General features: G+C 38.2%; 2 protein-coding genes and 1 non-coding gene across 3 annotated transcripts; 2 read left to right on the top strand and 1 right to left on the bottom strand.

The window, feature by feature from the left end:
• Positions 1–38,121: 38,121 nt before the first annotated feature.
• LOC127130628 (uncharacterized) lies at positions 38,122–40,077 on the top strand. Its single transcript, XM_051059600.1, has 3 exons — positions 38,122–38,191; positions 38,463–38,532; positions 38,796–40,077. Exons 1-3 carry the CDS (start codon positions 38,122–38,124, stop codon positions 40,075–40,077), a joined length of 1,422 nt encoding a protein of 473 aa, XP_050915557.1.
• Positions 40,078–40,183: 106 nt separating this feature from the next.
• On the top strand, positions 40,184–41,141 carry LOC127130627 (uncharacterized). Its single transcript, XM_051059599.1, has 2 exons — positions 40,184–40,673; positions 40,813–41,141. The coding sequence occupies exons 1-2, from the start codon at positions 40,184–40,186 to the stop codon at positions 41,139–41,141; spliced, it is 819 nt and encodes a 272-aa protein (XP_050915556.1).
• A 5,008-nt stretch (positions 41,142–46,149) lies between these two features.
• Positions 46,150–46,256, bottom strand: LOC127133005 (small nucleolar RNA R71). Its single transcript, XR_007807006.1, has one exon. It is a non-coding gene; the product is annotated as a small nucleolar RNA R71 (small nucleolar RNA).
• Positions 46,257–72,089: the final 25,833 nt, after the last annotated feature.

The following is a 72,089-nucleotide window of genomic DNA, read 5'->3' as shown; positions in this document are numbered from 1 at the left end:
CTTTTTGTTCAATATCAATAGCATGAACCTAAAATATCATAAAATTAGTTAGGTGATGTATAAGATCAAGAATTAACATTTTCTATGCATAAATATCATATAATTGTGTTTATACCTTTTTTTTTTATGCAACTGACTCGATTTGCTGCGTAATCCCCTTATATTTTTTGTCTCTTATCTTTTGAAGATAAAATTGATATTTGTTTAGATGGACATGTTCCATTGTCATAGAGGGATACTTTCAAATATCCAGCATCATCATCTACGCGAATGAGGCTTGACGACAATGGAACATCTCCATCTAAACAAATATCAATTGATACTTTCGAGTATCCCTTGCCCCTTGCACGAATGATTGACTTCATAATAGTCATTTTACCTGTAATAAAGAAAACAATTAAAATCAGATGACAAATGTAAAAACAATTAAAATCATAAAAGTCATTTTACCTGTAATAAAGAGCACAATTAAAATCATTTGACCTGTACCTTTTTCACTAAGTTCTCTTTCTTTTATTGGTTGGAATATGTTCTACATGTCTCTTAACAACACGGACGGTTGGATTGATCCAAATACCCTCATTATGATCATTTCTAATATATGAATCATTTGATATAATATTCTCATCTTGATCATTTCTGGTAAACGATTCAATCTCAACATCAATATCACCTTGATCTCCAGTGTTTTCATCAATTACTTTGTTGGAAAAAAGAACTATAGACCATTTCGTACTTTTCGGATCATTGACATAGAACACTTGTCTAGCTTGAGAGGCTAGAATAAAAGACTCATCTTTGTATCCCACCCTATTAAGATCCACCGTATTTAGGACACTCATTTAACGATGCATACTCATTTCGAAACAAAACGCAATCGTTTGGACATGCATGTATCTTATCATAGCTCATGCCAATAGAGCACAACATCTTTTTGGTCTCATATGTTCGATTGGGAAGAACATTATCCTCAGGAAGCATATCTTTCAAAAGGGCTAATAACTCTGTGAAACTTTTATCCGACCATCCATTGCCCGCCTTTAAGTTGTACAACTTTAATACCGCAGACAATCTTGTGAATTTAGTGCAACCATCATACAAAGGTTTCTCTGCATCACTTACCAACCTCTCAAACATTTCGGGACAATCCTTAAGATCTCCTTCAAGTGCTTCTGCAATCTCTTCAACTCGATCACAATCGTATGTATCTGCGCCACTATAGTTTGAGGCATAGGTCGTACTATCACCCGGTTCAACATTCTCGTTACTTTTCTCACCATGCAAATTCCAACATGTATAACTTCGATCAATTCCATGCCTCATTAGATGCGATGTCAATTGAACTGCGTCAACCCGTTTCCCATAACAACAACCCAAGCAAGGACATATCATTCTACTGGGGTCTTCGGCATGCGCAACGACAAACTTAACGAATTCTGATACCCCATTCTCGTACTCTCTCGACAATCGATTGGAAGACATCCATGTATTATCCATTACTAATTAGAATAAATAAAAAACAATTTCAGAAGAGTTCAAACACATTCGGACCTAGGTTTCTAATGATACTGGTGTTGACACAAAATCAGATGTTCATAGGTCGTATAACCCTAACTACTGGGTAATGTAGTCCCATTGCATGCGCTAAAACAAAGCTAAAACAAAGCAATAGTAAACACGCAGCTAAAACAAAGCAATAGTAAAACAATAACATAAAACTGAAATTGGGCAAAGCTAAAACAAAGCAATAGTAAAAGTAATAATGTATGCATCGTGTACCTTTGATTGGTAGAAGGATGAAACGCGCAGTAATAATGTAGATCTAACAGAGGTGGAAGGAAAACGCCTTAGAACCCTAACGTGAAAAAGAACGAAAATAACAGAGAGTGAAATAACAAAACGCGCAGTATGTTATAATTTTAATGTTTACTAAAGGGGACCTTAGAGGGCGCTTGTGGAAAAAAAGCGCCCTCTAAAGGGGGCCTAAGAGGGCGCTTATGGAAGCGCTCTCTAAGGCTTTCCAGAAGCGCTTTATAAGCTGGAAATGCACATGGACTTATAACAGCGCTTTATTAAAAGCGCCCTCTAAGGTATCTCCTCCTTATTTTTTCGCTTCACCTTAGAGGGCGCTTTATTAAAAAAGCGCCCTCTAAAGGGGGCCTAAGAGGGCGCTTATGGAAGCGCTCTCTAAGGCTTTCCAGAAGCGCTTTATAAGCTGGAAATGCACATGGACTTATAACAGCGCTTTATTAAAAGCGCCCTCTAAGGGTAACCTTAGAGGGCGCTTTCTAAAAAGCGCCATGTATTGTTGTCCCTCTATCTCCTCCTTATTTTTTCCCTTCACCTTAGAGGGCGCTTTATTACAAAAGCGCCCTCTAAAGTGCGCTGTCTATTGCTCCTTATTTTTTCGCTTCACTTTAGAGAGCGCTTTTGTAATAAAGCGCCCTCTAAGGTACGCTGTCTATTCCAGTTTTTGGCGTAGTGATAGGCAGCATGTGAATGCAACATGTGAAGCATGAGATTATGAGTAAGGCTAGGACGCATGCATGTGAAGAATGGTGTAGGTGCCAAGACTAGTGGCACATGCCTTGCTTTAAGACATGCATGGTAATAGGTGCCAAGGATAGTGGCACATGCATGCCTTTTATCCATGCAAGGAATAGGCGCCAATGCAAGTGGCACATACCTTGCTTTATGTGCCATTGATAAGGGTGTATGCCTTGGATTATTAGGGTAGAAACATCTTCTTTGTAGGTGCATGCTTTGGCTAACTCTGCAATTTCTCCACATAATCAATGGTTCAACATCCGATTAAGATGTTTGAACGATTCTATATTCCAAAGTCGAACCTTTATCGGAGGTTGCACTGCTATAGCATATGATAAAAAATATAAATATTCAAAATTTTATATGTTAAATATATTCTTAAGATTATGAGACCCTCACAATTTTGAAATATTGCAATGAGAATCTCGATATTTTATTAGAGTTGATATAGTATCATGAAAAAAGTCAAAGTAATTATACAAATTATAAAATTTTATAAAAATTGCACGAAGAAGATAGACTAATCCAAATGTGATTATTTAAAAATCTTTTAAACCTAATAATTTAATTTATAATCCATTTAATTATAACAAATTATTAAAAATCATATTAATTTTGCTAAAATTTTAATATTATAATAGAATAAAATTAAACAATATATCTTTTTATACAAAAATAATAGTAGTTCAAACCATTTATAAGAATGTGATATATTTTATACAAAAATTTAATAATAAATGATTTACATTGCCGAAATATTAAAATGTTAATATAAAAATAAAATTTATGTTTAAAAACGAAAATAAAATTAAAAGAATTATTAAGGGATAGAATAATTAACTTTAGAATATGGGGAGGTTGTTTTATAAATTATTTTGAGAGAATTGATGTTAAGAAGTGTATGGAAAAAATGATACTATTGAAATGGTGGATAATTACACCATTAACTCTATAGCACATGGAATGATTTTATTTTAAAATGCTGCTTTAATTATATAAGTTTTATATATCTTTGATTCCAAAACTTACACAGGAAATATCAGTGACCAAATGGGGAGAAGGTGTATGTTTTTCCATAGTGCCTAAGATGATGTTGCAAAATTACATTCATTCTCAACAAATAATATATATAAAAGTATTTTATCATGTCACCTAAATTTTTAAGACCTCATATTTTTTGAGGCTATGAACTATAGATCTGGTTACCTTGGTCCGACCTTTTATATATATATATATATATATATATATATATATATATATATATATATATATATATATATATATATATATATATATATATATATATATATTATATATATATATATATATATATATATATATATATATATATATATATATATATATATATTATAGGTTACGGTGCATGAATGATTTTGGCTCTCAAAATGGGGAGACAAGAGACGCACAACCATTACTTGATTTAAATATAATGAAAATTTAATTCATATATGAATGTCTCTCCTATTTGGAGTGATTTTTTTGTTTTGGCCACACTGCAATTACGTCGCAAAAGGTTAAATACTAACAGAATCTTTTGAAACTTATGTGTCTTTTAGATTGGTTCCACTGTATGATCCTTTACATGTTTTTAAGAATTTGTCACTCTTTTTCTGCCATTACTGGCCCATATGCTTAGCCTAATTTGAAGGCCAAATAAATGCTATGGACTTCATTTTCCACATTATAGCATAGATGTTGATTTAAAATAGAAAGAAGAAAAAAGAGTAGAGTACTTAAATATTTTGTTTTAGGAACAGGACAAAACTTAAATTGCATTGAAGACAGTGGGATCACATAGTAATTGGGCAATAATAATAATTTAGTAAGTTGTCCCTTTAGTCTTCCACACCATTGGCTTAGATTCCTCAATAGTTGACTTGTTTGTATCATTGATTAAGATCAATATGGTGTGGTAAGTTTGCATGACACATTAGTATCTTTATCTCCTATAGACATTTTAAGATATCTATGAAAAACGATGATGAATATTGCTATATTATTTATATGATGAAAAGGCTCTACACGTCTATAAACATGTGAAGTATGGGGATATGAAGCATCACTCTCAGCATCTTGTGGTGGTCCCATTTTGTGAATTCGTTATATGTTTTGCACAAAAGGGAAGAAGGCTTTTTCATCAGGATCATATAGTAAGTTGAGCTTCTTTTCTCACATACCAGCCCTGCGATGTTAGATAAATCATATAGTAAGTTGAGCTTCTTTTCTCACATGCCACGATGCGATGTTAGATAAATATTCTAATAACAATATGGCTACTGTTCCTAATAAAAAATAGAGTGATGATCGAAAGTGATGTGGAATTTGAGTTTTTGGCGTCAGTAAATGAGAAAGAAGAGTAAACTAAAATTGTGCTTGAAGTGTGTTACTTTGTATGGCGTCTTCTTTATATATAGTAGAGATGAAGAATAACAAACTTGTTATTTATTATGAGTGAATTGAGGAGAGACGTCGGATACACTTATAGTTGAGATCTTTGTTATCATCATAAGGAGAATTCCCGTGTGATAAGATTTTGGAAGGATTATTGTTCCCTCATAGTGGTCGGCTGAGGTCGATATAGCAAGTCTAGAATAGTTGTCCCAAGTCCGTGCCTATGCTAAGTAAAGCATGAGTTTGTTACTTCAATTTTGCTTGTCGATCACTCTCGCCTTTATATTTGGAAGAGCAAAAGAAACCATTCAGTCCCTTGTGGATTCGTGCATTTAATTTTCAAACAATTTTTTTGAAGTGCCATCATACGACTCTTTGGAACCGAAATACTTGAATGTTGCATCTAAGTTATTTGACGTGTTTGATATATGGTATTTTCTTTGGCAAGCTAGAAAATAGTCCCCAAAGAGTCAACATTGCTTTCTTTAGATCATTTCCCCAGTTTAGCAGTTATCTTCTTCTTTGGTGTGTTTCACTTTCATGCACCTAAAAAGTTAGTGCATTATGAGTAAAAAAACTACACAAGAGTGCTCACAAATACCAAAAGAGTGGTCATCTCACTGGGTTGGATTATGTTTACTCTTTCACAATTTTTGTTTTTCCCAAGAATGATAATTTTGATGGAGCCTTTATTGGGTTAGGGTTTAGGGTTTAGGGTTCGTCACCTGACTAGGGTGTTTTGACTCCCACCAAGTACTTCTTTGGTCTGACCAACATCAAGTTGAGAAGCAACGGTTGGAGGCGAGTGTTCATGATCTGAAGCTTCAGCAGGATAAATACTTGTTGAAACTATGGATAACTTATACCTCTCTTACCGGGGGTAAGGGATGCTTTGCTTCCTCTTCATCTTCATGGTTCTCTTGTCGATCAAGTAATTCATATGGTGAGGACAATAATGAGAAAGAACCAGGCTCTAAGTTATGCTCGGGGGCAATTTTTCATCTTCTCAGGCGTCTCTTTCGATGACCTAGAAGGACTAAGAATCTTTCGCTTTGAAAATGCTTTTCTAACTCAACAGTTAGTTGACTGTACGAGCGCTACCCTTGAGGCAGTTTCACATTCGTTTGAGAATGCTTTGCATTAGGTGTAGGATTCCCACCATCCTTTGGATGTCTTGAGGTAGTTTCTACGGAAGTAACCCTGTTGGCCACTTTTTATGTACTTCATGTGTAATACTGATGTAGCAGAAGAATATATGTTTTTTTTACCTAATTAAGGTGTATTTGTGTGATCCTAAGTGCGAGGCTCTAGATGTATATTTGTATGATCTTAAGTGCAAGACTCTAAATTTTGGGTGAAGTTACGAGGTTTACTGTAACACCCCAAATATTGTTAGAGTAATTTAAATATTATTTAATATGATTATTGGAAGGTAAAAGGAATTATTAAATAATATCGGGAATTATTATTATTATTATTATTATTATAGGTGTTATTCATTTTAATAATAATTAAATAATAAAATAAATGGAATATGAAGAGTGGAAGGGTAAAAGTGGAAATTTGATAAGAGGCCAAAGGGAGAACTCAGAGTGTTTTCACGTATTTTGCCTCAGAGTCAGAGAAAGGGGGAAACGCTGAAGAGGAAGAGAAGAAAGAGGAAAAAGGCCAAAGATTGCTCAGAACTTCCTTCAATCCAAAGAGGTAAGGGGTCTGAACCTTATTAAACAATAATATGCTGAAAATGGTGAAATATTGGATGAACGAAATTGGGATTTTAATCGAAGGAATTCGTAGAAATTATATGCAATGATGTTAGGATTTGTGAAATCGAATAGGAAACTAATTGTATTAGATGATATGAGTGATTTTGTGCTAAATTTGGACTGTGGAAGGATGAATTTGGATAGATCTCGTAGCAGAGAAAGCCATTGCAGATCTGGAAATCTGGTTTCTGGTCATACGCGTATGGCACTAGGCAATACGCGTATGAGATGGCTGGTACGCGTATGGCACTAGGCAATACGTGTATGGATGAGGAAGATGATGTTTTGAACGTGTTTTGGTCTCTGTTGGTACGCGTATGGGAATGTGATACGCGTAGCATACGCGTATGGACATGGGCAATACGCGTATGGAATTGGTCAGGCGTGGGCAATACGCGTATGGGCATAGGCAATACGCGTATGGGCAGAATTGTGGTCTTTCCTAGACTGTCGTTGAGCAGTTTTTATTGTTTAGGCTGAGCGAGGTAACTTAGCTGATGCATGGTATACGAGGGATCATTTCCCGTTGCTTTGAGTGGTATAGATATTAGTAGAGTGTGATAATACTGTGTTTGACTATGTGGCATGATGTGATATGCTTTTGTGATAGAATGTGTTAATGATGATGATAACATGACTATATGATGCTGTTGTTGCTATGTTGATTATGATGCATGCTTGGTGTGCATGCATTCATGAAAGGCCGATGCCTAGTGATGAACGGACTGAGCTCCAATGATGTTGTTGACTCCGGGCTTGTTGAGAGGCTTGGTTCCTTGCGGGGAACTCGGATTCTATGGTGATGAATCTGGGAGTGGTGATCCTGTAGTTGGTCACAAAATGGGTATACCGAGTCGTGTTGAGTCATGCATGGGTGTGTGCATTGCATTTGATATGTTGTTTTGTTGATGTTCATGAATATGTTGATTATGATGATTATGATGAGCTGTGTTAGCATCTGTGAAATATATTTATGTTTATATTTCTGTCGTTATATTATTATTTAATAATGTAATTCTCACCCCTTCTGCATGTGTTTATGTTCATCTATGATGAGCAATGTGCAGATAAAGAGGAGTAGCTATTGTTGAGGTTTGAAGAATAAGTGTAGAGTTATTCTACAGAGTCGAGTCAAATGCTCTGGTCATGTGACACCGGGGTTATGGGATTCGATAGATAATTGATTATTATTTAAGTTGTTTATGATGACTAACATGTTGAGATGTTTTGTTGAGATAATGTTGAACCATTATTATGAATTGTTATATGATGAATGATAATATTAATATTGTTGTCCGCTGCGAAGTTTTAATAAAATAAATAATATGTTTTATGTTGTGATGCGATAATTGTTATGTTGTAAGAAATGTAAACTCTTCTACATGTTGTACTCTGATAATCTATTTAAATATGTCGTTTGGGTAGAAGGGTGTTACATTAGTGGTATCAGAGCATGGTCAGTCCAGTCGAGTCATAATGTGATGTTTTCCCTGTTGGTCGATTAGTGTAAATGACACTGTCGATATTTAACGGTGGTGGTTGTGTTGTGCAGAGTATGGCTGGAGAAAATGACCGTGCGATTGCTGAGGCTTTGGCTGCTATGGCGCAGGCTATGCAGGCGCAGCAGAATCCGCCGGTCGACGAGTTTAAGAATTTGGGAAGGTTTCTGAAGAATAACCCTCCTACATTCAAGGGGCGCTATGATCCAGATGGTGCTCAGATTTGGCTGAAGGAAATTGAGAAGATTTTCCGGGTGATGACGTGTACTGAAGCACAGAAGGTGCAGTTTGGTACGCATATGTTATCTGAAGAGGCTGAAAACTGGTGGGATAACACTCGACAGAGGATTGAAGTACCAGGTGCTGAGATGACTTGGGAGAGGTTCAAGACGGCCTTTCTGGAGAAATATTTTCCTGTTGATGTGCGATGTAAGAAGGAGATGGAATTTCTGGGACTGAAGCAGGGTAACATGTCTGTTGCTGATTACGCTTCGAAGTTTGAAGAGCTGGTACAGTATTGTCCTCATTATAATAATGCTGATGCTGAGGAATCCAAGTGTGTCAAGTTTTAGAACGGGTTGCGTCCCGAGATCAAACAAGGCATTGGTTACCAGGAGATTCGTAGGTTTCCTACACTGGTTAACAAGTGCAGGATATTTGATGAAGATAGCAAGGCTAGGACTGCTCACTACAAGAGTCTTAGTGAGAAGAAGAATAAGGATCGTGGTAGTCCTTATGCATCTCCGAATGGTAAGGGTAAGCAGAAAGTGGTAGATGCGAAGAAGCCAAGTGGGGGAGGATCTCCCGTAGCTGGTAAATGTTTCAAGTGTGGCGAGCCAGGCCACCGTGCTGATAGCTGTACCAAGAAAGTGCTGAGATGTTTCCGATGCGGTCAGGCTGGTCATAGAGTTACGGAATGTAAGGATGCTGGTCCGACATGTTTTAATTGTGGCGAGAAAGGCCATATCAGTTCGCAGTGCTCGAAACCGAAGAAGGCAGCTACTGCAGCTCATACTACTGGTAGGGTGTTTGCTCTGAGTGGGGCTGAAGCTCCTAAAGAAGATAATCTGATTAAAGGTACTTGCTTGATTAATAATGTTAAATTGCTTGCTATTGTTGACACTGGTGCTACTCATTCGTTTATTTCGTATGAGTGTGCGACCAGGATTGGTGTGATTATGTCGTCCCTAGGCGGAAGTATGGTGATAGATACTCCTGCTAATGGTTCTGTGAAGACTTCTGTGGTCTGTCGAGGTTGTCGTTTGACGATCTTTGAGAGAGAGTTCGTAGTTGATTTGGTGTGCTTACCCTTGCACCAAATTGATATTATTCTGGGAATGAATTGGCTAGAATTCTATGGCGTGTTTATCAACTGCTATAATAAGACGGTGCGGTTTTCTGAAGTTGGTGAGAATGATGAGGCAAGATTTCTATCTGCTAGGCAGGTGGGGGAATTTGTGAAAGATGAAGCTCAGATATTCGCTTTATTTGCGTCTCTGCAATCGGATAAGAAAGTGGTGAGTGTAGATTTGCCTGTTGTCTGTGAATTTCAGGATGTGTTTCCGGAGGATGTAAGTGAATTACCTCCAGAACGTGAAGTCGAATTTGCCATTGACTTAGTACCAGGTACGAGTCCAGTGTCGATGTCTCCTTATAGAATGTCGGCAACTGAATTAGTTGAATTGAAGAAGCAACTTGAAGAATTGCTTGAGAAGAAGTTTGTGCGTCCAAGTGTTTCTCCTTGGGGTGCACCAGTATTGTTAGTGAAGAAGAAAGAAGGTACGATGAGGTTGTGTGTCGATTACCGACAGTTGAATAAGGTGACTATCAAGAATCGGTATCCATTGCCGAGGATTGATGATTTGATGGACCAGTTGGTTGGAGCTCATGTTTTCAGTAAGATTGATTTGCGGTCGGGTTATCATCAGATCCGAGTGAAGTCAGATGATATTGCGAAAACTGCTTTCCGTACGAGGTATGGTCATTATGAATACACTGTGATGCCGTTTGGTGTATCTAATGCTCCAGGTGTGTTTATGGAATATATGAATCGTATATTTCATCCGTACCTTGATAATTTTGTTGTGGTGTTCATAGATGATATATTGATATATTCTAAGACGGAAGAAGAGCATGCAGGACATCTGAGAATTGTTTTGCAGGTGTTAAGAGAAAAGAAATTATATGCAAAGTTATCTAAATGTGAGTTCTGGTTGAAGGAAGTGAGTTTCCTTGGCCATGTGATTTCGAGTGGTGGGATTTCTGTTGATCCGGCTAAAGTTGATGCCGTATTACAGTGGGAGACTCTGAAGTCTGCTACTGAGATACGCAGTTTTCTGGGGTTAGCTGGTTATTATCGCAGATTTATTGAGGGCTTCTCTAAGTTGGCATTGCCGTTGACGCAGTTGACTAAGAAGGGTCAAGTGTATGTGTGGGATGCAGCTTGTGAAGCGAGTTTTGTTGAGTTGAAGAGGCGGTTGACCAGTGCTCCAGTGTTGATCTTGCCTAATCCTGGTGAGTCCTTCGTTGTCTATTGTGATGCTTCTTTGATGGGTCTTGGTGGTGTTTTGATGCAGAATGGTAAAGTTGTAGCTTATGCTTCTAGACAGTTGAAAGTTCATGAGAGGAATTATCCTACGCATGATCTAGAACTTGCAGCTGTTGTATTTGTGTTGAAAATGTGGAGGCATTATCTGTATGGTTCCAGATTCGAAGTGTTCAGTGATCACAAGAGTCTGAAGTATCTGTTTGATCAGAAGGAGTTAAATATGAGGCAGAGAAGGTGGTTAGAATTACTGAAGGATTTTGACTTTGAATTGAGTTATCATCCCGGTAAGGCTAATGTAGTTGCAGATGCGCTGAGTAGAAAGTCTCTACATATGTCTATGATGATGGTTCGGGAGCTTGAGTTAATTGAACAGTTCCGTGATATGAGTTTGGGTTGTGAAGTTTCCGCTGGTAGTGTAAAGTTGGGCATGTTGAAGTTGACTAGTGGAATTCTGGAAGATATTCGGAATGGTCAGCAAGTTGATGTCGCTCTAGTTGATCATATTACTATGGTTAACCAGGGTAATGGTGGTAATTTTGAGATTGATGAGAATGACATCCTGCGATTTAAAGGTAGAGTTTGTGTTCCTGAGGTGTCTGAATTGAAAAAAGAGTATTCTTGAAGAGGGCCACAGGAGTGGATTGAGTATCCATCCAGGTGCAACTAAAATGTATCAAGATTTGAAGAAGTTGTTTTGGTGGGCTGGTATGAAAAGAGATGTTGCTAAGTTTGTGTATGCCTGTTTGACTTGTCAGAAGTCAAAGATTGAACATCAGAAACCGGCAGGTATGATGCAACCTTTGAAGATTCCTGAATGGAAGTGGGATAGCATTTCCATGGATTTTGTGACGGGATTGCCGAGGACGACGAAAGGTAATGATTCTATTTGGGTGATTGTGGATCGATTGACTAAGTCGGCGCATTTCTTGCCGATGAAGATTAATCACTCTTTAGAGAAGTTGGCAGGGTTGTACATTGAGGAGATAGTGAGGCTGCATGGTATTCCATCCAGTATTGTGTCTGATAGAGATCCCAGATTTACTTCTAGATTTTGGGAAAGTTTGCAGAAAGCGTTGGGAACTAAGTTGAGGTTGAGTTCAGCTTATCATCCTCAGACTGATGGTCAGACCGAAAGAACTATCCAATCCTTGGAGGATTTGTTGAGAGCTTGTGTGTTGGAGCAAAGTGGTTCTTGGGATAGTTATTTGCCGTTGGTGGAGTTTACTTATAATAATAGTTTTCATGCTAGTATCGGTATGGCTCCATATGAAGCATTGTATGGTAGGAGGTGTAGAACTCCATTGTGTTGGTATGAATCAGGTGAGAGTGTTGTACTCGGACCTGAGATTGTGCAGCAGACGACTGAAAAGGTTAAGATGATTCAGGAGAAAATGAAGATTTCTCAGAGTCGTCAGAAGAGTTATCATGATAACAGGAGAAAGGCACTTGAGTTCCAAGAGGGAGATCATGTGTTCTTGAGAGTTACTCCGACGACAGGTGTGGGTAGAGCTTTAAAGTCTAAAAAGCTTACTCCGAGGTTTGTGGGTCCGTATCAGATTTTGAAGAGGGTTGGGGAAGTGGCGTATCGGATAGCTTTACCGCCGTCGCTTTCTAATCTACATGATGTGTTTCATGTATCTCAGTTGAGAAAATATATTGCGGATCCTTCGCATGTTGTTCAGTTGGATGATATCCAGGTGAGGGATAATTTGACCGTTGAGGTGTTGCCAATTCGGATAGATGACCGAGAAGAGAAGACCCTGAGAGGTAAGAAGATTGCTCTAGTGAAAGTTGTTTGGGGAGGTCCAGCTGGTGAGAGCTTGACTTGGGAGCGTGAAGATCAGATGAAGGAGTCGTATCCGGCTCTATTTGCTTGAGGTATGTTTTCGAGGACGAAAACTTCTAAAGTGGGGGAGAGTTGTAACACCCCAAATATTGTTAGAGTAATTTAAATATTATTTAATATGATTATTGGAAGGTAAAAGGAATTATTAAATAATATCGGGAATTATTATTATTATTATTATTATTATAGGTGTTATTCATTTTAATAATAATTAAATAATAAAATAAATGGAATATGAAGAGTGGAAGGGTAAAAGTGGAAATTTGATAAGAGGCCAAAGGGAGAACTCAGAGTGTTTTCACGTATTTTGCCTCAGAGTCAGAGAAAGGGGGAAACGCTGAAGAGGAAGAGAAGAAAGAGGAAAAAGGCCAAAGATTGCTCAAAACTTCCTTCAATCCAAAGAGGTAAGGGGTCTGAACCTTATTAAACAATAATATGCTGAAAATGGTGAAATATTGGATGAACGAAATTGGGATTTTAATCGAAGGAATTCGTAGAAATTATATGCAATGATGTTAGGATTTGTGAAATCGAATAGGAAACTAATTGTATTAGATGATATGAGTGATTTTGTGCGAAATTTGGACTGTGGAAGGATGAATTTGGATAGATCTCGTAGCAGAGAAAGCCATTGCAGATCTGGAAATCTGGTTTCTGGTCATACGCGTATGGCACTAGGCAATACGCGTATGAGATGGCTGGTACGCGTATGGCACTAGGCAATACGCGTATGGATGAGGAAGATGATGTTTTGAACGTGTTTTGGTCTCTGTTGGTACGCGTATGGGAATGTGATACGCGTAGCATACGCGTATGGACATGGGCAATACGCGTATGGAATTGGTCAGGCGTGGGCAATACGCGTATGGGCATAGGCAATACGCGTATGGGCAGAATTGTGGTCTTTCCTAGACTGTCGTTGAGCAGTTTTTATTGTTTAGGCTGAGCGAGGTAACTTAGCTGATGCATGGTATACGAGGGATCATTTCCCGTTGCTTTGAGTGGTATAGATATTAGTAGAGTGTGATAATACTGTGTTTGACTATGTGGCATGATGTGATATGCTTTTGTGATAGAATGTGTTAATGATGATGATAACATGACTATATGATGCTGTTGTTGCTATGTTGATTATGATGCATGCTTGGTGTGCATGCATTCATGAAAGGCCGATGCCTAGTGATGAACGGACTGAGCTCCAATGATGTTGTTGACTCCGGGCTTGTTGAGAGGCTTGGTTCCTTGCGGGGAACTCAGATTCTATGGTGATGAATCTGGGAGTGGTGATCCTGTAGTTGGTCACAAAATGGGTATACCGAGTCGTGTTGAGTCATGCATGGGTGTGTGCATTGCATTTGATATGTTGTTTTGTTGATGTTCATGAATATGTTGATTATGATGATTATGATGAGCTGTGTTAGCATCTGTGAAATATATTTATGTTTATATTTCTGTCGTTATATTATTATTTAATAATGTAATTCTCACCCCTTCTGCATGTGTTTATGTTCATCTATGATGAGCAATGTGCAGATAAAGAGGAGTAGCTATTGTTGAGGTTTGAAGAATAAGTGTAGAGTTATTCTACAGAGTCGAGTCAAATGCTCTGGTCATGTGACACCGGGGTTATGGGATTCGATAGATAATTGATTATTATTTAAGTTGTTTATGATGACTAACATGTTGAGATGTTTTGTTGAGATAATGTTGAACCATTATTATGAATTGTTATATGATGAATGATAATATTAATATTGTTGTCCGCTGCGAAGTTTTAATAAAATAAATAATATGTTTTATGTTGTGATGCGATAATTGTTATGTTGTAAGAAATGTAAACTCTTCTACATGTTGTACTCTGATAATCTATTTAAATATGTCGTTTGGGTAGAAGGGTGTTACATTTACCCTTAAAGTTTATTGGAAGACCCCAAGGCCATTCCCGGCCAAGGGTCGGTTCCTCTTCCCCTACCAGATGAAAACCCGGTCGGGGTAGACGTGTGAACAATCCACCATGGCTTCTAGAGTTGCTAGCTGCTAGAGAGGTGAACTGTTATTTCCTATGGGGGATTGATTGTTGCAGTTAGACATGCAAAATGGCTCCGACAACACCCCTGACTTTAGGTGGAGAATCGTTTGCTTTAGTCGGACGTGCAAAACGTTTCCGACAACACCACCTGACTCTAGGTGGGGAGTTAATTACTTTAGCCGGATGTGAAAAGTGTCTCTAGCAGCACCTCTGACTTTAGGCAGGGTATTGATTGCTTTATCCGGACATGTAAAGCTTCTCCAACAACACCCCATACTTTATTAAGCATTTTTTTGTTGTGGGGGAATTATTTGCCTTTGCCGAACGTGCAAAGCGTCTCCGACAGTACCCCCGATTTCTTTATGCCAGGCTTAGATCACGTCGTTCGCACCCCAAATTTACTGTTAATATGCATATCCAAAAAGAAAGAAACATTTCAAAGATCTTCATATTTCATTCATAATTGAAGACAACTCATATATATGAGGAGGGAGATTATACAAGAATAACATTTAGTACAGAACAAGAAAGAAAACATAACCGGGCAGACTAGTCGATGCTTATTTTCCCTATTTGCCTCCTTATGGTTCAACCACGTCTTGGTGGACAAATATTCATGTATTAGAGTTGGCTAGTCAGGGATGCCACGTTGATCTCCATGGTTACACCGTCTCTTTGGTCTCGTTGGAGAACTTGGTAGATATTTTTTGCGCCTTCGAGATCAATGTTGATGACACCCGGTTCTCCCTGCATGTTATGATATTTAAGTTTGAGGTTTACCAGAGAGTTTAATGCGTCTAGCATGGCAACAAAGGACCATCCTATGATGCAATTGTAGATGTTTCTTCAAGGAACAACAAGGAATTCCGATTTGACTTGGACATCCTTCCCATTGCCCACTGATACTGTCAGCTCCACATATCCCCATGGACGAGTGGTCGTCTTTTTAAATTCTTGAAAAATACGAGCCTTCATACGACCACAAGTTTCCTCTTTTGAGTTTCATCTTTTCAAACAACTCCGAGTATATTATGCCACAGGAACTTAAACCATTAAGCAATGTATGGGAGGCATCGAACTTCCCGATAGTGGCTATGTTTAACAAAGGAAATTTTCCATTAGGATACTACCCACCTTTTCCGAGTCCCAAAATCATAACATAGGTTGGTCAAGAATATTCACCGACGTGTTTTCGTCCTTTCTTTGGACGACTACCATCACATCTACCTTCCCCGTCATGGTCTAATGACACTCTGTCATTGCATGTTTTTGATCGAAGAAACAGATCAAAACAAGTTAAAGAGGAGCAAAAATGAAGAATAAAGGCCAAAGAAAGAGACAAAATGACTAAGTATGGAGAAACAAGGACTTAGTAAAAATCCGGTGAAAAAAGGGGCAAAAACCATGCAGCCACTGGAATAATCACACATGCCATCGCGCAACATCACACATGTAATTTAAAAGTAAAGTCAGCATGCCACGCACGATATAGGGTATAACACGCACGATGGTCCGTTTTTCTGGGCTTTTTCTGACGCGTTCTGATCCATTCTGAAGGCTTTAAAAGGGGAAGTTTGGTACTTTTTCAAGGGTTATAAAATTATACACGGGAAGGAAAGGTTTGCAGCATTAGAAGTCATACTTGGAGAGCATTTGAAGCCATTGAATGCAAATTCTTCGAGGGATTTCACATGCAACCTTCTTATTTGTATTTGGTATTGTAATTTGCACTATGAGTAGCTAATTCACTTTAGATTAAGTTGTGTTTGTTGAACCTATTTTAATATTATTGGGACACATGTTTGATTTGCTATTGCATGAATATTTTGAACTATAATTCTATTCAATTGCAGCTTGTTCTTATTGCTTTTTATGTGAGATACTCTTTTAATCTGAATTTCAGAACATAGGGAATATTGACCATTAGTCTATGTGTTGAACCTAGGGAAATTGTTGTGCTTACGCCAATTGAATGAGGATATGAGACCTCGAGTAGTGGCTTAGGAATTAACGCTATATTGCATTGCCTAATCTTGCTTACGTTGGTGGACTAGGGATAGAAAAATCTGAGTAGAGATTAGTGAGTTATACACCAAGGGATTGGGTATAACGGTTTTGTTAATTCAGCATAGAATTGTAGTGACAATATCATTCATGTAATACATCGAACATCAACAGTAACAAAGTAAGGGATTCTATACACAACCTGGTCGCTTTCTTATTATTGTCAGAACACTTTATTTTATTTTCATAATCAAAACTTGACCTCCCCCTTTACTATTTTTTATGTATTACACAATATTGTCTTGTTAAATTGCAGTCCATGTGGATTCGATCTTTTTATTAATGCGACATTATTAATACACTTTCCGAGAAGTCATCAAGTTTTTGGCGTCGTTGTCGAGAACTATTGATAATTTCAACAAGGTGACGCTTATGCAACATTTAATTTTGGTTTTTTATTTGTTTTCAATTATAAATATTCTTTTATGTAATCAGTTATTTATGTTTCTTCTTAAGTTTTCTTTCCTATTCTTTCTCTTTTTATTTTTATTTTTGTTTAATTTTTTCATGTAGTGCAATGCTACTAAGATATATTTCTTTTTGTTTGTATGCAAGGTCAAGACAATCATGCAAGATGACATCTATGCTACCTTGACGAAGTTTGAAGCTTATTCAAAGGAACTTGCAGCAAAAAGTCTAATTCAATAAAATGAGAGAAATTATTCAGAGCCTTATATTGATCATTCATGGGAGGAGGATTTATCATATCAACTTGAAGAAACCTTGACTCAGTTTATAAAGATGACTCAACTCAACTTCTAGAAAAATAACAGGCATCAAGAAACCACGCGAAGTGACATGGAAACATCCTTCGAGAATTTAGAGATGCAACTTGGTCAAATATCTAGCCAATTAGCATTAAAACTAGATCTAGTGGGGAGTTCTATGAAAGTGTGTTAAATAGTCCTAGAGATGTGGAAATTGAAAGAGAAGTGAAATATGAATGTGAGGTAATCGATAAAGGAGGAGTTGAAAAAGAGAAAGTAGAAGAAAAATGCACACCATCTGATGAATAAATAGAAGCAAGAAAAGAAGACACAGAGGTGAAAAATATATATGGGAAACATACAAGAATATAATATGAAGATTATATAGTTTTGGATGAAACTCCAAATTCAATCATTCATTTGGACATAGATGTCTAACAACAAGATCTTCAGCAAAAGAATAGTCCTACACCTAGCAACAAGGTCGATAAAAAAAGAGAAATAGATGAAGTATTGGATGATATTTATACCTTGTTCGATACTATCAAGCTAAAGAGAATATGGAAGAAAAATCTTCAATTCCTGAAAGTAATGTAATTCCTACCAAAGAAAAGGAAGAAGAAGGATGATGTGTTTTTCGTGTCATATATGCCGCCCTAACACAAAAATTTAAAGGTCAAACTTAAGACCTTAAAGAAGCGCTTAATGGGAGGCAACCCATCAGATACGTTTTTATTTCATTTGCAAAATTTAAATTTTAGTTTATTTCAATTAATTTTTTTTATTTTGTATCATGCCACATTTAAAAGAAGTAGGACAAAGACTTGAGAAAGGGATTGAAAGAAGAAAGAGAGACTAAAAACTCTCTTTAATCCTATTTTTTTTAATAATCTCTTTGCATTTTATAGTGTTGTTGTTGTTTCAGGAAATGGGTCCAAAGTGAAGCTGCTCATATCGAGTATCATTATTAATCAGACAAGGGCGGAGTAGACCAAACAGAACTAAGACTTTATCAACACCATACAAGACGTGCAAGATTTTTTTTGCTCCAATGACATGTTAATTTGGAGTTTTCTGAATTTTTATTAATTTATGCGATTCCATTATCCAACAAGTCAATCTCTTAAGTCAATCTAGAGTATTAGCTATAATAGTTGGTTCCCCTTTGTACAAATAAATTTATGTTTGTATTTAATGAACAAATTTGTAGTTGTTGTTTCTTTCAGATTTACAAAATTTACAATTGTACCATTGAACAAATGAACCAAAGAGAAACTTAATCATCAGGAAAACGACTTACAACTTGAAGGAATATGATGAAAAAGGAATCACGAGACTTGTACTCAACCTTCAGATACCTCAACTAGTAATGTTTGAGTCAAATAAATTATGTTGTTTACTATTCCTTAATTGAGTGTATCCATGCATTATTGTTTTATCAGATTTAAACTATTTATGATGAAATTTGTATGGTTTGATTGATACATACTAATGCAGGTGTTTGCTTTTAACTTTGAGCCTTTTTAACTACCATGTAGTAATAGGATACGTTCATTTCTAACCACTTCGAGCTTAGCCTTTCTTTCGGTGATTTAGCCTTATTTTTTAGCCATATGACTTAAAAGATTTTATCTTTCCACCCTCTCTTTGGAGTTAGGTAGAAATGTAGTTACTAAGTGGTATGAAAAAAATTAAGTTTGAGGTTGCTCTTGGAAGCGAGCAAAGTTTTAAGTTTGGGGTTGGGGCACTAGAGAAAAATGCTAAAAAAATAAATCAAAATTATGAGAAAATAAGAAGTTGGAAAGGAACTTCTTAAAAAAAGAGATTAAAAGAATGCAAAATTCATATTAAGGACCACAATTGAAATATCTCTAGTACCATAATGAAAGAAAAAAAATGAGTATGATAAAAGAAAGTGAACTAGTCATCTAACTCCAAAGGTTTAAACCTACTTCCCCAAAAAAATATCATACCCAAACATAATCCAAGATACAGCCGAAAAAGCCCTCAAATGTGTATGTTTTGATTTATTTGACGGATTATATTAGAACATGATCAAACTCGGTATAGACTATTTTTCATGTTGATTAAACGACTACCCTGCCAAGTGAGTGAATCAAGGTGAGATGAGAGACAGGTTGAATACTTGTCAAAGCTTGAGGGTGTTTTTTGAATTTGTCGAATTGATGTTAGAATCTAGAACAATGGTCAGGTAAAGAAAATCTAATTTGGTGATGTTCAGTTGTTATTGTGCAACTTGTTTTCTTTTTGGAATTAGTAGTGCAAACGAGTTACTTGAGGAAAAGCAACGATTTAAGTTTGGGGTTGTGATGACACTCTATCATTGCATGTTTTCGATCGAAGAAACAGATCAAAACAAGTTAAAGAGGAGAAAAAAATATGAATAAAGGCCAAAGAAAGAGGCAAAAATGACTAAGTATGGAGAAACAAGGACTTAGTGAAAATAAAGTAAAAAAGGGGCAAAAAGTGTGCAGCCACTGAAATAATCACGCAGGCCATCGCACACGTGATTTAAAAGTAAAGTCAACATCCCGCATGCAATGCGGGGTATAACACATGTGATGGTCCTTCTTTCTAGGCTTTTTCTAACGCATTCGGATCCACCCAGAAGGCTTTAAAAGGGGAAATTTTATACTTTTTCGAGGGTTCTGAAATTCTACACGGGAAGGAAGGGTTTGCAGCACTAGAAGTCATATTTGGAGAGCATTTGAAGTCATTGAAGGCCAATTCTTCAAGGGATTTCACATGCAACCTTCTAATTTGTATTTGGTATTGTAATTTGCAATATCAGTAGCTAATTTTCTTTGGGTTAGGTTGTGTTTGATAAACCTATTTTAATATTTTTGGGACACATGTTTGATTTTTTATTGCATGAATAATTTGAACTATAATTCTATTCAATTGCAACTTATTATTAATTTTTTTTATGTGAGATACTCTTTTAATCTGAATTTGGGAATATATAGAATACTGACCATTAGTCTATATGTTGGACCTAGGGAAATGTTTGTGCTTATGCCAATTGAATTGGGATATGAGACCTCAAGTTGTGGCTTAGGAATTAACGTTCTATTGCATTTCTTAATCTTGCTTACGCTGGTGAACTAGAGATAAAAAAATATGAGTATAGATTAGTGATTTATACACCAAGGGATTGGGTATAGCAGTTTGTTAATTCTCCGTGGAAGTATAGTGATGATACCATTCATTTAATACATCAAACATCAACAGTAGCGAAATAGGGGATTCTATACACAACCTGAGTGTATTCATATTATTATCATAACATTTTATTTAATTTTCGCAATCAAAACTTGAAACCCCCTCCCCCTAATTTACTATTTTCTACGCATTGCACAATATTGTCTTGTTAAATAGCAATCCATGTGGGTTCGATATTTTTATTACTACGTTACTATCGATACACTTGCCTAGAAATCATTATGGTCACTTTGGATGGAAAGTTTTCCCGAGGTGTTCCTCTTGTGATGGCAGAGATATATGGATGTTTGTCTTTGTTGGCCACCTTGTGTCATACCTCGAAAAATACAATCCTTCGTGAAGCGTAATCGCACGCTCGCACAGAATGTGTTCGAATTGAGTCACCACCGAACTTTATTATTTACAATGAAGGAAAAGGAAAATATCGATAAAACCTTAAAAAAATAAAATGGTTGTCATAACCAAAACCGGGTTCGGGAGTCGATTACATAAGGAAAAGGTATTATCCCTCCTCACGCCCATTGTACTCAACGAGAACCTTTTAGTTAAATTTGCGATTGAATATTATCTTATGTTATTTGTTTCCTTCGAGTTATCACAAAGTGTAAAAGGAAAAGGAAAGGGATCCCAATTTTTTATTAATGTTCCTTACAAGATTGCGAGTCTTGCTCCTACATATCTCCAGGTGTGATGGAGAACCCAGGGCTACGTAGTTCTGGATACAAAATGTTTTGTTTGTTGGTTGATTTTAGAAGAAGATACTTTATCACCAACAACGGAAAACATTTCTTACCAACATCGGCTTGAAGGAGTGGACATTTGCATCATATCGAATGGATTTCTAAATATCAACATTCGCGGGAAAAATGTTGCTTATCTCAACTCACGCATTTGTGGACGAAACATTATTTTGCATCGTCTCTAGACTAGATATCTTTCAATTTAAAGAGTTTGATTTTTTGAATGTTTTATAAGCGAATGACGAAAATTTGATGGGAACGAGACGTAAGCCTCGGGACCAATCGTTCGAGGTTCCACCTGAATGCTAGACTCCAATGGTCCTTTTTCATTCAAGGTATTTAAGAAATTTGTTTGATGGACAATAAGGCTCAATAAGAACAAGACGTAAGCCTTAGAATCAATTGTTCAAGGGTTCCATCAGAATGCTAGACTCCAATGGTCCTTTTTTTGTCCAAGTTTATTAAGTTTTTTAAGAGCAAAAGAAAGAATAAATGACTAACCTAAGACGTGTGCCTCAGGACCGATCATTTGAGGGTTCCATCGGAATGCTAGACTTCAATGGTTCTCTTCTTTTGTGTTTTTTAAGAAAAATGTTTTAATATTATGTTTGATTTAGGAAAAGTCACTTGATGTTGATCGAGGTTTAATTTGCATTGAAGGATTAATTGAGTTATTAAAATGGTTTAGAAATGATTTGAAAATAGTCAGAATTGAAAACTAACTTGATGTTGATCAAGTGTTTGAATCTTATTTGAAAGGTTGATTTGATTGTGCACATTCATGTCTTGTTTAACAATCAAATATCTTCATACAAGATTACATAAGTCATGCAATGATATACAGTTGAATATGATATATGATCATACAATTAACAAGTATCACACAAGCCATGCAAGCATTCTCACAGTGAATTAAAAGTTAAATAGTTCAACCCATGAGTCAAGATTAATTCTAATTTTTTTTATTAAAAAAGGATAAAGTGAAACAAACCTTAATTCATGCATCTAAAATATTAATTCTTTTTATTTTATTATTATTTTTTTAAAAAATAAATAAATAAATAAAAATGATTATTATTATTATTATTATTATTATTATTATTATTATTATTTTTGTTGAAAAGAACAAAATTGAATCTAACAATATTTTCTGATTTATTTAACAAAATATTTTCCCTCTTTTAATTAATCAAACAAAATAATGGGAAAAAGAAAAAGTAAACAAGTGGGTTGTCGGGGTATGTGTAAGAACAAGATTTGGTTTTGCATCTAACATTTAGTTTTGATGATAACAATGCATTGTTTCTTAGAGAAATTTTTTGTATACTAACGATTTTCATCTAGTGTGTAGCTTTTGCTAACAGGTTCTGACTCTGAAGTATTGACTTGTGACATCATCAAATTTTGGAATCAACACACTCTGACGCTGAGGAGATACAAGTGTTTTACAAGATGTTGTCAAGTTCTAGAAAGATCTCAGAAAATGGTTCTAATGAACATTTGTGCTGAAGCTTTTGACTATGACTCTGATTGAAGAGCCTTTGAAGGATTGTCCACCTTCAAGATTCTGCACTCAAATTCTGAAGATTCTGAAGAACAATATCTCAAGACTCTGAAGACCAAGGTTCTGAAGATTCTGTGAACTAGTCTCTTGATCCTTTTAAGCATGCTTCAACATCATTTCATCAGAAGCCTTTGAAGATTAGAAGATAAGATCAAAAGGTTTTGCATCAGAAAAATAGTACACAATACAAGATCACCCTTCCCTCCACTACGCTGATTTTTGGTCTAAGGAAAATACTATTGTACCATTTTGTCTCCTATATGCAAACTGTTACACAAAGAGACAACTGTAATTTACTATTCCAATTCTACCCTCCAGTGAATCTTTTAACTGCCTATAAAAAAGAGTCTTGGAAGAATGGAAGAAGTTGATAACGCTTACACTATTAAACATACACACACACACATACACTCTGATATAGTAAATATTTTATGTGTATAGTCTTTGTAAACACACAAGAGTTGTTGCTCGTTATTGTGTGAGATATTCTTTGTATTAAACATGTGTTAATATGCTTCCTTAGAAGCATTCTTTGTAAACACAAACATGTAAATCTCAAAGTTGTTTGAGTGGTTTCCTTGAGTGACTAGGTTTTAGTTAGATAGACTCAAGAAGACAAATATGGTTTGTCTTTGTGGTATCTGTAATAAGGTTTTAATTATAATGGATTAAGTCCTTATTAAGAAGGAGAAATTACCTTGATCGGGTGGACTAGAGGTAGCTTCGTTAATAGTGAACCAGTATAAAAATAACTTTGTTATTTTTCTTGTTCGTGATATTGCTCTACTGAGTTGGTTTTGAAAAAAAATTTGTTTTTAGAAACCCAATTCAAATCCCCTTTCCTGTGTTTCTTGTCACCTTCCGTATGCGTCTGACCCAAGGAAAACAAAAGAAAGGAAGGATCAAATCTCATCCAAAAACAAAGTTGGGCACAGGTCAAAACCCGGTTCGGATCTCGACCGGTCTAACATTATCCCAAACACAAAACAAAAACCAGTTTCCCAAATTGCAATCATAAAATCTAGTTTATTCTTTCCTTTACCTTCTACCGTCTTCTTCTTCTTCTCTCCCAAACAAACCTAAAACTTTCATGTCCAAATCCTAAACCCTCAAGAATATTAGAAGAAAATAAACTCTAACCAAAACCCACAAAGATGAATTACGTGCTAAACAAAGAGCCTTTTACCGAACTAAAAAAACACGCTAAAATCTACTACAACAAATTCAAACAATGAATCAAAACGGATTCAGCAAACAACGATTCAAACAAACAAACTCGGAGAACAACCACAAACACTCACATGAAAATCAACAATGAAAACAAACATAGGTAACCATCAGAGAAGCATACGGAATTGTACAAAAACTCTATTTCCCTAAACAACCCAATACCCCTCTTCATTATGTTTTTCATGTTACAAATGCACTCAGATGGCGAATATTTAAAATTGAAAAATAAACAGGGCTCAAATCAGCGACAATGAATAGAATATAGTGAAGGAATTGTCGAGCATCTACCCAAGCTGAAGAATGAAACTCAATGCAGGAATCTCGAGGTATTTTCCATGCGCTTTTCTTAACTTGATCGTTATATGTGTTCTCTGTATTGGCTGAATTTTTCTCAACTTGATCATAGCTTTAGTAACGAGTTATGTCAAGGTTTTGATTAAAAGCTTTGAGGGAGGTTAGGAATAACTTCAACAAAGTTTCTTTAGGTTTTTTTCGTATTGTTGTATGCGGTTTGCAGTGATGGGGGTTTAGTTCAAGTTAATCAGAGCTTTCTTGTGAATCTCTACTAACTTTTAGGAAGAACTTTGATGGGTTTTAGGGTTTTTTAGGAATTGATTTCTGCAGAGCTTTGCTGGTAATCTTGTATGTATCATTGTGAGAAGTATAATGTCTTATTTATAGGGAGAGTGTTAGGAGGAATATTCCTCTGAGTGAGTGAAGATTGTTGTAGATCTTATCCAGTCATGAGCTTTAAAAAATCTGAAATTCGTTGGAAGTTTTTTCACTTAGATTTTGTGGGAACCCCTCTTGGATTGTAACTCATATTTTATTTGTGTGTAGTGAAATTAGGATTGCTTCTAGAAGTGATATGGTCCCTCTCTAATTTCAATTAGTTTTTCACTATGTAAGAAAATAGGCTTGTCACATATTTCTTCTAAATTTTCCTCTATTTGTATGTTATTGATGATTATTGGGAAACTCATGTGGTCCCCCTCCCTTTTTAATTGAAAAATGCATCGAAACATTTATTCCTACAATTCAAAAATGGGATTGTTTTATGTTTTTAAATAGTGATTTCCTTTTTTTTTTTTATGATTGTATGAGTTGGATGTTGTGCACTCTTCTTGCAACCCGGATATGTTGTTGTCATGAGTTGTTTTGGTGGTAAAATTATGAAGTTTGGCACTTTGAATCTGAACATTATATGCTTCTTTGATTTGCTTGATATGTTTGATGGCTTGTGTTGCAAAACATAGACACGGTGAAGAACATCCTCAAATTCGAAGTAACACCTCAGCATAAAAAGGAAACTTGGCTTGGAAGAGATACATGTTTGTAGTTCCATAGGAATAGGTTTTCAAAACTTGTAATGATCCATGGTGCTCTTGTAAAACTAAAATGTTCTTCTTGTATCTAAAAACTTTGTACATTTGTGTAATATTTGACGTATTTTTGTATGCAAATGGTTGTAAGCAATTTGGTTTGAACATGAATGAGTGCTTTGATTGGATATGAATCCAAGTTATTAGAATATGAATGAAAGCTATTAGAATGTGAATGAGATGAATTATAATTGTGAATGAGAATGAAAGAAAGTTAATGATGAATGTGAATTATGAAAGTGAATAAGATTTAATAAATTATAAAAGGGCATTATGAATGTGAATAAGATGAAAGCAAGTTAATTATGAATGTGAATTATGAATGTGAATTATGAAAGTGAATGAGAAGTGATTTGGAAAGTAAACTTGTAATTTTCTCTTATGACTTTCCAAAGTACAATGTGATCCACTATACCTTCAAATTCACTTCTAAAAACATCCAAAAACCAAACTTAAACACAAGCCAAACATTCTCATGGCTTTATTAATTCAAAAGAATATATGCAAAGTTGATGTTGTGAGACTTTGAACAAAGGAGGGAATTGCATATATGACTTTGGGCTTACGAAAAAGTGAAATTGGGAACAAGGCCTAAGTGAAATTGTAACCAAAATGGAACAAATACCCTAAAATAAGAAAAAATACAAAGGCTCACCTCTCTACACCTTAACCAAGGATGCCATAACCCTCAGTCCCAAAACTCTAAATGATGCATGATGCATGGATTAGTCAAGAGAAACAACCATTAGCCCAAATTATCCATTGAATCCCAATTTCTGGCTAGACCTATGGATGGGAATGTATTCTTATGACTTAATGAAATGGTCATAAGAAAAAATGCAGATGAATGATTTAAGGTGTAGCAAAATTTAGGGTATGACACCTTGCTCTAGACACTAGTTCTAGCATCTGCAATCTTCGAGTATTTTCCCTTAGGCAAATCTTCCTAGTCTCTTTTCCCCCCTTCACGTATTCATCAACTATACTGTAAGACCTCAATTTTTACCCTAAGATCCATCATACAGTTCCATCATAAGCATTAGCATTGGGATCATATCTTGGCATCCTCCTTACACCCCTTCATTGGGTTTATTTTGGGAGAGATCACCAAGCACTTTGTGATTATATCATACTTGTATTTTATCATTTCACTGACCAAAATATCAAAAAAATGTCTTTGCATTTGCCTAACTCTTTTGTAGGATGGGCATGATCTCATTGATTCATCAAGTTCACATCTAGGGTTTGAGACCCCCATGAACAAAGAGCACAACCAAGAATTGATCCAAGAATGGTTATGAGCATCATATATGAGTCCCAATGATTCCTGCATGTTATATTGATCAAGTTCTCTTCAAGATTTTGAGGATGATTTGCCTTGGAAACCCTAGTTTGACTGGGCATCTTGAGTAACTTCTCCAACAAGCTATCTCACCAATTGATCAAATTTCTCAAGGGACACTTCAAGATTCACCATATTATGCATATATGACCTACTATGAGCCTAGAAAGTCAATATAATTGGAGGTTAGCAAGTTGGTTGATGGTGGTTGGCCAGATGGATTCATCTGATCAAAACTGGGTCTCCCTAGACCCTATCTCCTACAATTTTCACCATATGAAAATGATTCCAAGATAAAACTTAATCTAAATGATATTCCAAATAACTTTCATGTTGATACCTAGATCTAGTTTTGCTTGGAAAATCATTTTCTATGTTGAAACGTTATAGGTCATTTTGTCTAAACCCTAAATTGAAAGTCAACTTCCCCAGGCCATAACTTGCTCATTTTTTGTGAGATGAAAGATTTCCAAGTTGCACAATCAAATTGAATGTGTCTACTTCAACTTTGATGTATGGAGTGGGAGCTAATTCAACTTCTTTGAGCATGTGATATAAGGTTACATTATAGGTCACTTTTGACCTATACCATTGATAAAGTGATTTTTCTAAACTTCAAAAATGCATAACTCTATCATTTTAAATCCAAATGACATGAAACTGGTGACCATTTTGAAGGTATTTGAGAGAGGTACAACTTTGATTAATACACTTTTCTCATTTGAAGCTCATATAAGACGTTAAGCAAGGTGGAATATTGAAACATATGGCTTGATACTTAGAAAAAATTTGATATGTCAAAAATTTCCAAACTTCCACCTCAAATTTCTCCAAGTTTCAAGCTCCAAATGGAAAAGTGTTGAACATGAAAGTTGTTCCTCTTGATCTCACCTTTTCAAAGAGCTCTAATTATTTCATTTTGGACAAGGAATGCATAGGCTGCACATGGCATGAACATGGTGTCATCACTTGGCAAAGATCAAACTTCAAATCCAAATGTACACTTGCCTTGCAATCCAAGCTGAATTCAGACTATCTAACATTCATTTGTGGACTTATGGCAATGATTTTATGGGCCTATGCGCGCCCATGCACCCATGCACCCATGCACCCATGCATCATCAATGACCAAATTTGGAAAGTGATTTCAAGTGTGCAAATATCAATGGTTTCAGCTATAAATAGAGCCTCATATGCTCAACAATGAACACACATTCGCGCCAGCTTTGATCCCCCATCTCTAACCCTCACTTTGCAAAGGATAAACCTGAGAAATTCATTTGAGTTTGAGGTTGAATTTCCACTGTTTTGATATTCAAATCTCCAGGAATCCATAACCTTTTAAGCATTCAATCCTCCTTCTGCAAGCATTTGGAGTGAGATCAAGCACGAGCAAGATCAAGATCAGTTGAATCCAGACCTCCATTGAAGGTATTTTCCAGAAATTTTGATCTCTTCGATTCTCTCAAATTCTTGCTCAATTCTATTGATTCTTTGGTTGTCTGAAGTCCTAACAATGTAGGCAAGAAGGTTGTGTTGCTTTGAGGCCAAATCGAAGCAACTCAGTTCATGTACCTCAAATTTCAACTTCATGTATCTCTCAATATACTTGGAGTTAGAGTGAATTGAGGCCAGATTCGAACTTAGTGCCATTTTTACTTTGAAATCACGTCCTTGTTTTTAATTTTGGTGATGGTTGATGGTGGACCAGTCCGGTGAGGTCCACTGGAGAAGAAGACCGGAGCTATAACTCCGGCCATGCGCTGACATGTCTCACAACCACATGATCCATGTAATTTGTTTTAATCACGATCGTTCCTTTTGAATACCAATGGTATGGCGCGCTGACTCATGTGCGCGGTGGAACGCGTGTTTCTGGCCACTTGATCTGCCATCTCAATTAATGAGGGAGATCAAGTGGTCCACGTTTTTTCTGATATTTTAATTTTAATTGCATTATTTTCAATAATTCATATTAAATTCAATATTGATCCAAAAAATATGGGACTTTCATCAAAAAATTTCAAATATTTTTCTCTTTCATATTCTGAATTAAAATTATTTTTTGGATCATTATTAATATTTTTCATGAATTAATTGATTTTGCATTTGTTTTAATTGTTTAAAAATATTTTTAAATGTCCAAAAATTATGAAATTTTTTCTCCAAGGTCCTTTGACCTTGTTTGACCTATGATAAATCTCATGGCAATTTCTTTGGTGTTTTGATGAGATTTTAGAAATTGGACAAACCATATTTAATTTAAATGCACTATTTTAGTATTTTAATTTGAATAAATGCCAAAAAAAATTTGTTGACCAATTGTGATGACTTGTTTATGTTTGACTCTTGTTGTTGGGCCTTGGTCAAGGTTGATTTGACTTTGTCAAATTAATATCATTGGATTTAGGGGATTGATGGAAGGTATATTACATCTCCCAAAATGAATGGATGATATTAATTTGGTAAAAGTCCTCCTTTGACCAATTTGTGATTTGATCCATTCCCCTCCCACTTCATATTATTCCCTTTCTTCATTCATTTATTCCATTTGGCCTATGACATCTCAAAGTCTCAATGCTAGTTGATTGAAAAATTAACATGAGTATGGATGAGATTAGGCCACACTTTTGCATATTCTTTTTTGTGTGTGGTATGTTTCATGAGCATAGTCCATTATACTATGTCTCTAACATGCATTAACACCAAAATTCTATTTCCCGACCTCAAATAGTTGTGACTTCTATATAAGTCCAATTATGATTGCTTAACATAACGCTAAATTTGTGACATAAAAGGCATAAGCATTCTAGTTAGTGAGATTGTAAGTCTCCCCTCTTTCATGGTATTGTGTGGAAACTTGGCCTTCTTTCCTTCCTTTGGAAGATGTTTTGGCTCAAGGATTCATACTTGTGATAAGTGGGTTGAGTGTTCTCCAAAGAATGTCTTAGAAATGAAAAGCAAAAGCAAAATAATACTAACTTCTAACTAATTAACTACTAAATTTTAATTTCAAGCCTTTACTTTAATGCAATTTACTTTTAGCACCCTATTTCATTTGCCATTGTTCATATCATTCTAATTGTTTATGTTAATGCAATTTTCACTTTGTCCACTTGGACCATATTGTGTGATATATCTTGTTTGTGTATACTTTGCTTGTTTGTATGGTCTTTAACCATTAATGTACATAATAACAACAAAAAGCCCTAAAAAACTTTTGTGTGGACTGTTGACTTGATCTTGGACAAATGGACTTATAATCTAGGCAACCTTCCTATGCTAAAGGACTTGGCCAATGCCAACTTGCTGAGAAATCAAGTGCTTGCAATTTGAAATTCATCTGATACATCTTGGAAGACATCTCTGAGTTCATCTGCAACATGATCATTGTGAAGCTGTTATTTTGAACCTGTGACTTGTGGAATTCATTTGTTGCATGGGCTATTTTGGAGAAGATCATGGAATGGATAAGCTTGGATGTGACCATCTTTATTTGATGCCTTGCTCTTCAAGATAATATAATTGTGCATTTGTGTGTTGCTTGATTCTAAAAGTCCAAGGGAATTCTGGGTTTCTATTGACATTCTTGTCTATTGGATTGCTACCCATTTGGTCAGATATTTTCAACTCTAAACTTTTAATTTTGTACATAGGATAGTCTCTTCATCTTCTCCCCATTTCTTTAATTTCAAAATCTCTCCCTCCATTTTTCAAAATCCTCTTTGTGTGAACCACTTTTGTTCTAAACTTAGACCACGTTTGCAAAAAGATAGAAACTTTGGCCTTATGCCATTGCATTTTCAAACTTCTTTTCTTAAATCAAACTTGTAAATAGACATAGCTATACTTGACTTAAACTTTCAAAAATCCAAAAAGAATTAACTCATTCAAACCATTTTTAGGCCTTTGTGCCTTTCAAACTTAATTTTTGTTAAAAACAATGCATCCACTTTGAAATTTGTATAACGAACTACGAGGTTTTCACTACGCCAAAAACTGGAATAAACAGCGCCCCTTAGAGGGCGCTTTATTACAAAAGCGCACTCTAAAGTGAAGAGAAAAAATAAGGAGCATACTATTGGAATAGACAACGCACTTTAGAGGGCGCTTTTGTAATAAAGCACACTCTAAAGTGAAGCGAAAAAATAATGAGGAAATGGAGGGACACCAATAGAGGACGCTTTATTGAAAGCGCCCTCTAAGGGTAACCTTAGAGGGCGCTTTTGAAAAAGCGCTCTCTATGTCCATGTACATTTCCAGTTTATAAGGCGCTTTTGGAAATCCTTAGAGAGCGCTTTTAGAAGCGCCCTCTTAGGCCCCCTTTAGAGGGCGCTTTTGTAACAAAGCGGCCTCTAAAGTGAAGCCAAAAAAAATAATGAGGAAATGGAGGGACAACAATAGAGGGCGCTTTAGTGAAAGCGCCCTCTAAGGTTACCCTTAGAGGGCGCTTTTAAAAAAGCGCTCTCTAAGTCCATGTACATTTCCAGTTTAGAAGGCGCTTTTGGAAAGCCTTAGAGAGCGCTTTCAGAAGCGCCCTCTTAGGCCCCCTTTAGAGGGCGCTTTTTTTACAAAAGCGCCCTCTAAGGTCCCCTTTAGTAAACATTAAAATTATAACATATATTGCATGTCTCTTTATTTTCCCTCTCTATAAGCTATTTCGTTTACGTAACTGGGTTTTCTCTCTACTGCGATTACTCTCTACTGCGATTACGCTCGTCCTCCGTTCGTTCTCCCTCCCTCACCGTCATCGTCGCCGTCGCCTTTTTCTGCTGCTGCGTTCACGTTCACTGAGTTCACGTTCACCGTCACTGTTCACTTTCTTCTCCATCGTTACCGTCACCTTGAAGGTATTTCTCTTCTCCATCGTTACCGTTCACTTTCTTCATGTGTTTGATTAGGGCATTTTCTAAACTTAGTTTTACATTTTGTGCATTATGTTGATTAATGTTGTTTAGGGCAAATTGAGTTTTTTATTTCTGATTGAAAACTGATATCATTTGAAGTGTGTTTGAGCTTGTGCTTGGAAGTTTGATGATTATGGATGCAAGTTTGTTCATGTTCCAAACACCATAAGTTTGCATTGGTCTTTTGCATGCAGTAGGTGTGTGTGAGTTTGTATTCAATAATGATAAAAAAAAAAGAGTTTAGATTGTTGTAACATGAGAGAAATGGAAGGTATATGAATGTGTTCACGTATTGAATCATTGTCTTACTTGGGTCTTATTGAATCATTTCTATATTACAGATAAAATGGCTAACCAAGACGATACCCATGACAAGAATGGATCACGTAACAATGTTGAAAAAGAAATCAAACGAGGATTGACTGTTATGAAGTCAATCATTCGTGCAAGAGACAAGGGTGTAAAATTTGAAGTACATTGGAGTGCTGAAGACCAACTAATTGAGCCTAACGGTTCAATGTTGGCAAGTTACATTGGTTTCCTTGTTCGACAACATATTCCGATTACATGTGATAATTGGAGAAGTCCGGTCTTGAAGGTTGGCAAAGAAAAAATATGGTCGGAGATACAGGTACTTACCCTATATTGTTATATGTTTTTTTTGTTGACTATTTGTTGACCATATATTGTTATAATATTACTTTATAATAACACACTCCATGTGTATGTTTTTTAGAGATCCTTTCACATCGATGAAAGTCGGCAAAAATATTGTATTCAATTGGCCGGAAAAAGACTCCGAGGATTTCGATCCTTTTTGTCCAACAAATTTCTCAAGGATGAGGAAGGAAAATTTGTTGAAGCAGAACGGCCAATGAAGTATGCCGAGATTATTTCAGCCGATGAATGGAATAACTTTGTCGCCAAACGAAGAAACGAAAAATTCCATGTAATGTCTATTAATTATGGTATTATACAATTGTTAAGTTACTTGGTTCTAATATGCCTTAAACTTTTTTATCCAGGAAGTAAGCGACATAAATCGGAAAAGGGCATCAAAACCCGCGTATCCGTACAAAAAAGGGCGTACGGGATATGCACGGTTACAACAAAGAATTGTGAGTATATTCAAATACTATGAGCTTATACATTGTCACAATATGTTATAATTGATGATCTTATAATCTAATTCAATGTGTAGCTAGCCGAGGAGAAAAATGACGCAACATCTCTTCCGGAGCACGTATTATGGAAGGCTGCTCGGGTTGGGAAGGATGGGGCTGTCGTTGAAGCGGTCCAAACTGTTTATGACGAATGTGTAAGTATATGTAACATTATTTCTTTAATTATATCGAAAATTTTGTTAGACATATAATTCATTTTTAATCTCCTCTAATAATATTTCAGGAGACTTTATCCCAAACCGTACCTTCAACCGAGGTCCAGGATTGCAGGAGCGTACTTAGTCGAGTACTAAATGTTCCTGAGTATTCCGGTCGTGTGAGGGGTAAGGGTTTTGGTGTGACTCCGTCGTCATTTTATAAAAAACCAAAAACAAAAAATCCTACCAACAAAGAGGTGATGGAGACCTTGGCGGAGTTAAGGGCACAAGTACTCCAACTGCAAAACGAGAATGCAAGGTATAGAGAGGAAATGTGCGCCTCCGAGGCAAAAGATACTAGTGACCGAGCTAGTATCAATTGTCAACCGAAATTTCCCGAGGTAATTATATATGTTATTATGAAATTAAAATAGCACTTTTTTACTTGACACATATACACGTTAACAATAACATTTATTATTGGTTTAGGGCATTTCACCTTGTCAGCTGTATCTATCGTCACCAACTTATCGCATGGTTGGCAAGGGAAAAGTGCACAACACTTTGGGTGAATTACTTCACCATAATCCCCTCCCGGTGGGATATATGAAAGTTTCGGTTGACCTTGTATTAGATACCGACGCGCTTCTACCATTACCTGACGTTGTTTTAGAGACAACGTTGATGCGAGAAGCAGTCGGATCCTTTGTTGGATGGCCGTCAGATCTAATTTTCCCAGATGCCGAGGTATATATGTTCTAAATGATTATGAATCTTTAGTATTCACATTTCAATTCAGCTACAATTATGATATTTAATCAATCCTTATTACATGGTAATGTTAGACTCCTACAAGACCCACGCATAAAGCTGGTAAAGGGATTTCAAGACGCATCGAGTCGGTTGCATCTCTAAAAGAGGTACAAATATATATACCTATTGAATTATATACGCAACGATTCTGCTGCATCACAAAAAGTCATGATTTAATTTATATGAATTTTTAGGTTCCCGGTCGAAAGTTGAAAAAAGCTGGTAACGATATTCCTCCAACGACGTCTGGGACAAAATCTCAAATTATGATGCGTCTTGAGAAAATGGTGAATGAGTCCGATATTATGCACGGGGCCATTCGTAGTATAGATTTTGATGAAGGTGTTTTCGGAGCTGCTCATTTCGAAATAATTGCAAAGGAGGACATGCAACAACTTTTTGAACACGACGAATTGGGCATCGCTGTCATTCATACATACATATGGTACTCCGATCAATCTATAATTTACTTAGTTGAACAATTTATTTACACATTTCAATGAGTAGTCTAATGTTTATTATGTTTCTATTTAAGGTATATGTATGTAACATTGCTGCGGGGAACTGAATTGTGTAACCGTTTCAATTTTATTGCTGCTTCCCGTATCAACGCAACGTTAATAACGAAAAATCCAACATCCGTAAAGAATGATCTAGTCGATAGATTCATGGCGGCCGGCGATAATACTACACCCAGTTTGTATTTTTTACCGTTTAATTCTGGCAACGGGTTAGATTTTCTTTCTAATAATTTCATTCTAATCTATGTATATCTTTTACGTAGAAAATTTTCATTCATCTAAATTTTTGTTTTATTTTACAGTGGTCACTGGGTGTTGGTTGCTATGGATCTTTCGAGACTAATAGTGTATTATCTCGATTCGTTATCGGGTGATTGGAGTAAATATCCGAGTATGAAGAAGACGGTTGACGCGTAAGTGAAATTCCCCTAAATATTCGTGTGTATTTGTATATTTAATTATGTCTGTCAGATTGATCTCAATATACGTTTTTATTTTGTTAGGGCAATAATAAAATTTAGATCGAAAAAGAATTATCGCAATAGGAAGGACATTACCTGGATCAGAGTTCAGGTATATATTAAGTATCTTATTTTTGCTTATAATAGTGTTTGTTTTTTTGCTTATAATAGTGTTTGTAAGAAATTAACTATATATATATTGTTTGTTTTTCTGTGTAGTGTCCTCAGCAAAATAATTCGGTCGATTGCGGATTTTTTGTATTGAGATTTATGAGAGATATCATTGCGTTGAATCGTATAGACATCCCAAAAATGGTATGGAATAATAACTTAGGGTTTATTTTAATATTATCGGATATTTCATCTAATTTGTTACTAAATCATGAATATGTTTTATTCTCTTAATTGTAGTACTTTGAGGAATACAAATCTTACTCAAGAGCTCATTTGGATGAAATGAAGGATGAATTGTGTCAATTCATTGTTGATCAAAGAATCATATAGCTAGGTTGTATATTGTTGTACATATATGTATGGAATGTTGTTGTTGTATGCTGTTGTTGTATATATGTTGTATATTGTTGTTGTACTTTTACTAACTCATGAATATGTTGTTGTATATTGTTGATCAAAGAATCATATATTATGTTGTATATATGGAGGATTAATGTTGTATATAAATGGATTCATGTTGTATATATCAATGGATTAATGGTGTATAACATTGGATTAAAGGATGAAATCAATATGAATTTTACACTTTTGCAGCATGCGAACAGGTTACCAATTAAATATCCACTGTTTTTCAAACAATTTTTTTTAAAATAACTAACACTTTAGAGGGCGCTTTCTGTAGGAAGCGCCCTCTAAACATTTTACATTGACAACTTTAGAGGGCGCTTTATCCAGAAAGCGCCCTCTAAACACTTTACATTGACAACTTTAGAGGGCGCTTAACACTTTAGAGGGCGCTTTATGTAGGAAACGCCCTCTAAACATTTTACATTGACAACTTTAGAGGGCGCTTTGTCCAGAAAGCGCCCTCTAAACACTTTACATTGACAACTTTAGAGGGCGCTTTTTCCAGAAAGCGCCCTCTAAACACTTTACATTGACAACTTTAGAGGGCGCTTTTTCCATAAAGCGCCCTCTAAGGTTTCCCTTTATGGACCACTCCAGAGGGCGCTTTTTTCTGAAAGCGCACTATAATGTGGCCCTTAAAGGGCCACTTTAGACAACGCTTTCTCCAGGAAAACAAAGCGCTGTCTTTACCTATGCCAGCGCCACTTTAGAGGGCGCTTAAAAGCGCTGTTATAGGCCAAAATAAGCGCCCTCTTTTCCCTTATTTGGCGTAGTGTTTGATCCCTCATTTTTATGTTGGTACATAGGCACAAGATCAAAGGTCTTATCAAATGCAAAAATATAATTAATGAATTCTTTTCTCATCCCCCCATTCTATTTGTTTATAAACATCACTTTATACCAAGTACATATGCACACACAAAGGGCTCCCTAGGAGTACCTAGGACACTTTGGGTGCTAACACCTTCCCTCTGTGTAACCAACCCCCTTACATGTAATCTCTGACATTTTATTAGTTTTGATTTGAAAACTTCTTACTTTTGGGTTTTGTTCGTACTTTTTCCCTTTCCCCTTGGAAACAATAAAAGCGGGGTGACGACTCTTGTTATTTGATCTCTAGCTTATCCATAGCTTGATGATCATGAATTTCCCGCTACATATACCCTTCATGAACATTGTTTCAATGGCATCCTTCAACAAGATGCAGTCGTCGGTGTTATGACTGTGACTTCTATGAAAGTGGCAATATTTTGACTTGTTAATTCGAGACGATTCCTGACAGGGTAAGGGGTTCGGATTTCGTCCTTCCTAAATTATGTGCTAACACAGTCCTGGTGGATATTCTCTCGAGAAACAATCATAGGAGTATACATGTCGTATCGCTCTTGCATACCTCGTCTAGAGTCATCCTTCCACTGGTGGGACTCTGTTGAATTTCAATATTGACTAAATTTTATCATTAAAACTTGGCATTTTTCGAACTCTTTTGCATTTTCGATTGTTTAAATCCATAAGTTTGTGTGAGATATCATAATAATTGCACGTGGCTTTGGTATCCCTTATGTGTGTGCTAGTATGCAATAAATTTGCCAAGAAATCAAAGAGAAAGGACACAAAACAATGAAGTAGGAGCAAAGCCAAATATGTTGAGTTTGAGCTAGCTCGCCCGACGACAGGTAGCGTGTAGGAAACGAGCTCACTCGGTGAGAGGTGGTGAGCTCGAAGCAAAGTCAAAAGATAAAAATCCATGGGAAACACTCGTGTTGGTCACCTAACGAGGGTTTGAGCAATTGAGTTTGTCGGGCGAGTGCATGGTCGTCGGGTGAGATCAGATACTTTCATTAAGATGGTTTGATGCAATTTGACACGTGATGGGCCAAAAAGGTGGCTTTTTTCGGGAGAGCTCATGCTTGCTAGGTGAGATAGGATTAACAACTTTATACAAATATGTCATTTTGCTGATTTTTGCCCACTCTCTCAATCAGGGCCGGTTCTTTTCCTGTGCAAGCCGTGCAGTAGCACAGGGCCTCACTTTTTGTGGGACCTCAAATTAACTATTATTAGTGAATATAAAAAAATTAATAAATAAAAATATTTTTGTATTCACATATAATAAATAAAATATTAAATGCAGAAAAATAGGATATTTAGAAACCAAACGTTTTTTTTCTCCTTTCTCACACGTTCTCACTTCTCTCTCCTCTTAAATGTTATTCTCTTCTCTCTTTCTCTATTAGAGCTGTTTGAAACCAGAAAAAAAATATATCTTATTTTTCCTTTTCAATCCTCTCTTTTATGAGGTTAGTTTATTCAATTAGTTACTTTCCGTTTATTTTTATTGTGATTATTTGATTTTGAAGATAGAAAAAATAGTAATTTTAGATTTATTTTAAATTTTATGATGAAATCCTATTTTAGTTCCTGTATCAATATTGATTTTAGATTTTAGATTTTAGGGTGGAAATGAGGGTAACTTGTGTTCTTTATAAAATTATAATATATAAATAAATAAAATTTTAGGGTGAAATGGGATACTAGTATACTGTATATACTACTCAGTAGTATCAAAATTCAAAACAAGAATACTGTTGGTGTTGATGACGATTTTTATACCTACTTTTTCTCATAAGACCAAATTGCAATTTGGAATCTTTCAAAGCAAAATTAGTATGTATTAGTATTGATATTTTTTATGATTAATTTATAATTTATTTAATTACATATAATTTATTTTCTTACTATTAATTTATAATTTGCTTTTAATTTATAATTATTAATTTTTTATGGTACTATATTAGAGAAGAACACAACATAATAAAATATAATTGAATATTAATTAAAGTCTTTTCTCCATGATTTAATTATTAATATTTTTTGATGATTAATTTATAATTTCTTTTATTTAATGTAATTGATTTTTTTTTTGTTATTGATGTAGGAACACAATTTCACAACAGGATAATTAGTAGATCATCGACGGACACAAAAGACATTGTGAGAAATTTCAGGTTTTTCTTATTATGCCTCCTAAGAATAAAAAATTTGAATGTGGAAATGATAAACGTAAGAAAAAGAAAAAAATTGAAGAGTTAATTCAATCTCAAGTAGGAGCTCTTGATAAATTTTTAATCAAAGAACCACAAGTTTCAAATGAAAGTCGTTATGTTGATAATATTGATAGTTTGCCTATTGAAAATGATAATCTTGATAGTGTGCCTATTGAAAATGATAATCTTGATAGTGTGCCCCTTGAAAATGATAATCTTGATAGTGTGCCCATTGAAAATGATAATCTTAATAGTGTGCCCATTGAAAATGATAATCTTGATAGTGCGCCAATTGTTGATGAAGTTAATAATGATGATGATGCCGATGATGATGATGATGATAATGTTGATTATGATATATTTGATCCAAGAAATTGGGATCGTCTTCAACCTAAACTGATTGATTTATTAGTTGTGAAAGGTTCTAAAAGAGATAATTCTATTGTGAAGGGTCCTAGAGATAGTTTGAATAGACGTTTTACGGCTAATTTGTATACTAGAGCTTTAACAAATGGAGAGGTGTGTGATAGAGATTGGCTTGTTTATTCGAAAGAGCTTGATAGAGTATTTTGTTTTTGTTGTAAAGTTTTTAAAAATGAGATTGTTAGGGGACAATTAGCAAATGAGGGTTATAGTGATTGGGTATATGTTGGTGAAAGAATTAAAGAGCACGAGTTAGGCATGAAACATGTTAAAAATATGACTACTTGGTATGAGTATCGCAAAAGGCTGCAAAAATTTCAAACTATTGATAAAACAACTCAAAGATTAATTGAGAAAGAAAAGGATCACTGGAAAAATGTTTTAAAAAGAGTTATTTCAATAGTGAAATTTCTTGCTAAACATAATTTAGCCTTTCGTGGTTCTAAGGGGAAATTGTACGAAGATAGCAATGGAAACTTTTTGGATTTGATTGAAATGTTAGCTGAATTTGACCCAATCATCCAAGAACATGTTAGACGTGTTACAACTCAAAAAGTTCATATTCATTATCTTGGGCATAACATACAGAATGAGTTGATTTCATTGCTTGGTTCTGCGATTAAAATTGAAATCATTAGAAAAATCAAACAGGCAAAGTATTTTTCAGTGATACTTGATTGTACTCCTGATGTTAGTCACCAAGAGCAGATGTCTTTGATAATAAGATATGTGGATATTTCTTCAGCTTCTGTTAATATTGAGGAATCATTTTTAGGATTTTTGAATGTGATTGATACAAGTGGTCAGGGGCTTTTTGATGTTTTACAAAATGAATTGAAAGAACTTGGTCTCGACCTATTTGACGTGAGAGGACAAGGTTATGATAATGAGTCCAATATGAAAGGAAAACACCAAGGTGTGCAAAAGAGATTTTTAGACATAAATCCGAGAGCCTTTTATACTCCTTCTGGTTGTCATAGTCTTAATTTGGCATTGTGTGATATGGCTAACTCTTGTATTAAAGCTAGAATTTTTTTTTGGAGTTGTTCAACGCATTTATACAATTTTTGCCAATTCTACTAAGAGATGGCAATTTTTGAAAGATAATGTAAAAGGGTTGACTCCAAAATCATTGTCATCCACTCGTTGGGAGAGTCGTGTAGAAAGTGTCAAAGCTATAAGAACTCAAATGTTAGAATTTACAGAAGCTTTGCTTGAAGTGTCAGAAAATGATCTTGATCCTAAAATAAAAAATGAAGCTAAATCCTTAGCAACAAATGAGCTTGGTGATTTTGAGTTTTTGATGGCTATAATTATTTGGTTTGAAATATTATCTGCAATTAATTCTGTTAGCAAGCTTTTACAGGAAAAGGATATGCTTATTGATGTTGCTATGCAAAAAATTAAGGGGTTGATTTCGTATTTTGAGGGATATAGAGAAACATGTTTTTATAAGGTATTGATTAACACTAAGGAAATTGTGGTGGAACTGAATATTGCCCCAATATTTCCTCAAAGACATATAATTAAAATAAAAAGGAAATTTGATGAGAATTTGAATATCCCATCAGTCGAGCTATCAGAAGAAGAACCATTCAAGGTTAATTATTTTCTTTACCTTGTTGATCAAGCTGTTGTTTCTCTTAATAAGAGGTTTGAGCAATACCAAGAGTATGAAAGTATTTTTGGTTTCTTATTTACTTCTCACAAGTTACAATCATTAGATGATGTAACTTTGAAGTCTTGTTGTACTAACTTTAAGCAGACATTAAAATATAATGAGCAATCTGATATTGATGGGAATGAATTTTTTTGCAGAGTTCAAGTTACTAAGAGAAATGTTGCCTGAAGAAACCATAAGACCTACTGATATATTATTATTTTTAAAAGGCTTGGATTATTTTCCTAATACAGTTATTGCATATAGAATCTTATTGACTATTCCTGTGACAGTTGCTTTTGCAGAAAAAAGCTTTTCAAAATTGAAGTTGTTAAAGACTTACTTGCGGTCTACCATGTCACAAGAAAGGCTTAATGGATTGGCATTAATAGCTATTGAAAATGATATTTTGGAGACAATAAAATATGAAGACTTAGTTGACGATTTTGCTTCAAAAAGTGTTCATAGGAAGACTCTTTTTATGTAGTTAGATAATTTAAGTTGTAAGAAATGGTCTTAGTAGTTTAAATAATACCTTTGAACTTTTTGGTACTTCATTTGGTTAATATATAAAATTATCTTTTGTTTATCATTTTTAATCATTAAAATTATATATATATATATATATATATATATATATATATATATATATATATATATCCATTTTTAAAATTAGAACAGGGCCTCTGAATTGATTGGGCCGGCCCTGCTCTCAATATTACACCATTCCATTTGATTCTAAACCCTAGAAAACTCAGTTTTGAGGCATTTGAAGCTACAATCATTTAATCAGAGCTGGATTCACATCCATTTTCGGTTATTCAACTTGGATGCTCATTCATCTCCCTTTATTTCTTATAAATCAAGCTACCGTGGTTATGGGTAGCTAAATCCTTTTGTATCAACGTTAGATGTAGTCAATCTAAACTAGTATGTATTTCTTTTGATCTCTTGTATCTAAACAACTTGATAATCAATGTAGATGATAACCTTTGATTTTATTGAATATTTATGGTTTTAATCATTGTTGAGAAAGATCTTTTAAGTCTTGACCTAAGTTTATCATCTATCAAAGACCAAGTCTAGACATGGAAGTGGAATTTGATATTCACTTTGTATCGGATCATTAATGTTATTTGTATTGTTTAATAGGTTGAGACATCGTCGATTACACAAGACGGTAAAAATCACAATATCGTCTTAGACATGAGCGGTATAGATGAGCGATACGTGGTTATGTTGATTATAAATGAAGTTCACATGCTTGATTAATCGAATACATATAAAATAGGTTGATGAAATCTAGTCTTGATATGTCTTTTAAAACGTTAATCTTTCTAAACTTTTATCATTTCTACAAACTCTTATGAATGTTACTTTCACCAAACCAAAACCAATTGAAACCCTTACTTAAAACATATTTAAACTGTAGAAAGGCGGTAATATCACACCAATCCCCGTGGAGACGATAAAACAAATACTCACTGAAAAACACTTTCAACAGAATGGCTTTGTTACCAGGGATTGACGGTTAGCTATTGCAAGCATTGCAATAAATTATCTTGTTTTAAGTTATTTTGTTTCGTTATATCTTATCTCATTTATTGTTCCTTGTGTTTTTTAATTTTCTTGGTTAGCCATTTAGAACATTATTTATGCAAGAAGGTGTACCCGAAGATCAACTTCTTTTTGATCCTGAGATTGAAAGAACTACTCGTAGACTTAATAGCAAAACAAGAAGGAGAAGACAACTAGCTAAGGAAAGAAGATAACGTGAAGGAAATTCAGTTGGTACTTCGTCAACAACTCCTATTATTACACTAGTCATGCCAGAGACATAACCAGAACTTACCAGAGGTCCTTGTACTAATAGTCTGAGGAGAAATGCTTAGTTTGCTAGAACTGCAAACAATGTCAGACACTCAGAGATAAAGACTAAAATACTTCAGATTTTGTATGCAAATCCTTTCACAAGGCTTGATCATGAATATCCATACACTCACCTTACCAAATTCTATGAGATTGTCGGTGCAATCAGAGCTCCAGAAGCGGAAGAAAAACAGGTGTTTAGGAGACTATTCCCTCATTCTTTGATTGGAAAATAAAAAGAATGGTATCTTGATTAACCTACTCAAACAATGACTAATGGGAATGTGTTAGAGGGGAAATTGTTGGTGTAAGCCCTAGAGGCCAATACTTTTGGTACTTGTACTGAATTATTTATTAATAATAAAAGGTTTTTTCTTTATTATGTTTGTCTAATAAAGTCCCTAGAATAGATAGTCCGTTTAATGTATCAAGTGTGACTTAATCATGAGATCACATTAAACATAAGGACACTATTCTTAAAGTATCCATAATCGAGCTTTATTGTGAAGTGGGATAACATTAAAGCATTAAGACTATTATGTATATAGACTGATGATCACATCTGATGGATCATGGATAAGGAGTTATCAAGTCTTAAGCATAGGTATGAATATTAAGAGTAATATTTATACTGGATTGACCCGCTATGAGAATACTATATAAAATGTTATGCAAAGTGTCATAAGTTATTCTCATGGTGATAATGGTGTATACCACCCTTCGACCTGAAACCACTATGGACCCTAGATGTAGAGTCGAGTGCCTTATTGCTGATTGAACATTGTCCGTAACTAGATGACCATAAAGACAGTTGATGGGTACTCCACGAAGCATGCTAAGGGACATGAGTGACCTAGATGGAATTTGCCCATCCTGCGTAACAGGATAAATGTCTATGGGCCCAATATTGAACTGGACAAGGATGACACGGTCTATGCCTTGTGTTCAATATAGACATAAGGGTAAAAGGGTAATTGTACGCATAAGTATTATCACAAAAGGATTTGTCAGATCACATGACATTTTCGTGTCTTGGGTAGTAGTAATGTGTTGCTAGATATCGCTCACTTTTTATTATGTTAAATATGTGATTTAATATAATTGCCAATGCCGCGAAAACCTACAGGGTCACACACAAAAGGACGGATTGATGAGAGATAGAGTAACTAAGGAATACCGTAATGTACGTTGCACTTAAGTGAATTGTAGAACATCGTAAGGTACGGTGTACTTAAGTAGAATACAAAATATGGTAAGGTACCACGTGCTTAAGTGATTTTGGCATATTATAAGATATGGGCCACATACACTTGAGTGGGCTTTTTAGCTTGCAGCCCACACAAGTGGTTCTATAAATAGAACCCTTGTGTTGAAGCATTTGTGCAGTTGCAATTTTGTTTCTCTCTCTCTCTCTCACACATACACACACACACATTCAAAGTATTCATTCGTAGCAGCTATCACTGAGATTGAAGGAATCCGTTCGTGTGGACTGAGTAGAGGCGTTGTCATCGTTCAACGTTCGTGATCGCTGCGTAGATCTGCATAAAGGTTATAATCGCCACAAGAGGTAACGATTCTATCACTGATCATGGCCATTCGTAAGGATCACTAAAGGAGAAATTTTAAATTCCGTTGCATTTTGGATCGCTCTTCTCCTTCAACATCAGCCCTCAACCAGGAGGAAACTGCCACGATCCCATGAACTTCCCCATTTACTCACATGGCAGGCGCCATGGAGGGGTGGCGGGCGTCACCTTTGAATTCCACATTCCCACTAAAGAGCAGTTGAAGGGCATCCTGGTCTTTGCATGCTGTTGACTTCCTCTATAAATAGGTCGTTCTAGTTCACTTTCAAGGCATCCAACTTAGTTTATAACACTAAGACTATAAAATCATATGTAAAAGCGGTAATCCGTCACATCGAGGGGTTATTGCACCTTAGTGTAATTGAGTTTGAGCACTTTGATTTTGCCGTCATCTTTATTTTCAAAGTCAAAGGTTCATTTACTTCCTTGTACCAGATTTAAAGCCTCTGTTTGGAGCAGGTTCTAATTTAATCGCCTTTGTATTTTACTTGCCATGCCTTACTTTATTTAATTCCTTGTCATGCTTTACTTTATTTAATTTCCTGCCATTGTCTTACTTTATTTAATTTCCTTCCATTGTCTTTACTTTATTTAATTTCCTGCCATTGTCTTTACTTTATTTAATTTTCTCGCCATTATCTTTATTGCTCGTTTTAATTGTTTTACACGCTTTACTTGTTCTTCACGCCTTACATTCTAAACTTCTTTTCATCATGTATAATATCGTTGTATTTGTTTGTATTACCATGTCTAGCTAAATCTTTCAAAGGTTAGAATGTTAGGATCGCGGTTAAAGAGATGTTTCACATATTGCATCTGTAGAAATGCTTTAGGGGCTGTTTTGATTTTTAATTCGAGTTTTCTAAAACAAACTTGGTTAATTTTAACTACTCAAGGAGTGCGAAAGCACCCTGGCTTAGTTAACTAGGAATTTTTATCACTTTAAGGAAAAATGATTTTTGAAACTGTTTTCGGACGCGTTGATAGATTTAAGATCAGGAAACTCCTTGGGTAAACTTTCCGAATCAAAATCACTTTTCAACTAAGCTTGCGAGTCTTATTTCTTAAAAATAGGTTTACTACTTTAGACTTCTACGCACCTTTTATAAGTGACAATAAAAGGCCTTAATTTAAGGGTAAACTCGGTTCTGAATACGCGAAAGCGACAATTCCTGTTAAATGGATTCTTTTCAAGAGTAGAAAATATTGCCCCATAAATAGTTTTATTTAGACAATCGAAGCATCGTTTAATTGACGTGAAATACATTCAAGCCTATCTTTATATGCACTATATTTATCATTTTCTTTATTTACTGTTATTTTGCGACATTAATATTTCATTTGTACCGCCTTAGATAAACATCATAACAATAGTAATCGATAGATTGATGATTTGGTCTCTGTGGGATCGATAATCTTTTATATTACTCTGACGCGATTCATGCACATGCGAATATAGCGATCAAGTTTTTGGCGCCGTTGTCGGGGACCAACTTCGCCAAATTTCGTACCCTGTTGTTACACCGTCTAGACTAAGGCACTATTAGCCGGTAAATGCGAAAAACCCGTAGTGCCTGAAATTTAGTAAATCCTTTAGCGGAACCCTAACGTTACACTCGTACACGCCTCTTACTCATCCGAATTAAGAAAGCTATGGCCGAGAATCGCGACCGAAGACCTCTTAAGGAATTTGCCCAACCCTCTAACGAGGAACCTAGTTCTAGTATAGTAAACCCCCTCATTCCTGCCAACAATTTCGAACTAAAACCATCTTTACTGCAATTAGTGCAACAGAACTAATTCGTGGGTCTCACTACTAAGAACCCAAATCAACATTTAAAAGTCTTTATCCAACTGGCCGACACCTTTAAATCCAACGGTGCTTCACCTGATGCGATTCGTTTAAGATTATTTCCTTTCTCCCTTAGAGATAGAGCATGTTCGTGGTTAGATTCACTTCCAGCTAACTCAATAACTACCTGGGAAGACCTTAGGAGAGTATTCCTTGCTAGATATTTTCCCCCTAGTAAGACTGTTGTTCTTCGAAACCAAATAACTAGATTTACTCAAAACCAAGGAGAATCACTTTTTGAAGCTTGGGAGAGATACAAGGAGCTGTTAAGAGTCTGTCCACACCATGGCCTAGAACAATGGTTGGTCATTCATACCTTCTACAATGGACTCCATTATAACACAAAGATGAGCATCGACGCTGCCGCTGGTGGCGCGTTGATGAACAAACCTTACCCTGAAGCTTGTGACCTAATTGAGGATATGGCCCAAAACCATTACCAATGGGGAACTGAACGAGCATCAGTAGAGAAAAAGGAGACCCAAGGTGGAATACATGAGATAAGTTCTATGGACATGATGCAAGCAAAAATGGACGCTTTAGCCCTTAAGGTCGAACATATTTCTACAAACTCTAACACCGCAGTGGTAGTCCATACAGAGTGTGAACTTTGTGGATCTAAAGGACACGAATCGGAAGAATGTAACCTTTTGAACGACCTGAACACCGACCAAGTGAATTACGCCCAAGGTAACCCATTTTCAAACACTTACAACCCTGGATGGAAGAATCACCCGAATTTTTCCTATAAAAACCAGAACCCTATCCAAAATTTTGAACCTCAAAGACCACAAGGTTTTCAAGCCCAAAAACCAAATCAACCTATGCAAGTTGTGCCCCAGAATCCTAACCTTGAGAAGATCATGGAGAACTTTATATTAGGCCAAACTCAGCAAAATAAAGAATTCCTAAACCAGAACATTCACGTAAACAAACTGATAACGCAATTAGGGACTAAGGTTGATCAGATAATTACTCACAATAAGATGCTTGAAACCCAGATCTCACAGGTAGCACAAAACCAAGCCCCGCAAACTACACCAGGAGGATAATTCCCTGGACAACCTCAACTCAACCCTCGAGGGCAAGCTAACGCTATCACATTACAAAGTGGGACCGCTTACGAAGGGCCTTATAACCCAGCAATGAGCGAGTCCAAAGCCTCTAAAGAAAATATACCTACTGTAACACCTCAAAATTTGCCCCCCTCTCTTGGGACTAGCTTAACATATTGCATATCATTTTAGGTCATTAGGCATTGCATATTGCATATCATGTGGTTACATTGTGCAAGTCATCCTCCTAAGTCTTGGTCAGAAGATGAAGAGGTTATGATGCAAGCCTAGGGTTTTATTGACTGATCACCAACTATCTGAGGATTGGGCTATGAATTAGGGGTTTGGTTCTCCAGGAGATTGGTCTTGGTCTTGGTTGCAGTGATACATCATCATCATCATGGTCTTGATATCATCTAGAAGATTCAGGAGATTGATCATATTCCTTGAGATTAGGGTTTTGACCACTGGTCAACCCTAATCAGTTGCATTGGGCCAATCAGGACATAGCAAGGAGATGGGGTTTACAGTGGATATGAGGATCATTCCATGATTGTATTAAGCTTGTGGAGGCTAGGGTTTCATCATTGAGCCATTTCATCAGAGAATTGGGGTTCAGATTGATCAGTGCATTGCCAAATTCATCTATCAGTTGAAAAAGTCAACTGTGGTCAACTGTGCTTGATTTTATGGATTTGGAGGTGGGAGAGAGTTGGATACACTTCATTCATGTTGAAACAAGCTTCATTTGACATTTCAAAGCTTAAGAATGAAGAAAATAAAGTCAGACAAAAAATTGCCAAAAATAGAAAGTGACTTGTAATGGAAGTTTCCAAAAATGGAAAGTTTTTCACCATAAAATTACATGTCCAAAAAAGCTTCAAATGAAATTTGTCCAACATGAAAGTTGTAGATCTTGTTCTCACCTTTCCAAAAAGTCCAAGAACTTGAAATTCCCATGTATGGTTGACAAGTTATGGTCCATTCATTTTCAAAAAGACCTATAATCAAAGTGGCATAACTTTCACATGGAATGTCCAAAATGAGTGATCTTTTTATGAGCAAACTCCATTTCACATGTACTTTCATGGTGCATAATCAAAAGTCATCAAAAATGGTCAATGCAAAAGGTCAATTTTCAAGTGCAATAATTAAAATCCAAGGGCAAAATGGTCCAATTTGAGAAATACATGGAATTTTGAAGTGAGGATTTTTGCAACACACTCCAAATGACATATAGAAGATGTTTGAGCTGTCATGAGCTGTCATGGTTCAATATTTGGCAAGGGCATTTTGGAACTTGCACTTAAGTTTCATATTATGCTAATCACATGAGTTTTTGCTAATTGGTGATTAAGAGAGTGATTAAGGGATTGGTATTTAGTTCTAATCATAACAGAATTACAAGGATAATCACAATTCACAAGAATCCTAACCAACTTTCCCTCCATTTTCTCCAAATTCATCAAGAACTTCATCAAGCATTTTTCACCAAAACTCCATCAATTCTCAATCATTTTGCAAAATTCTTGTTGATTCATCTTCCACATACCTTGCTCTACATCTGTTTCATCGAATTTGTGCAAGGAACCTTCAAAATCGTGACTGTTTCAAGTGAGCATGACAATGGCATTTTGAGATTTCTTTCATTTGGAGCAACCTCGAGCCAAGGATCTTCTTCCAATCAACTTCCTCAACCTTCTTCTTCATCTGTTTTTGGTTTTGGCTCGAAAATACATCAAGAATCATCACTGTCTTCAACCTAAGGTGCAAAATCGAATCTCACCATTTCTTGAATTGTCGTATGCGTTTTGTAGTTCATGCATTGTAGATCATCATGATATGTGTAGTTTTTGGATTGGTTAACTGTAGAGAGAGATATCGTGCTTCGAATGTTTGATGTCATAACTTAAAATGCTCGATCCCGATTGTATGTTAGGAATTAGGAGAAATGAGTTACATATCTTGAATCTACATGTTCATGCGGTTCTTTTGGTTATCCATTTGTTGATTTTGGTGGAAATTCATGGATCATGATTTTCTGCATTTTTCTGGATATTTTTTGACGAAGGACATGAACAAAAGCCTGTTTGATCCATTTTTCTGGATTTGTTTTCAAATTATGTGTTTGGCGCCACCGGCAACCAATGAAAACATTTCCTGGCCGCTAGTTGATACGGCGTCGTTTTGCCTGGACCATTAAAAATTACAATCGTGCCATTATCCATTATTTAATTGATTTATTTCATTTCTTTTTCTTTTGATTATTTCATTTTGTTATGTGATCTTCAAAAATTCATAGAGGCTTCAAAACTCATCCAAATTTTGTGGAATTTTTTGCATTATTCTCATGATGATATGTAGAATTTAATGGTTATTTTTGTGGATTTTTGCATGTATAGAAAAATAATTGGCCTAGGGTTTGTGAAATGTGTCACATTTTTGTATGCTTTGCCAAAACCTTCATGAAATACTCATGCCTTTAAAGAAATGGATGAAATTTTTTGTACTTATTCTGGACATGTTGATGGTGATTTTCATGTAGAGTTTGTGATTTTTGGATACTTGGTTGATTAGCTATGATTTTTTGATTAGAGGTGTGACAATTTGTGTCACACCAAGCTAGGTCAACTTTCTGATTTTATTTTCCTGGCCTAGGGATATTGAATTGCTCCAATTTTTTGCATGAATGATCATTGGTATGTCAAGATTACATGTGATTTTTGTTGGAATTTTCGGTGGCATTTTCTAATTGATTGATAATTTTCTTCTCTGTTGGCTCATTTGGTAACCTTGTGTGACACATGTTGGTAATTCATTTGTGAAATGCTCATATTGCATTGGATGAAGATGAAATTTGACATGAGCATTCTAGACACATTGTAGGACATTGTGGTTTTGATCCCATTCATTTCTTAATTGTTGTCACTGTTTTATGATTTTTGGAAGTTGATGATTGTTTGGATGCCTTGAATTGGCTTGTATGAATGTGTCTGGACTTCTTGATTTTCATTGACCTACTTCCTCTTGTCCAATTGAGCTAAAAATTGACATGCTATACATTGAATGTGTCCTGTTTAGGTGTGAATTTTTGTGGAATTAATTGAATTGTTTTGGTATGCTTTTGATTGAGATAGTTCTGTTTGGTCATTTGAGGTTGCATATTGCATGATTAATGTTAAATTGTGCATGAAATGATAATGGTGAATGATATGAGCATGGGACCAATTGCATTTGCTTTTGAATTGTTTGAATGTGATTTTGGTTGAATTTCACTTGCTGTTTAGAATTTTTTATCTCCTTTGGACCCTAGGCTTGGCCTAGTGGTCTTGTTTCTCACATTTGGTGTGGATTTTCAGGTTGAAAGGCAAAAGGCTTAAGGAGATAAATTCAAGTTGTAAATTGAGATTGTTTGATGTTGTCCACTAACATTATTTTCTTTTGTAGGGTTTGATGCTTGAGCTTGAGCTTATAGCTTGCACTTGTGTGCATTAACTTGTGTTGCTTGTACAGATTAACTGATTAACATTTGCTGTTTACTGTTGATTTGTCTGAGTACTGATGATACTTGATTGATTTCAGGTACATTTAGTTGCTTACAGTTCCTTGAGAACTTGCTTGCTGTTGCTTGGTTTTTAAACCAATTGAGGTAGAATTTCTATTCTCCATGTAGTCTGGAAGACCTGGCCTGTTACTTGGCCAGGCAACTGTCTGAAGTCCTCCTTAAGAGGCGATGTTTGTGATTGTTTAACTTTGTCCCCAAGCAGGTAAAGACCTTGATTAAGGCAATTGGCGGAACCCAAGGGATATGCAATCTATCCCCCGCTATTCTTGTTGAGTCGTCCCTCTGCTCACACCACTGTGTTGATGCATTGGGACACAAACCCAAGATCTTGTACTTTGTACAGTTGTGTCAGAGTCTTTGAGTGTAGAAGGATTCCATCTTTCTGAACCCACACTCCTTTGTCTGAAGCTCTCCCTGGACAGGGATAAGAGCTGTGAAGTCTAATCTTCACTCACCTTTCATCTGTCTTCACCTTAGCCCCTCAATGGCAAGGTTAAGAGCTAATACTACCCTTGTACAGATGACTTGCCTCGGCAGTCAAACCCTTTGTTTGAGCCCACTTGACTGGATATAGTGTGTGCTTTGTGAATATTTGCTTGAAATGCTTGTTTTGTTTATTGATGCTTGCATGCTTGCTTTCTTCCTGGATAGGATTAGCTTGCTGTGGTGCAAGTAGGTAGAAACCATAACATAGGGCAATGATGCATGATAACACTAGGCTCGAGTACAACTCCCTGGTAGTGTGTCTTCCCTTTGTGTCTGGCTAGTCTTTCTCCCCCGTTGGGGGGAACTACATCGCCCTGATCCTTGTTCCAGACGAGGTATGTAGGCAGGAGACCGTGCGAGGTCTCTCCGGGCACCTTTTTTTCCTTTTTGTGTGTGTTTGCTTGGTAAGCTTGTGTATCAGGATATGGATGTAAGCCCAACGATTGGCTGTCCGTATCCTGATGGTGTTTGATTGTTCTTGTTGTGTGCTCGGAAGCCGGTGTAAGTCCATCAAGTGGCAGCTGGGTTCCAATGTGCGTGTGTTTTGGTTCGGATGCTGATGTAAGCCCAGTGATTGGCATTCAGGCTCCATGTTTGCCTGTTTGGGTGCGTGTGTTGTTTGGCCTGCGTGAGCCGAACTACAGCAGCTCTGATTCTCGTTCAAGACGAGATATGTAGGCATAGGATGCGATGTCCTAGCGAGCCCTCTTCTCCTAACCCCACCTGCGTTCCTTGTGTGTGTGTGTGATGTTTTAGCAACCTTTTCTTTCTTTTAGAACGTGGATCCCGTCGAGTACGACGGACGTGAGGGGTGCTAATACCTTCCCCTTGCGTAACCGACTCCCTTACCCTTTCTCTTTGGTCGCGAGACCATGTTTTTTCCAGGTTTCTCTGAGCGTTTCCTTTCCCTATTTTGGGATAAATAACGCGTAGTGGCGGCTCTGTGTTGTTTTGTTTTAGCCCGCCGATTGTTTTTTCGCGGATGCGACAGCTGGCGACTCTGCTGGGGAATTCAAGAAGTTGACCTGTGCTGGTCCATCTTCCCTAAGCGAGTCTCTCCTAGCGTTCTAGGGTAGTTTAGGTTGCTTGTTGTGTGTTATTTATTGCATTTATTATTCTGATTGTGTATATATTTGCATAAATATTGGCATGCATCATACTATCATGTTGCCGTCCTCTGTGCAGGTGGTTCCTCTGTTTTGGGGTGGGTGTTCTGAGTGGGGCTAAAACCCAGGCCCGAGTATACACCTAGGATTAGTGTGGTCTCACGTTCTTCACATGTTGGGTTGACATGATTGTTGTGACGTGACATACCACAAGCCGGACGAGGTTCTTCTGAGAGGGCTCTTCCTTGTGGAGTTTCCACTATGGTTGAGTTTTATGTCTTTTGAGCTGTTGACTTCGGTGACCGATCATTTCCCGGATCTTTGGTTTAGACGATCTTAAGGGAGCTACAACGGCACACCCGAAAGGGCAAACCCGTTGAGAATCTTTGCCCGATTGTCGAGACCATTATCCGCCTTAGGATGACCTGATTAGAATTTACCTGTGAGGGGAGGGTGATTCTTACATATGCATGTTCAGATGGTGTTCAGATGGTGTTCAGATGGTGTTCAGATGGTGACTTTTGGTTCCGTTGATCAGAGTCACATTTATAAGTCGGATTTATGGCCATTTGTTTCTGAGACGCCGGAGTGCTGTCCGAGGTATTTATCAGTGGGGATCCGTTTATTTCAGGATTCCCCGGGCCGATTAAGAGGTTTTCAGGTTATCTGCTTAGAGATTGTCTGATGATGATGATGATGATGTATCTGTCAGTTCCGTTTATTTCGGAACCCTTGAGTGGGATTTGTGGTTACATGTTCCTTCAGATGGTTGTGATCAGTCCAGAGATCAGGCTTCAGTGAACCAGATGATCAGATGACTTGGAGGATGGCAACGCATTGCATTCATTCATCAGCATCATCTCATCTTGCATTTATCTGCATCTAACACATGTTTATCCATATGCAGGGACCTTTTTGATCGAGATCCTTGTTGAGAGGCTTCTTAGACATGAGGAGACCCGGTTTGAAGGACGATGTGGCTTACAGTTTCTTTGACCCAGAGATCAGTGTGCTGAAGGATATGATAGCATTGATTGCGCCTGACCATGTGGGGATGTTCAGAGAGGCATACGGTATTATTCTGAAGATGGTTTTCAGACTCACTGACAGTAATAAGGACGCCATCCACACTTTTCTCCAGTTTTATGATCCTAGTTTGAGGTATTTCGTTTTTCCGGACTACTTGTTAGGGCCTTTGATGGAGGACTATGCTGGCATCCTGGGTATTCAGATCAAAAACCAGGTACCTTTCCTTGCCACTAAGGAGGAGCCTGATGTTGGGGAGATCTCTCGTGCTCTTTATTTGAGCCAGGAAGTGATTAGAGGAGGTTTGAAGGAGAAGGGGAATTTGCCCGGTTTTCATCTAAGCCTCTTGGAAGCTAAGGCCAAGGAGTATGCTGCTTTGGGCAATTGGAGGGCTGTCTGTGCTTTGATTGCTGTGAGCGTCTATGGAATCGTCTTGTTCCCTAACCAGAAGAATTTCGTGGATATTAATGCCATCCGCTTGTTTGCTCAGAGGAATCCTATCCCCACCTTGATCGGAGATGTCTATTACTCGGTCCATAATCGGAATGAGAAGAGGCGTGGGGGATTGATTCGATGTTGCGCTCAGTTGCTATACAAATGGTTCATGGGATATTTGCCTACCAAGGGTGCTTTTGTTCTTCTTGACCATACTGTCAGTTGGGCGACCAAGTTGATGGGTTTGCGTGCCAAGGACATAACTTGGACTCATATCGATGAGGCGGGACGAGATTTCATTTGTAGCTGCGGGAGTTTTCCTAATGTGCCTCTTATAGGAGTTCAAGGGTGTATCAGTTATAACCCGACACTTCTTAAGAGACAAAGGGGATTTGCTATGGAGGTTCCTCCTCTCGAGTATGAGATTCAGGACTCTTGTTACTTCCCTGTCGAGAGTAACCGGTCAGCATTGGAGAAAGTGTCTGAGGCATGGCGTAATATTCAAAGGAAAGGCAAGATTCCTTTTGGTAGAGCTAATAGTAGGTCTTTCCCTTTGTTTGATGAATGACTCAGAAGGAGAGTGGAGTTCACTCGTCTACCTTTTCTTGTGGGTGATCTGTGGTATCCGGTGATCGAGGAATCTCATTCTTCTATCAGTATAGAAGAGTTCTTGGAGATGAAGAGGGAGAGGGATCAGTTGCAGGTAGAGAAGACCGAGTTGGAGATGAGGGTTGCTAGAATCCAAATGGCTAATCAAGAAATCAAAGGGAAAATGGAAGACCAGGATAAGAGACATGCTCTTGTGGTGGAGCGCTTTGAGATAGACACCGCGTATTATGGCAAGGTCAGCCAAGCACTGGAGTCATCCATAAAGGAGCATGACCTTACTAAGGAGAAACTAGCTAGGGCCTTGAGGGTTATTGAAGAAGAGAAGAGGAGGCAAATCCTTGTGAGGGATCAGAGAGATGCCGGAGCCAAAGTCCTTGCTACAAAATGGGAAGCTGAGAGAGCAAAGATTATTGCTGAGAGAGATCACTATCTTGCTGAGAGGGATCATTACTTCAGACAGATGAAGATGCACCAGAAGGAGATAGGGAGATTGCAGCAGGAGAACACTGAGCTTAGGTTCGCGGTGAAGTTTACCCAGATGGTTGATGATACAGAGCCGTCTGCGGGACCTCCTTCAGTGTAGACCTTTCTTATTTGTGTTGGATTACCGTCAGGCTTGTTGACGGAATTCATTTGCTTGTATTTCTTTCCCGATTCTGGAGATTTGTATCTGATTTGATGTATGACTATGGCACTTATTGTGCATTTTGTTATGTGATGGTTATTTTCATTCAATGATTGATCTTCGAGCTTTATTTGCTTTACCGTATGCACTCACACGAGCACACACATGGTTGGGGGTATTTTGCTAAATCATATATCTCTGATCTGTATGATGAAATCAAATGCTGAATATCAGAATATTGCTGCCGAATTATTATTTGTCTCGATGAAGCCAGGATCAAGAGACAAAGTGTTCCTCATGTGGATAAACACTGCATTCATGCATAATCATAATAACTTGTGTGTTATTTTGCAGGTATCTGTTGCTAACATGCTTGATTGTTGCAGGAATCATTGCTCGTGCTCGCAGAACTGTACCTTTGCACTCAACCCGACCTCACAGATACTTCACAAGGCGCAATACTCCCAGACTGATGGATCTCCCGAATACAGATATCCTCGAGCTGAAGGACAAAATGAATGAGCTGATCAACATCATGCAAGGCTTTGCAGTTGGTCAGAAGGCTCTGGCTGATAAGGTCGAGAAGCTCGAGCGGGCTTCTGCAGCAAATAATGGTGTGAACCTGGATGGTGTTTCCAACCAGGGGCTGGGATCTCGTGATGGCGGTAAGAGGACAACGGTCGGTATTGTAAATAATGCTGCTGGTTTCGGTGGTGCTGGTGGTCAACCTGGGCCGGGTCAGAATTTGAAAGATAGTCTTTTCCCTCCATTCTTCGGTGTTGAAGATGACCGAGAGGAAGATAGGGAGGCTGATCAGTTTTCAATGCACAATGAGCCTTTTGGTCAGTACAGTGCTCCGCCACAGAACAAGGAGATTCAGCTGCTGGCTGAGAAAATTAGAGCTCTGGAGAGTTATGCCACTCCGGGGGTGGTCAATATGTCGAACATGGGGCTGGTAGAAGGGATTGTGATCCCACAGAAGTTTAAGGCGCCCGCATTTGACAGGTACAATGGGAGTTCTTGCCCTGAGACTCACTTGCAAGCCTTTGTCCGTAAGATCTCTGCTTACACTATGGACCAAAAGCTGTGGATGTATTTCTTCCAGGACAGCCTGTCCGGAGGCTCATTGGAATGGTACACCAAGCTCAAGTCCTCAGATATAAAGAATTGGCAAGATCTTGGGGACGCATTCTTTAAACAGTATCAGTTCAATGCTGATATGGCCCTGAGTCGTACCCAGCTGCAGGGTATGTCTCAGAAAAATAATGAGGGGTTTAAGGAATATGCCCAAAGATGGAGGGAGTTGGCTGCCAGAGTGCAACCTCCACTAGTTGACAGAGAGATGTTTGATCTCTTCATGGGAACACTGCAGGGTGCATATGCTGAAAGGATGGTTGGTTGTCCGGTGACCAACTTTTCAGATATTGTTGTGGCGGGGGAAAGGATAGAGAGTTGGCTGAAGCTTGGAAAAATTCAGGGTAACGCTTCGTCGTCTGGGTCGAAGAAGCCCTTCAGTAATGGTGGCCAGAGAAAGAAAGAGGGTGACACCAGTGCAGTATATGCGCAGAGAGGACCCAGTAGGGATCGTTACTTTCAGCACACTGCTGCGGTAACTATTCCTGCTGAGCATCAACCTGCACCGCAACAGCAGCAACAACAACAACCTCAACAACAAAGGCAACCGTTTCAGCAGAGGCCGCAGAGGGCTGGGTACTAAGTCAGGGGCCGAAATGAATGACAGGCAGTTTGACAGGCCTCCTGTAACTTATTCTTTTCTACTGAAGAAGTTGATGGATCTGGAGTTGGTACAACTCAGGACTTTGGCACCTTTGAGACCTGATCAGAGGCCAGCCAATTATGATGAAAACGCAAGATGCGAATTCCATTCGGGTGCTCCCGGGCATAATGTAGAGAACTGCAAAGCTTTTAAGCATGTAGTTCAAGACTTGGTGGATTCGAAAGCTATTAACTTCGCACCATCTCCCAACGTCAATGCTAATCCCATGCCTGCGCATGGTCAAAGGGGGGTGAATGCTATTTCTGGAGAGAATAGAGTTGGGCTGTCTACTGTTGATCAGTTGAAGACTCCTCTGGCTGAGGTAAAAAGACAGTTGTTGCTGAATGGGGTCTACCCGGGCTGTGACATGGATTGTGCTGCGTGCACTGCTTTTGTCAATGGGTGTTCATTATTGAGGAAGACTGTCCAGGGTCTGATGGACGAGGGGAGTATTCTGATTGAGAAGGCTGGTAAGGGGAAAGATGAGATCTCCACCATAACAATTTACTTTGATCCGGTGGATTTGTCAAATCTTGCTGAAGCGGCTCCAGTTACCATCACGGTACCTGGGCCAATTCCGTATGACAAAGATGATGCCGTGCCTTGGCATTATGGTGGAGAAGTGTATTGCAATGGCGAGAAGGTGGAAGATTCGACTGCTAGTGAAACCACCATTTCAAAGGTGGATAATGCCGGTCCCAGCGGTTTCACTCGCAGCGGCAGATTATTTGCACCAGAGGCCCTGAGGGGAGGAGAAGGAGAAAAAGAGAAAAAAGAAAAGGCCGAGGCTTTAGCCAGGGCAAAAGGAAAAGCTGTGGTGAATAGTGGTACTCCTGATATGACACCGGCGCCTGTGGGGTCGGAAGAGAAACTTGATGATGATGCAGAGGAATTCTTGAGGATCATCAAGAAGTCTGAGTACAAGTTGGTTGACCATCTGCAGCAGACTCCTTCCAAAATATCGATTCTATCGTTGCTGTTGAGCTCTGAGGGGCATAGAGAGGCTTTGCTGAAAATCTTGAAGAAAGCCTATGTTCCTCAAGAGATAACGATAAATCAGTTGGAGACGGTCGTGTCTAATGTGCATGCCAGCCATGGGTTGGGTTTTACAGACATGGACCTGACGGTGGATGGGAGAAATCACAATCGGGCACTACACATAGCAATGGAATGCAAAGGAGCCGTGCTTTCGCATGTGCTGGTGGATACCGGCTCCTCATTGAATGTGTTGCCGAAGAAGGCTCTGGCGAAGCTGAACTGTGATGGGCTGATTTTGACCCCGACTGATTTGATTGTGCGGGCATTTGATGGGTCGAAGAGGGCTATGTTTGGAGAGGTTGAGCTGCCAGTGAAGATTGGACCAAAGGTGTTCAAGTCGACTTTCTATGTCATGGATATTCAGCCGGCATACAGTTGCTTGTTGGGTAGGCCGTGGATTCATGCTGCTGGGGCAGTGACATCGACTTTGCACCAGAAGTTGAAGTACATTTGGGAGGGCCAAGTCGTCACTGTGTGCGGAGAGGAGGACATCTTTGTCAGCCACCTGTCTTCGTTTAAATATGTGGAGATGGACGGCAAAATCTGGGAGACGCCTAGCCAGGCATTTGAAACCGTTAAGGTGGAGAATGCTCTTTTTGCTAAGGAGGAAGAAAAACCGTCCATTGCTTCGTACAAGCAGGCCACTGAGGTGGTGAAGAGTGGAGAGGCTCCTGGTTGGGGCAGAATGATGGATGTCCCCGCGAAGAAAGACCGCTTCGGAGTGGGGTACCAGCCAGGCCGAGGTTCAGGACAGGGCAGAGGACGTCGTACGTCAGTCACCTTCACAAGTGCCGGAATGCTGGATCCGGATCACATCTGCATGATGGGTGATGATGCTGATAGCGACTGTGACATGGACCGGTGGATAAAGCCGTGCGCACCAGGGATGGAAATCCAGAACTGGAAGGCTGAAAAGATCATCCGGGTCACTCTGCTGGAAGAGTAATATTTTTCCTGTTTCAGTTTTATATGCATGAAAGCCATACGTGTTGCCCGACACGTAATGGTTCATTGTAAGGGCCACCTCATGTTTAAAATTTGCAAATTTGCATCATTAATAAAAGGATGTTTTTCAATTAAAAGCGGTGTTCCCTGTTTTTCATTTATTTTTGCAGTTTAAAAATAAAAAACAAAATAAAAATGGCAATGTTTTCATTTTTCTTTTTCGATTTGACTCACATCGGTTCTAAGCAATGCATGAATCAACATTCATGCAGATGCGATTCTTCTCCGGATCTCATTGATAACAATCCTGTTACACCCTCGTATGACTTCGACAATCCGATCTATCTTGCTGAAGAAGAAGACGAAGAAGATTGTGAACTGCCAGGGGAATTAGCCAGGTTGTTGAAACAAGAGGAGAAGGTGATTCAGCCGCACGAAGAGCAGGTTGAGGTTGTGAATCTGGGTACCGACGAGGTCAAGAAAGAAGTGAAAATCGGGGCTGCTTTGGAGGAAAGTGTAAAGAGCAGATTGGTAGTGTTGTTGAAAGAGTATGTCGACATCTTCGCCTGGTCTTATCAAGATATGCCAGGGTTGGATACCGATATTGTTGTGCACAAGCTACCGTTGAGAGCAGATTGTCCTCCAGTGAAGCAGAAATTGCACAGAACACGACCTGACATGGCGATGAAAATTAAAGAGGAAGTGCAGAAGCAGTGGGATGCTGGTTTCCTTGCTGTCACTAATTATCCGCCATGGGTTGCGAACTTCGTGCCAGTCCCGAAGAAAGATGGTAAAGTGAGAATGTGTGTGGACTACCGAGATCTGAATAGAGCTAGTCCGAAAGATGATTTTCCGCTACTTCACATTGATGTGTTGGTAGATAATACAACTCAATTCTCGGTGTTTTCCTTCATGGATGGCTTTTCTGGCTATAATCAAATCAAAATGTCGCCAGATGATATGGAGAAAACAACGTTCATCACACCGTGGGGGACTTTTTGTTACAAGGTGATGCCGTTCGGTCTCAAGAACGCCGGTGCTACTTATCAGAGGGCCATGGTGACTTTGTTTCATGATATGATTCATCATGAAATCGAATGCTATGTTGATGACATGATAGCAAAGTCCCAAACAGAAGAGGGGCATTTGGTAGATCTGGCCAAGTTGTTCGACCGGCTGAGACAGTTCAGACTGAGGTTGAATCCGAACAAGTGCACTTTCGGAGTGCGGTCCGGTAAATTGCTGGGGTTCATTGTAAGCGAGAAAGGAATCGAGGTTGATCCTGCAAAAGTAAAAGCAATAAGGGAAATGCCTGAACCGAGAACGGAAAAGGAGGTTCGTGGTTTCTTAGGTAGATTGAACTACATTTCACGGTTCATATCTCACTTAACAGCCACGTGCGAACCAATATTCAAGTTGTTGAGAAAAGATCAAACGGTCAGGTGGAATGATGATTGCCAAGCGGCATTTGAAAAAATAAAAGAATATTTGCAGGAGCCTCCGATTCTGATGCCTCATGTGGAGGGAAGACCGTTAATTCTGTACTTGACGGTTCTCGAGGGGTCTATGGGGTGTGTATTGGGGCAGCATGACGAGTCTGGTCGAAAAGAGCATGCCATATACTACCTTAGCAAAAAGTTTACCGACTGTGAAACAAGATATTCACTGCTCGAGAAAACTTGCTGTGCTTTGGTCTGGGCTGCTCGCCGACTAAAGCAGTATATGTTGGTTCATACTACTTTATTGATTTCCAAGATGGATCCAATCAAGTACATTTTTGAAAAGCCAGCATTGACCGGACGGGTTGCGAGATGGCAAATGATTTTGACAGAATATGATATACAGTATACTTCTCAGAAAGCAATCAAGGGGAGTGTATTGTCTGATTACCTCGCTCAGCAACCCATTAATGATTATCAACCGATGAAGTTTGAATTCCCTGATGAGGACATCATGTTTCTCAAATCGAAAGATTGCGAGGAACCAATCCCGGAGGAGGGGCCTGACCCTGAATCCGAATGGATTCTGATGTTTGATGGGGCCGTTAACGTGAATGGAAGCGGTGTTGGTGCTGTTTTGGTTACGCCGAAAGGATCCCACATTCCTTTTGCTGCCCGGCTAACATTTGAGTGCACCAATAACGTAGCTGAATATGAAGCTTGTATATTGGGGATTGAAGAGGCGATTGATTTGAGGATCAAAAACCTTGTCATATATGGAGATTCAGCTCTGGTGATAAATCAGGTTAACGGAAAGTGGTATACGCATCAATCTCATTTAGTGCCGTATCGAGATTATACGAGGAGATTGTTGACGTTTTTCACCAAGGTGAAGTTGCATCATGTGCCCAGAGAGGAGAATCCTTTGGCAGATGCTTTGGCTACTCTGGCCGCCTTGATTAAGGTGCAGAGGTGGAATCAGTTCCCCAGTGTTGAAGTAGGTCGTCTGGATAGACCGGCTTATGTGTTTGCTGTTGATACAACATCTGATGATGAGAAGCCGTGGTATTACGATATCAAGCGCTATCTGGAGACTCAAGAGTATCCCGAGGGAGCATCGAAAAAGGACCGAAAGACTCTGCGGAGGTTGGCCATGGTGTTCTACCTGAATAGGGATGGGGTTCTATACAAGAGAAATTTTGATTGGGTCTTGCTCAGATGCGTTGATGATAGAGAAGCAAGCCAATTGATGAAAGAGGTTCATGAAGGGTCGTTCGGTACCCATGCCAGTGGGAATGCAATGGTAAAGAAGCTGCTGAGAGCAGGTTATTATTGGATGACAATGGAGGCCCAATGTTTTAATTTCGTGCGGAAGTGTCATAAATGCCAGATTTATGCTGACAAGGTGCACGTGCCTCCAAATCCGTTGAGCTTAATGTCGTCTCCATGGCCGTTTGCTATGTGGGGCATTGATATGATCGGAAAGATTGAGCCTACGGCTTCGAATGGGCACAGATTCATATTAGTGGCTATTGATTACTTCACCAAGTGGGTTGAAGCAGCCTCTTATACGAATGTGACGAAGCAGGTCGTTGCCAGGTTTCTCAAGAGAGACATCATTTGCAGATATGGGGTTCCCGAGAGAATCATTACTGATAATGGTTCTAATTTGAATAACAAGATGATGGCAGAACTGTGCCGAGAATTCAAGATTGAACATCACAATTCTTCTCCCTATCGTCCGAAGATGAATGGGGCGGTTGAGGCAGCCAACAAGAATATAAAGAAGATTGTGCAGAAAATGGTGATGACCTATAAAGACTGGCATGAGATGTTGCCGTTTGCATTGCATGGGTATCGAACGTCGGTGCGTACATCTACTGGGGCAACTCCTTTCTCATTAGTATATGGAATGGAGGCTGTATTACCTGTTGAGGTTCAGATTCCCTCTTTGAGAGTCCTGATGGACATGAAATTGCAAGAGGCTGAATGGGTAAGGACCCGGTACGAAGAGTTGAGCCTGATTGAAGAGAAGAGGCTAGCAGCCATCTGTCATGGGCAGTTATACCAGCAAAGGATGAAGCGTGCTTTTGACAAGAAAGTACGACCTCGGGTATATCACGTGGGTGATATGGTGTTGAAAAGGATCCTTCCTCCTCAAAACGATCGAAGGGGCAAATGGACACCCAATTATGAAGGTCCATTCGTGGTCAAGAAGGTTTTCTCTGGCGGAGCCTTGTTGTTAACGACCATGGATGGCGAGGATTTTCCATCCCCTGTGAATGCGGACGCAGTTAAAAAATACTTCGTATAAAGAGACCCGCTGGACGAAAAGAATAAAATAGTCCAGGCAAAAATGGGCATCCCGGCGAACCAAAAAACAGAAAGAAAGGTTCGGGCAAAAATTAGGGATATAAAATGAAAAAATGTACACCCGGCAAGTCGAAAACCTGAAAAGGCGACTTGGGCAAAAAAGGGTATCCCGGTGGGCTGAAAACCCGAAAGGGCGGTCCAGGCAAAAGAGGGATAGAAACGAACAACTGCGTCTGGCATGATCGTTTGCGCTTTGGTTAAAGCATCATGGATAATACCCGGTAGGGATCAATCGGAATCGTCTTGTTCAGAAGGCAGGAAGCATGGAGAGTCTGAGGACATATGGGGTGTAACCGAGTTGGAACTCGATGAGATCACGGGTTTCACATTGCCATTAGGATAGATTTTTCCTTTTGTGCGCAATTACCTCTTTTCAGGAATTGCTTCCTTTGTATTGCTCAATTTGAGCCACACAATTTCCAATCAATGAAATGCATATTCAGTCAAATAATTTTTGTTTTTGTTTTTCATTACCGCTTTGATTGCGAAAACATCCAATTATTTTGATAAAGAATCTTTGCATTTTAAGACATACAGGTCCCTTCCAATGCATGCTTATAAGATTGAAGCTGGAAATCTTATTCGGAAGGTTGAGTGACCCAAGTGTTGAAATCTTGACACGCCTGGGGCACGGTTTTATCTAACGATCTCTTTTGCAGGAGCTGTTAGATGTTTTCACTCACTTGCAGGTGGTGGTGTGGGAGCTGTTGAAAACAAATCCCCATGGAGTCCAATCAAGGACGAATGAATATGAAGGGACGATGAAGAGACGTTGATACGTACGACGATCTTTGATGATAATCAAGAAGACTCTTCAAAATCGGAAGATTGGAAAGTCTGTAGAAATTCCCCGCAGGGTCCAATCAGGGGCGAATTAATGGGTAGAAAAGTGATGAGAAACGTTGAGACGTCCGATGACCTTTGGAATTAATCAAGAAGACTCTTCAAAGTCGGAAGATTGAAAAGTCTGTATAGTCCCCAGGAGTTCGCTCTCCGTCGAGCGCGGCGCGACTTGGGAATACAAGATGATGGAGCAGAAAAGGTCCAGACGGGTCTGGGAGTTCTCCAAAGTGGAAAGCTGATGTGAGATTGGGAGGTGGAAACCGTGGTTCGACGAGTCGATGGGTGTTCTGTACCAACTTCTCTCATTTCCCTAGCTAAGTCCCTAAGCAGAGTTGTGAGGACTAAATCCCCAGCAGATTCAAGGTCTGTGGATCCCCTAGTTGAGTCAGGATGGTTATCCCCGGTAGGTTTAAAACGGTGTTTCCTTAGCAGCCAGGGCTGGAGGTTGCTATTCCCCGAGTGGAGCGGGTTTCAATGAAATATATCTCCAGCAGTGTTCATCCTACTAGTGGATGGGATGAGTTTCCGTAGCAGACTGATATCTGCATCCCCAGCTGAGTTGATTCTACTTATGGATTGCATGGGTTGTCCCCAGCGGAGTGGCATTCGCTTCCCTAGCAGGGTCAAGATGGTTATCCCCAGCGGGTGTCAAATCGATGCTTCCCCAGTCGCCAGGCCTGGAGGGTGTTGTTTCCCAGTAGAGCTATCTGTGAGCATTTCCCCAGTGAAGTTGGCAGGTATCTGTGAGGGTTTCCCGAAGCAGAGTAGGGATTGATTTCCCAGCAAGTCGAAGACTGTGGTATCCCCACAGAGTGTTGGTGGTTCTTATCCCCTGCAGTTTCTCGAGAGGATTGGGTGCAAAGGAGGTTCTTCCCCAGCAAGGATTACCTTTTCCCAGCAGCAGTGTTATTCCCCAGCAGGGTGGTGATCGGAGTATGGACGAGTTCCTCAGCAGAGTGTCTCGTGCTCCCCAGCAGAATCCCTTGAGGGGGACGCTTTTATGCATTCATCATGTAGAGTAAGCATAGCATGTTGCATAGAAAAATAATAAATCGCGTAGCATTTCCATAATTATGGAGCATTACGCAGAAAAATCAATCATGCATCATTGCAAGCATAGGCTAGTCTCAAGCCGTGGTTACCGTTTGAGATATGGTTCTGCCAGTGGGTGAAGACGCTACTCGAGCCGTGGTTACCGTTTGAGGAGTGGTTTCACTGGTTGGAAGATCAACATCAGCATTGCAAGCATCAGTTACTCGGGCCGTGGTTACCGCTTGAGATTTGTTGTACCCCAGTAGTGCGATACTGGAGGAAGCTTTTTCCGTCGGACAGAGATGGAGATGTGACGCGATCAGCGCGAGTCAAGCCGTGGATACCTCTTGATATTTGGTTTCACCGGATGGTGAAGATGTTACTTGGATAAGTTCAACATCGTGACGCGATCAACGCGATTCAAGCCGTGGATACCGCTTGATATTTGGTTTCACCGGATGGTGAAGATGTTACTCGGATGAGTTTAACATCATGACGCGTTCAGCGCGATTCAAGCCGTGGTTCCCGCTTGAAGGTTTGGTTTCACCAGATGGTGAAGATGTTACTTTGAGGAGTTTAGCATCAGGACGTCAGATCAGCAATGTTCCCCAGTAGTGCGATATTGGAGGAAATGTTTCCGTCGGACAGAGATGGAGATAAAATCAGAAGACGTTACGCGGTCAGCGCGATTCCGGGGTTCAAGCGGAGAAAGGGAGATGTTGCGACATTTTCTGGAGATCGGGGTTCAAACGGAGAAAAGAAATGCTGAGGCATGTTCTGGGGTCCAAATGAAGATTGGAGTTGAAGATTATATCCGGGATGAGGTCCTCAGGATTATCTTCTGTTCATGTGTCACCTTAGACTTTGGCGGATGCCAACAGAAGTCGCTATGGGTGTCTTCTGAGGAAGAGATGCACATGGTACCTTCCTTTGTGAAGGTGTACCCTCTGATATGTCGCCCTCAGAGTGGTTTGGTGTTATTTCCGTCGTTGCCAGCGGAATTATCACGAGAGATGGGAGAACGGGGTTCAAATGGAGAAAGGGAAATGTTGAGGCATTTTCTGGAGATCGGGGTTCAAATGGAGAAAGGGAAATGTTGAGGCATTTTCTGGAGATCGGGGTTCAAACGGAGAAAGGGAAATGTTGAGGCATTTTCTGGAGAGCGGGGTCCAAATGGAGAAAGGGAAATGTTGCGACATTTTCTGGAGATCGGGGTTCACAATGGCGATCGCAAGTTATCGTCAGGCGACTGGGGTTCAAACCGGAGAATGGGGTTCATTGTTTTGGCAAATAGGAGAACGGGGTTCAAATGCAGTGATCGGGGATCATTGGCGCGAAAGAAAAAAACTTTTCGGGGTTCAAGAAAATGAAAAAAGATTATCAGTTAGAAAGGAAATTTCGGGGTTCAAGAAAAGCAAAAAAAAGAGAGATAGTAATCCCCAGCGGATGTGGTGTTCAGGCCATGGTTATCCCTGTGTTACCATTTATTTTGGTATACAGGTCGACGTTTTGTTTCGGTGATCAGGCTGACTTTCTCCGTTCCAGATGGATGTTTCAGAGATTGCTTCTTTGCTGATTCTGACAGGCATTGTTAATTATTATCCCATCAGAGTGCAAATTGTTCGTCTGTTCTTGGTATTCAATCACTCTTCATCCTGATTATCTGAAAGCCGAGGCTATTCATATCGACAGGTTCACAGTGGATTGAATAGGGGCAGCTGTAACACCTCAAAATTTGCCCTCCTCTCTTGGGACTAGCTTAACATATTGCATATCATTTTAGGTCATTAGGCATTGCATATTGCATATCATGTGCTTACATTGTGCAAGTCATCCTCCTAAGTCTTGGTCAGAAGATGAAGAGGTTATGATGCAAGCCTAGGGTTTTATTGACTGATCACCAACTATCTGAGGATTGGGCTATGAATTAGGGGTTTGGTTCTCCAGGAGATTGGTCTTGGTCTTGGTTGCAGTGATACATCATCATCATCATGGTCTTGATATCATCTAGAAGATTCAGGAGATTGATCATATTCCTTGAGATTAGGGTTTTGACCACTGGTCAACCCTAATCAGTTGCATTGGGCCAATCAGGACATAGCAAGGAGATGGGGTTTACAATGGATATGAGGATCATTCCATGATTGTATTGAGCTTGTGGAGGCTAGGGTTTCATCATTGAGCCATTTCATCAGAGAATTGGGGTTCAGATTGATCAGTGCATTGCCGAATTCATCTATCAGTTGAAAAAGTCAACTGTGGTCAACTGTGCTTGATTTTATGGATTTGGAGGTGGGAGAGAGTTGGATACACTTCATTCATGTTGAAACAAGCTTCATTTGACATTTCAAAGCTTAAGAATGAAGAAAATAAAGTCAGACAAAAAATTGCCAAAAATAGAAAGTGACTTGTAATGGAAGTTTCCAAAAATGGAAAGTTTTTCACCATAAAATTACATGTCCAAAAAAGCTTCAAATGGAAATTTGTCCAACATAAAAGTTGTAGATCTTGTTCTCACCTTTCCAAAACGTCCAAGAACTTGAAATTCCCATGTATGGTTGACAAGTTATGGTCCATTCATTTTCAAAAAGACCTATAATCAAAGTGGCATAACTTTCACATGGAATGTCCAAAATGAGTGATCTTTTTATGAGAAAACTCCATTTCACATGTACTTTCATGGTGCATAATCAAAAGTCATCAAAAATGGTCAATGCAAAAGGTCAATTTTCAAGTGCAACAATTAAAATCCAAGGGCAAAATGGTCCAATTTGAGAAATACATGGAATTTTGAAGTGAGGATTTTTGCAACACACTCCAAATGACATATAGAAGATGTTTGAGCTGTCATGAGCTGTCATGGTTCAATATTTGGCAAGAGCATTTTGGAACTTGCACTTAAGTTTCATATTATGCTAATCACATGAGTTTTTGCTAATTGGTGATTAAGAGAGTGATTAAGGGATTGGTATTTAGTTCTAATCATAACAGAATTACAAGGATAATCACAATTCACAAGAATCCTAACCAACTTTCCCTCCATTTTCTCCAAATTCATCAAGAACTTCATCAAGCATTTTTCACCAAAACTCCATCAATTCTCAATCATTTTGCAAAATTCTTGTTGATTCATCTTCCACATACCTTGCTCTACATCTGTTTCATCGAATTTGTGCAAGGAACCTTCAAAATCGTGACTGTTTCAAGTGAGCATGACAATGGCATTTTGAGATTTCTTTCATTTGGAGCAACCTCGAGCCAAGGATCTTCTTCCAATCAACTTCCTCAACCTTCTTCTTCATCTGTTTTTGGTTTTGGCTCGAAAATACATCAAGAATCATCACTGTCTTCAACCTAAGGTGCAAAATCGAATCTCACCATTTCTTGAATTGTCGTATGCGTTTTGTAGTTCATGCATTGTAGATCATCATGATATGTGTAGTTTTTGGATTGGTTAACTGTAGAGAGAGATATCGTGCTTCGAATGTTTGATGTCATAACTTAAAATGCTCGATCCCGATTGTATGTTAGGAATTAGGAGAAATGAGTTACATATCTTGAATCTACATGTTCATGCGGTTCTTTTGGTTATCCATTTGTTGATTTTGGTGGAAATTCGTGGATCATGATTTTCTGCATTTTTCTGGATATTTTTTGACGAAGGACATGAACAAAAGCCTGTTTGATCCATTTTTCTGGATTTGTTTTCAAATTATGTGTTTGGCGCCACCGGCAACCAATGAAAACATTTCCTGGCCGCTAGTTGATACGGCGTCGTTTTGCCTGGACCATTAAAAATTACAATCGTGCCATTATCCATTATTTAATTGATTTATTTCATTTCTTTTTCTTTTGATTATTTCATTTTGTTATGTGATCTTCAAAAATTCATAGAGGCTTCAAAACTCATCCAAATTTTGTGGAATTTTTTGCATTATTCTCATGATGATGTGTAGAATTTAATGGTTATTTTTGTGGATTTTTGCATGTATAGAAAAATAATTGGCCTAGGGTTTGTGAAATGTGTCACATTTTTGTATGCTTTGCCAAAACCTTCATGAAATACTCATGCCTTTAAAGAAATGGATGAAATTTTCTATGCTTATTCTGGACATGTTGATGGTGATTTTCATGTAGAGTTTGTGATTTTTGGATACTTGGTTGATTAGCTATGATTTTTTGATTAGAGGTGTGACAATTTGTGTCACACCAAGCTAGGTCAACTTTCTGATTTTATTTGCCTGGCCTAGAGATATTGAATTGCTCCAATTTTTTGCATGAATGATCATTGGTATGTCAAGATTACATGTGATTTTTGTTGGAATTTTCGGTGGCATTTTCTAATTGATTGATAATTTTCTTCTCTGTTGGCTCATTTGGTAACCTTGTGTGACACATGTTGGTAATTCATTTGTGAAATGCTCATATTGCATTGGATGAAGATGAAATTTGACATGAGCATTCTAGACACATTGTAGGACATTGTGGTTTTGATCCCATTCATTTCTTAATTGTTGTCACTGTTTTATGATTTTTGGAAGTTGATGATTGTTTGGATGCCTTGAATTGGCTTGTATGAATGTGTCTGGACTTCTTGATTTTCATTGACCTACTTCCTCTTGTCCAATTGAGCTGAAAATTGACATGCTATACATTGAATGTGTCCTGTTTAGGTGTGAATTGTTGTGGAATTAATTGAATTGTTTTGGTATGCTTTTGATTGAGATAGTTCTGTTTGGTCATTTGAGGTTGCATATTGCATGATTAATGTTAAATTGTGCATGAAATGATAATGGTGAATGATATGAGCATGGGACCAATTGCATTTGCTTTTGAATTGTTTGAATGTGATTTTGGTTGAATTTCACTTGCTGTTTAGAATTTTTTATCTCCTTTGGACCCTAGGCTTGGCCTAGTGGTCTTGTTTCTCACATTTGGTGTGGATTTTCAGGTTGAAAGGCAAAAGGCTTAAGGAGATAAATTCAAGTTGTAAATTGAGATTGTTTGATGTTGTCCACTAACATTATTTTCTTTTGTAGGGTTTGATGCTTGAGCTTGAGCTTATAGCTTGCACTTGTGTGCATTAACTTGTGTTGCTTGTACAGATTAACTGATTAACATTTGCTGTTTACTGTTGATTTGTCTGAGTACTGATGATACTTGATTGATTTCAGGTACATTTAGTTGCTTACAGTTCCTTGAGAACTTGCTTGCTGTTGCTTGGTTTTTAAACCAATTGAGGTAGAATTTCTATTCTCCATGTAATCTGGAAGACCTGGCCTGTTACTTGGCCAGGCAACTGTCTGAAGTCCTCCTTAAGAGGCGATGTTTGTGATTGTTTAACTTTGTCCCCAAGCAGGTAAAGACCTTGATTAAGGCAATTGGCGGAACCCAAGGGATATGCAATCTATCCCCCGCTATTCTTGTTGAGTCGTCCCTCTGCTCACACCACTGTGTTGATGCATTGGGACACAAACCCAAGATCTTGTACTTTGTACAGTTGTGTCAGAGTCTTTGAGTGTAGAAGGATTCCATCTTTCTGAACCCACACTCCTTTGTCTGAAGCTCTCCCTGGACAGGGATAAGAGCTGTGAAGTCTAATCTTCACTCACCTTTCATCAGGCTTCACCTTAGCCCCTCAATGGCAAGGTTAAGAGCTAATACTACCCTTGTACAGATGACTTGCCTCGGCAGTCAAACCCTTTGTTTGAGCCCACTTGACTGGATATAGTGTGTGCTTTGTGAATATTTGCTTGAAATGCTTGTTTTGTTTATTGATGCTTGCATGCTTGCTTTCTTCCTGGATAGGATTAGCTTGCTGTGGTGCAAGTAGGTAGAAACCATAACATAGGGCAATGATGCATGATAACACTAGGCTCGAGTACAACTCCCTGGTAGTGTGTCTTCCCTTTGTGTCTGGCTAGTCTTTCTCCCCCGTTGGGGGGAACTACATCGCCCTAATCCTTGTTCCAGACGAGGTATGTAGGCAGGAGACCGTGCGAGGTCTCTCCGGGCACCTTTTTTTCCTTTTTGTGTGTGTTTGCTTGGTAAGCTTGTGTATCAGGATATGGATGTAAGCCCAGCGATTGGCTGTCCGTATCCTGATGGTGTTTGATTGTTCTTGTTGTGTGCTCGGAAGCCGGTGTAAGTCCATCAAGTGGCAGCTGGGTTCCAGTGTGCGTGTGTTTTGGTTCGGATGCTGATGTAAGCCCAGTGATTGGCATTCAGGCTCCATGTTTGCCTGTTTGGGTGCGTGTGTTGTTTGGCGTGCGTGAGCCGAACTACAGCAGCTCTGATTCTCGTTCCAGACGAGATATGTAGGCATAGGATGCGATGTCCTAGCGAGCCCTCTTCTCCTAACCCCACCTGCGTTCCTTGTGTGTGTGTGTGATGTTTTAGCAACCTTTTCTTTCTTTTAGAACGTGGATCCCGTCGAGTACGACAGACGTGAGGGGTGCTAATACCTTCCCCTTGCGTAACCGACTCCCTTACCCTTTCTCTTTGGTCACGAGACCATGTTTTTTCCAGGTTTCTCTGAGCATTTCCTTTCCCTATTTTGGGATAAATAACGCGCAGTGGCGGCTCTGTGTTGTTTTGTTTTAGCCCGTCGGTTGTTTTTTCGCGGATGCGACACCTACCAACCAAGGAGGGGAACCAGTGGAACCCGAAAAAAAAAACCGACCAAGAAGAACCCAAGGATAAAACTTACAAACCACCACCCCCGTAGAAACCACCAATCCCATATCCGCAAAGACTTAAACAAACCAAAATCCATAACCAATACCAAAAGTTTATAAAAGTAATAGAGAAGCTTCATGTAGATATTCCTTTCACCGAAGCCATCACCCAAATTCCATCTTACGCCAAATTTCTCAAAGACATCTTAACCAACAAGTGTAGGCTTGACGATCCCAAACCCTTGGAATGCAACTTTATTTCCGAGAATAAACTTGCTAAGAAGGAGAAAGACCCTGGGAGTTTTTCTATACCTTGCATTCTAGGGAGTCATGAGATCGACAAAGCTTTCCTAGACTTAGGCGCTAGTGTGAGTTTAATGCCCTTAGCTGTGTGTAAAAGGTTAAACTTAGGAGAATTACAACCAACTAAGATGTCCCTCCAATTAGCCGATAGATCTGTTAAGTATCGTGTAGGCATATTAGAAGACATCCCCGTTAGGATCGGTCAACTTTATATCCCGACAGAATTTATGGTCATGGATATCAAGGAAGACGACGATATCCCTATCCTTTTAGGTAGACCATTTTTATCAACAGCCGGAGCTATAATAGATGTTAAAAGAGGAAAATTAAATTTTGAAGTAGGATATGAAAAGATAGAGTTTATTCTTTCAAAGTTCCTGATGGCACCAATCATAGGAGACGCATGTTACGCGATTGATATCATATATGAATGCATAAGGGAATTTGATCAAGAAGAACCTATGATCGAACCATTTTCAAACCCGAATGAAAAGGATGACGAGCTAAAGGAAACAGAACCTCATACTAACGAATTTTTGGCCCTTACTCCAGACCTTTCACCAAACTCTCAAAAACCAGCTCAAGAACTTAAGGAATTGCCCAAGAACCTAAGATACTAGTTTTTGGATAAAGAAATGAACCGCCTAGTAATAGTTAGTGCCACCTTAAATCAAGACGAGACAAACCAACTCTTGAATGTTTTACGAAGACACCCCTCTGCCTTAGGATACAACATCTCTGATTTAAAAGGTATAAGCCCATCCGTGTGTATGCACAGGATCTCACTAGAG

The sequence above is a fragment of the Lathyrus oleraceus genome, chromosome 3 (genome assembly GCF_024323335.1).
Source record: "Lathyrus oleraceus cultivar Zhongwan6 chromosome 3, CAAS_Psat_ZW6_1.0, whole genome shotgun sequence".
Lineage (NCBI taxonomy): Eukaryota > Viridiplantae > Streptophyta > Magnoliopsida > Fabales > Fabaceae > Lathyrus > Lathyrus oleraceus.
Note: the sequence above shows the minus strand (reverse complement) of the source record. Positions and strands in the feature narration are given on the sequence as shown.

Coding starts and splice junctions, on each gene's coding strand:
- LOC127130627 (XM_051059599.1), top strand. CDS start 40,184: ATGTTAGAATTTACAGAAGCTTTGCTTGAAGTGTCAGAAAATGATCTT. Junction 40,674..40,812: donor GCAATACCAAGAGTATGAAA/GTATTTTTGGTT, acceptor ATTTTTTTGCAG/AGTTCAAGTTACTAAGAGAA.
- LOC127130628 (XM_051059600.1), top strand. CDS start 38,122: ATGACGATTTTTATACCTACTTTTTCTCATAAGACCAAATTGCAATTT. Junction 38,192..38,462: donor AATCTTTCAAAGCAAAATTA/GTATGTATTAGT, acceptor TTATTGATGTAG/GAACACAATTTCACAACAGG. Junction 38,533..38,795: donor GACATTGTGAGAAATTTCAG/GTTTTTCTTATT, acceptor TAATCTTGATAG/TGTGCCCATTGAAAATGATA.